General features: G+C 45.4%; 2 protein-coding genes and 1 long non-coding RNA gene across 4 annotated transcripts; 1 reads left to right on the top strand and 2 right to left on the bottom strand.

Moving 5' to 3' along the window:
- Positions 1–41,542: 41,542 nt before the first annotated feature.
- LOC109786088 (mechanosensitive ion channel protein 5-like) lies at positions 41,543–44,582 on the bottom strand. Its single transcript, XM_020344667.1, has 4 exons — positions 42,724–44,582; positions 42,214–42,631; positions 41,921–42,123; positions 41,543–41,828 (listed from the first exon to the last, which is right to left on the bottom strand). The coding sequence occupies exons 1-4, from the start codon at positions 44,580–44,582 to the stop codon at positions 41,543–41,545; spliced, it is 2,766 nt and encodes a 921-aa protein (XP_020200256.1).
- A 3,650-nt stretch (positions 44,583–48,232) lies between these two features.
- On the bottom strand, positions 48,233–53,485 carry LOC109786121 (uncharacterized). 2 transcript variants are annotated; one of them, XM_020344695.4, is made up of 5 exons: positions 53,030–53,485; positions 52,618–52,962; positions 51,169–51,774; positions 49,212–49,339; positions 48,233–48,489 (listed from the first exon to the last, which is right to left on the bottom strand). In XM_020344695.4, the coding sequence occupies exons 1-5, from the start codon at positions 53,396–53,398 to the stop codon at positions 48,486–48,488; spliced, it is 1,452 nt and encodes a 483-aa protein (XP_020200284.1). In that variant the 5' UTR covers positions 53,399–53,485; the 3' UTR covers positions 48,233–48,485. The 2 variants fall into 2 exon arrangements, with proteins under 2 accessions (XP_020200284.1, XP_073356551.1); XM_073500450.1 differs by lacking the exon at positions 48,233–48,489 and having other exon boundaries at positions 49,208–49,339.
- A 1,356-nt stretch (positions 53,486–54,841) lies between these two features.
- Positions 54,842–59,076, top strand: LOC141023442 (uncharacterized). Its single transcript, XR_012184918.1, has 3 exons — positions 54,842–55,401; positions 55,607–55,941; positions 56,013–59,076. It is a non-coding gene; the product is annotated as an uncharacterized lncRNA (long non-coding RNA).
- Positions 59,077–72,089: the final 13,013 nt, after the last annotated feature.

Here is a 72,089-nt window from a genome sequence, read left to right as displayed (position 1 = left end):
CCCCCTCGACCTTAGATAAAATTGTGAAGCTCTGTTTAGGGTTGTTTAGATTATATTTGTCCCCACCCTCCCAACCACCGATTGGTTGTGCACCCCCCACCCCTCCTCCCCGGGAGAATATCACGTGCCCCCATACCTTAGATGCTATATGCCGATACGAGTTGCTTGGAGCTTGTAGATCTGAGATATAGCAGCTCACATGATGTCTTAATATTTTTACAGGAAACCTTGATGAGTTTGAGAATTGCACACAATTTGTACAAAAACTACTCGGATGCCCTTGGATCCCATATCCAACGACCTCGAAGCTCGTATCACCGTAGCATCTAAGATGAAGGAGGACATCATATTCTCCTGTATGTAAGAATATCATGTGCTACCACACCTTAGATGCTTTGGTGATACAAGCTCTTCGGAGCCGTTGGATTTGTGACCCAACGCCTCCTCGGTGGTTCGAATGGTTTTTTGCAGAAAATCCCCCAAAGAGTTCGGCCACTGCTTACAAGCACAAAGACTGCTCAGATGACATTGGACTCAGATCAAACGACCTCGAAGCTCATATCACTGTAGCATCCAAGCTGCGAGAGCACCTTATGTTTTCTCGCACGGGAGAATATGAGGTGCTCCCGCACCATAGATTCTATGGTGATACGAGTTCACGGAGATCTAACGGCCCACAGTAGGAGGTTTGAATGTGTTTGCAATATATGGCTGAGAGAGTTTGGGAATTGCGCAAAAAGTACAAGTACTACGCATGTGCCATCTGATCACTGATCATACGACCTAGATGCTCATATCACCGTAGCAGGTAATTAAGCTATGGGGAGCAACGGGGAGCCATTGGATCCAAGATGCAGCGGCACACACGAGGCCTGAATGTTTTATTTGCAAAAAAACCTTTGGAGAGTTTGGAAATTGCGCATAATTACAAAGACTACTCCCAAGCCATTGGATCTCACTTCCAACGGTGTAAAAACTCGTATCACCATAGCATCTAAGCTGCGGGGTGGATGTGATATTCTATGCCACTGTCATTTTTGTTTGTAAACTTGCAAAATACGTGTAAATTGTGCCGTTACTTGTCTAATCGCGCAAAGTGTTTGTTCAAAAAAAATCCTACACTAAAATATCGGAACAACACACGGGGGTCCCACTTGCCATTAATCAAATTTGGACCTAAAACTAACAAATCTGAAAGACGAGATTCGAACTGGCAACCTAGACTACAAAGCGTAACTCGATAGCTTGAAACAACAACGGTTGTTGGCTTTGTCCCATAACTTGATTTTATATAGTATTACGTTGAGTAGAGTAGAGGGAGTGCCTCGTCTACACGTGCATGACCGTTGACTCACTTACTGGTGGGTCCCAGGTGTGCGATCTCTCTCTTCTCTCCATCGTCTAACTTTGCACGGGCAAACATGAAGAGCGGCGCTAGCTTGCTGTGGTGTTATTACAACTAAAAAAATCTTGGAAATAGAAGAATCGCCTAGAAAAGGAGATGTTGTGGCTGGTCGAGACGGAGCTAACCACACCTATCCTCCATGCCATGTTAGCATGATGAAGCTGTGTGGCTAGTGGGGTGTTTTCGACCGACTGGCTGGGTCCCGAGGTTGAACCATAGGTACTACATCTGATACAGTAAATTTTTACACGCACATTTTTCCTCCGTGCCGAGACATGGCACACCCTACCGTGCGGTTTCGGGGTCCTCCCGGGTGGTGCACGCATATATTCTTCCTGACGTGGGACGCCCTACCGCGCGTTTTCGCCGAAGCAAGTAAATAAATGAGTCGTCAAATCACGAAAGACCACTTTTCCCGCCGAGTACATCAGTGAAGCACGGTGGCTAGCTAGTTGGGCTAGTTCGACCGATTAGCTAGGCCGCCGCCACATTTTTTTTCACCCCTTTTTCATCTACTTGCCGGCCGGTAAATTTAAACATCCACCGCGGCGTTGCTCTGGTGTTTGAGTGCGGTAGGATTTTTAATTTTTTGATTGATGGGAGCAGGCGCGGCAGGATTTTTAATTTTTTGATTGACGGGAGCAGGCGCGGCAACAATTAGTCACAATGACTCCGCCTATAAAACCCACTGCTCCCTGATGTGAGAAGTCGTCGACTGGTGTTTTACCATGGTGAAATCCAAAAGATTCCCCGCTCCTCGGCTGGCTCCCTCCACCTTCCTGTAGATTGCATTGCCTTTCAACCGTTTCACCCCCTGCATCACCAACGTCATGCGCCTCGAGAAGCAGAGGGACTTCGGTGGTGTTTAGGTGCCCTCTGCATGGGCATGTCCATGTCTCAGTGCAACATGACCGTTGGATCAAACTCAGACGGTGCAGATCAGTCACTGTAGCACAAAGCGTGTGGGTGTGTTTGGTTGCATTCTCATCTCAATATAGTGTGTAAGTCACCTTATGAAAACCAAATAATCCCAAAACACTTAGGGACGGTACATTAACTCCCTCCCCGTTTCTTGTTTTGTGACATATCAACCAATAAGAGACGTGGGCTGTGCATGCTTTCAATGACTTGAGACTAATAAACATGACATGCAGTGGTTAGTTCATTGCATGCAATGCTATTAATTAGCAAAAAGACATTAAGTTTTCTCGTTTTCCTCTCCGCCTTGGTCGCAGTGCACAACGTAAGATGACTTACACACCTAGAGGGAGTAGTTGTTTCCTCTTCGTGTATTTGTGTTAACCTACTAGTGTGGACTCATGCACCCTTCATGCACTCTGCCAAACACCCAAAAGTGGGTCGAGAAGGGAACTTTTGCTCCCATCCCGTGCACCCTTCATACACCCTGCCTAACACTATTCGTGCTTCATATGGTTCATGTTTCGCGGAGTACTGTAGCACCGTACTCTCCGTGCGCTGTAGAACTAGTTCTGTTAACATTGATCTCACCGTTCATTCTCGACCGGACAGTCAAGAAAGCGGTACTATGTTACTACATTACTGTTCATATAGTTGACATGCGCACAACATCATTTGTTGTCGTCATATCTTACTACACTAGCAACAAGATTATGTAGTATTGACGTATGAATCACTGCACATGCCTAGTAGTAGGAGCACTATGTATGTTCAAGTGGCTGCCGTGTTTCGCACTCCTCTGTCGTAACAGTGGAAATGCTTGTTGTAATCATTTTTTCTTCAGAAAAACAGTGGACACGCTCTACCGTGCAGATCCTCCTCCAGCCATGCACTAAATTACTCACTTTCGCCGACGTGTGGGACAGCCAGCATTGGGGTCCACCAGCCATGCACTAAATTACTCCGTAGTAGAGTGACGGTAGACTACCCCGATCGAAGCGCCGCAGTAATGCCCAATGAGCCGTCAAATCACAAAACCTCCTCCTTTCTAGCAGTAAATTGGACGGACGAAGCAACCATCATTTCACTCTTCTCTCTCAGCTTCCTCTCTACCCAACCCTCGCTTCTCCCTCATCTTGTTCCTCATTTCTTCAAGAAAACTCCGACCTGCTTCTGCCATTGTTCTTCTCTCCCAAAGAAGGAAAGGTGAGCGCATCAATGGTGTTGATTCTGGCCAAGACCCGGTCTTGCAACCCCGAGACTGATCCTATAACTCCCTCTCTTTTCTTCTTTTGGGTTTGTGATTATGGTTTCTTTTCTTTTATTTCTATTTGACGGTTTCTTGATGGACGCTGGAGCACCGGCCGAAGTGATGTCTATAGCTCTGGCCAAAACCGTCGAGGCTCATGGTACGAAGAAGCGCAAGCACCCCGCCGAGATTATCGCAGACAAGCTCAAAGCCATCGCCCTGTCCAAGCCCCCCTCTCCGGGATCCCTCATTAAGCAAGTCCAGGTAATATCTCTTCTTGACGATCTTTTTCTAGATCTTGATCATGTTTTTTCATCTAACACGCAATACTAGTACTAGTAGTACAACTTTCTGGGTGATCTTGCATGTGATTTTTGTGTGCCAAATGATGGTTCTAAATTCCTCTTTTGACCAAAACATGCGAGAGGTTGACACTGATTTCTTATAGATTACTTTCAACTACTCCCTCTGTCCCAAATTTCCTGTCTTAGATTTGTCTAGATACGGATGTATCTAATACTAAAATGTGACTTGATACATCTGTATCTAGACAAATCTAAGACAAGAATTTTGGGACGGAGGGAGTACTTTATGAACATCAATGCTACCTTTGAAGAGGGTATATTTGCCTCAGTAACTTGTGTTATGGATATTGCAAGTAATCCCTCTGCTCTCATGCCTTTGAAGACATGTTCCAGTGTCTTTGTTCAGTCATTGTGCGTATATGTAGTCATATATGGAGTATAATGTCGAAAATCATCTTATATTTCCGAACGGAGGTAGTAATAAAATATGGTTTCTGTTTGAATTAGAACCAGGTCCGCGGTGGACATGAAGTTCTCAAAGACATGCCGTGTGAACTGGAAGACTTGAGTATGAGTTCTACTGCTAAACTATCCAGCTGCTGTGTCCTTGTCGCCACGTGTCCTGAACTAGTGTTTTCCTGTAGCATTGTTGTCAGGCGTGTTCTCGAGGCTGTACTTGACCACAACAATTTCCTGGCTGTGCCTTCGATTACGAAGGGTGTGGTTCTTGTAAAGCTTCCCAACAAATCTGATGCGGCCTGTCTTCATGATCATGTTTATGAGTGGAAAGACCACTCTGTTAGGTTCTCCAAGGTTGACAAGATGGTGATGGTGCATGTAGACATCTCTCACGAAGTCCATGGCCTAGTCAGTTATGCGGGGTTCATCCCATAGGTCGGTGGCAAGAAATAGTCTACAGAGTTTATTAGTGCAACTTTGCTTGTCTGTAGTAAGTACTATTGTTCAGTACTTCATTTGTGTTTGTGAACCCTGTATTGTTTATTAGTACTGCCGCTTTTGGTGTGTGGTCAGTCCTGAGAACGGTCTATGTTAATGTCCGTCCACTCAATTCAGTCTGTATATTTTGAAGTATCCAGATCATCTTTTTTGTGAGGATGGTTTATCAATTATGGTTACACTCCAATATCTGTATGCATTGCAGGGTTTATCGCACCCATCAGGATTTCCAGTCCCATGGATGTTCGGTCCATACGATTTGTCACGACCTTTGGACTGTCCTACTTGCGGGAGTAGGCGGGGCCCCTGCATGCCACCCGTAGTTGGACGATCAATCTTCTATTTAGTACTTGAACATAGTGATTTCCTGGTAAGGATTCACTCGTGTCACATCAAGTAAATCTTATTGATTTACTGTCCAAATCTTATTGATTTAATGTCATGTTTTCTTTCTTTTCCTGCAATTTTACGATGCAGGTTTTGCCATGTGATATTCATCACAGAATAAACCGTTTGGTTTGCTCTACGATGGCTATTTTTGCAGCTTTCACTTCTTATGTCGTGTCAGTAACGAAGGCATTGTCCATCACTTATATTACTGGAAAAAATTGGATCAGTCTGTTGTCTGAGTACAAGATGAATCCCTATGATTAACTGCAGTTTGGTTTAACAAAAACGCCACAATTAGTCCTTCTCGCGTTTAAAAGAAATGAAGAAAAAAACTGGATCACGGTCACGAAGCCTAGTCAAGTTAGAAAGCTGATCATAGCAGACCAGACACGATCGCCGCTGTCTCGCACATCGGTACCACCTTCAGCAATGGATCGAGCACCGGCAGTTGCTCTAGCACTGACAGCGGCAGCAGCTCAGTCTGATCCAGCTGAGGATTGGGCACCGACCGTGTCAGCGGATCAGGCTGATCTACCGGAGGATCGGGCATCGACACCGGCACCTGCTTCGACACCGGCACCAGCTCTACAAGGAGCACCATCTCCGGCAGCAGCGGCGGCTTCGGCACCTGCACCAACACTTGCACTTGCATCTACTCTGGCCCATGCAGCGGCAACCGAAAGAGCAGTAGCACCAGCAACAGACTGGGCTGCAGTTCGCACTTCATATACCAAAGTCCTTACAAAAACCGACATGTCCACCTTCTTGGTAAGCATTGGCTGCCCAAGTGTTTCGTTCTTTTTTATTTCCATGTTGTTTCGCATGATTCACTGTGTTGATATAACTGTTTGGGTATGTCTTCTTGTTTGCAAACAGAGAATTCCTAGAGCAACGAGGGAGTCGTTCAACAATCCGGGCGACAGCGGCCAAGTTTCTCTTACCATGCGCAGCCTTGGTGTGAATGAACCTGCTCAATATACCGTAAGTACAAAGGATGGTCGCATGATGATTGATGCTAAAGGATGGTCAAGGTTCAAATCTAAATCATATCTTGCGGTAGGGGATGATGTCAAAATCGAACTTTCTCGGCAAGGAGAGCTGGTCCAAATCAACTTTGAAATTCTTCAGTACTGCCGAACTGATCTATCCGCCGAGAGATTTTAATGTAATACTCTGGCATGGTGAAACAAGTTTCATGTGTGTATAAGTAGTACGACAGTATCATTGATAGAATTGCAACTCTGATTGCTGGTTAGGAACTGTCGTTTGATTTCATTCCAACAGCTGTTGTGCTTTATTCAATTTTGTGTATTCGCCTTGCGACAGCATCTAAAACCAGTGCCGTATCGACCGCTTGCAATATGAAAAGCGCTGAGGTAGACACATGGGCCTCCAAACATGCAGGCCCACCGGCCTATGGCCCAAAGTCCAAAACCGTGAGCCTGTCTGAGTATTTCTCAGCTGAACCTCCATAATGCCCGTGCGTTGCACGTAACATCAAGATGCATTTGTATGAGTATTTTATCTTGTGGGAGAAAAGGATGAACGAGGGAAGGCCTTATTTAAAAATGCGGAGAGGTGTGTGGGTACCTTTTTGCAAAATTGCCATAGTTTCCTTCCTATCCGTCAGATATAAATCGGACGGCCTATATTGCAGGATGACAGGCACACCATCATCACCAACTCGTCTATACCGTGTTAAAAAAACTTTGTTTTTTATAATTATATATGTTATATATATTCCCCTTGATTTTTCTTATGTATGAAGTTGTGATATAAAAGATCTTTATATTTCTTTACAGAGGGAATATCTCTCTGTCAAAAATATATTTATGTGTAATAACTAGTTACTCCTGTCTTTCTACTTCCTTGCGCTGATATGTGGGGCATCCGGCAACGGGGTCCACATGCCATATGCACCAAATTAGAGTGCACAACTGCAGGGTAGACACACCCCAGTCGTAGCGCCGCATTAATGCCCAATGAGCCGTCAAATCACAAAAACCCCCACCTTTCCAGCTTTAGCAGTAAGCTGGACGGACGAAGCGGCAATATTTCACTCGGCCTGAATCCCTTCTCCCTTGTCTGCTTGTCCAGAGAAAAACCCCGCTCGGCGATTGCATAGGGTTTTCTCATGGAGAACCTGGTACGAATTCTTCATCCATCCCCGATAAATCCAAGTCCCTTGGTCGGGGGTACTCCTAGGATGGCAGCCGCTGCAGTTGATGCATTTTTCTTCCTACTGAATCTAGTGTGTTTCATTTGCAGTGCCCAAAGTGCGAGGACCCTACAGGTTTCTGCGCCCTCGGCGAGACGCCACACTTGTTCCTTCTCATCCTAACACAGGATTTTAAAACGCGCACAGTATGTTCCTAGAAGAGTTAGATACACCGCGAGTGCCTTAACTTGTTATGTGCGGTCAATTTGATGCCTAAAGTTGTAAAATACATAGAAGTGGTGCTCGAACTTGTCCGGGCGTGCAAATACGATGCCTCCTACCGTATCCAGGTGTACGCCTTGCCCATGTGGCACGCCAGCGTGGCGACGGTCTACATGTCAATGAGTGAGAGCATTTTATTTACGGCCAACTCCCTTAGATTTTATTTAATTACACATAAATGTATCGCATACGGATGCAGACTGATGATGGATCCAACATGTCACGTTTGGGTCCTGCATATCAAAGCAGGCGAGCGGAGGAAAAAAATAGTAATAAGAAAGAAAAAGGACAAGCCTAGAGGGATTCGATGCCAGGACATCGCATGCACAACATTTACATGTTAACAACTACACTACACCAAGCATGGCTGCATGTAATTGTTTTTCTTAATACCGGATGTCGTGTGTGTGTGGTATGCATCCGTGCACACGTCAATGACAATTTATTTGTTTGGTGTTACCATGCAAATAATATATTTGTTTGGTGCACCTAAATTCTTCACTTGTTATCGTATTGAGGGAGACTTAGGGAATATGCTAGTGCATTTGAGATAATTTTTTGGACACATTGAACAATTATGTTGTCAATTTTTTTATTGTGTATTTTAAAAATACAATGAAGACTCACAATAATTGTCCGTGTTAGTGGTCCTACATGTATATACATAAATTTACATAATAATTTTTAATATGCGTTGAACTGTCTAAATCTACATAAATTTTAGAATAAGTTCATGTTTACGTCTTCAAAGTACACAATAATGAAAATAGAATAAAGAATTAAACTACACAATAATTGCCTACTGATAATTCTTGTATTTTTTTATATGACAAAATTTACATATCATGAAAACTAAACAGAAACTTGAAAAAAATGTAGAAAATGTGTGAAGGAATTGCACGTCTATAGACGATATTGTTCTACACACATTTCTGTTTACTAGTAGAACGTATAACTTATTTTGGTCAAGTGGCCAGCACGTGCCTGCATTAAGTAGGAGGTCCCGCGCTGCAATTTTATTTTAGTGATTTCTCTCTGCGCTGACACGTGGGACCCACATTTCTAATTTGAGGGGCCTTTCTACGTAATTAAATAAAAATGAGGTGGTTTCTGTAAAAGCAAACATCAGTCGTCCACTTCCAGCCACTGACATGCAGGATGCCGCCATGCTGGTGTGCCACGCGAGCAGGGTGTACGTCCGGATATGGTAGAAGGCACTGTATTTGCACGGACGGACAAGTTCAAGCACCACTTTCATGTATTTTACAACTTTAGGCATCAAACTGACCGTACAGGACAAGTTAAGGCACCTGTGGTGTATTTAACTCTTCCTAGAATCCTCTTTTCTATCCGGGAGGGTGGGGTTTTTTGAACATGATGTCGACTAATTTGGAAATTTGGATTGCTATATTTGGATAAAAGGTACTAGTACCATGGTCAACACTGACATGAAGGAGGAAAGTATTTCTAGATTTGGATACAGGGAATACATTGTGTTCTCATATTATTTTTCCTGCAGTGCATTCCTTGCTCTGCCAGAACACATGTACTCAAGATGTTCGGCCTTGCCATAACTGAATACACCAGTTTAATGGTAACAGTGAAGACAAGCCATGGATATAAGTTTCGAGTTGGGTTCATGAACCAAGAAGATCGCTGCTTTTTTATGGCCAAACTTGGATAAACTTTCTCAAGTGTTACGGACCGAAAGTTGGCGCACGAATGTTGATGGAAACAGCAGAACCTGGTCTCATCTTCACTGCGATCTTCCACCCCGACGTTGTTCCAATTGTTCATCCATGTTAGTTTTGTATCTGGTTCTTGCTTGTTGCCTCGATTACTTCTTAATCCACCTATTCTGTCTAACTGATCACAATTTAACTTTAGAAGTAGCAACGAATCTCTCATGAAGATGCTACTTCTAACTAATATTTTCTTATAATTGGTGGCACGTGTAGGTTTTTTCAGAGTTAAGCAGGCTGCTCGTTTGTTATTCTGTAACAACTCGGCTGTTACTGATGGCACTGAAGTTGACTGGGACGACATCCACAAGTTCCTACACTTTATTGATCGTCTTGAGGTCCTTGTGGGGCGTTTCAATGGTGGAAGGCCACGTGGGATATGTGTGCCACTGCTGCACTCGTTGAACAGGTCCAACTATGTCGAGAAACTTATGGTACGAGCTATTTTTTGTTATATATGTTGTTCATAAACTATTGCTTATACACAGTTTTACAGTTGTGATCTTCTTGAAACAGAAACTGCCCAGTTCTATTGTTCATATACAGATGCCTGACCATGGTCGGGTCAGACTTGCGCTTGGTCACAACATGATGTTTATGTCGACCTACTCCATTCCCCTTGGAGGTGAAAAGATACTTATTCATGGGTGGTCTCAAATAATGAAGGCCCGTCCTTCTTGGAGAATAGGACAGAAGATTATGTTCCTGCTTTTCCATGGATCTAAAGCGAATATCCTGTTTATTGACCACATTGCGAGATGAAGCCGCTTTCAGAAGGTTGTGGATGAGCGGGGTGGCGCATGGGCCTTGTCCTGGGGCTTGGCGGCCTCACCCTTGGTTAACTTTAGGCAAAGTAGCACTGTTCGAGGCGTGCTTTGTACGGTTGAACCTGTATAAGTACTCATACTGCTTTCAGCTATGGTTGTTAAGTGCCCCTGCTGGTTTCAGTTAAGGTTGTTAAGTACTCCTGCTGCTTTTATAGTCTGTTGTGTTTCTTCAGTCCTGTCTTCCTCCAGCCGCCAAAACCAAACCAGCGCCAGCGGGGCCGCCTGCTTCCGCCTCCCACGGCTGGCTGCGCCTCAGCGCACGCATCGCCGCCCCACCGTCTCCTAAATCGTTAACGCCGACATCCGAGGCCTCGCCATCGTCCGCCGCGCGCTTTGGTGCGCTCGCCGCGGCGCCGCCCTCTCGCGTGGTCATAATGGTCAACAAACAACAGGAATCGGCAGAAGTACGTGGATTGGATGACATTAGGGCCCACCATGTCAGCGTATGGAAAACTAAAATGCTTCCTCCTAGTGTTTTCCTGACATCTGGGACCCACGACATTGTGAGCGTATATAGTCAATAGACAAGAGAACAACACAAGATCGGTTGACACCTAGGACGTAGCAGCTCGAGCAGTATTTTTTTTGTTATTGTTGAGACGGAGCAGGGTTTGAACTGGGCTGTGGCCCGTCTAGCCCAGGTTTATATTTTATGTTCACCATGTGACTAGCCCAGCTATTTTTTTTCTTTGTGAAAATGAGCCCAGTTTATTTTTTCTGAAGAATACCCAATCCAGGCCTACTTATTTTTCTACGCCCTGATGGGCTGCAACTCTTTCAAGACGCCTGCAAATCTTGAAAGTAATATGAAATGGGTTGTAAATATAAAAACAGATGACAAATTGGCAATTACTTTATAATTTCTGAATTTTTTCACATTTTCATATTCCTATTTCACTAGGCATTAACCTAATTTAAATATATCTTCAAAGTACTTTAAATCTGGCTCGACATTTCGGTATTAAAAATAGTTTGGAACCCACAGAAATATGCGAAATAGGCCCTGGCCAACCAAAAAAAACGGACTGCAATAAATTGCATAAGAAGTCGCAATGAGCTATATATAAATTATTAAAAAAAGAGGGAATGGTCTGACTTATGGGCCTATTAAGTTGACGCGTATGCAAGATTTTTTTAGTTATTATATACGTCAACAAACGATTCTAGCAGACGTAACCGTTGGATGTCAATCCAACGGCCGTCGTGTTTCTTCAATCTCTGATCTTCTTGCTCCAGCCGCCAAATCCAGCGCCGGCGGGATCGCCTGCTCCCGCCTCCCGTGCAGGCCTCACCGCCCCCTACTACTCCCACCGCTGGCCAGGGCATCCCTCTACTCACCCACACCCCCTGTTATTCTATGGCGACGGCAGCCTCACACCGAAGCCGAACCAGTGAACCCTCGTACTCCTCTCCGCATGGGCATCCACTGTCGCGTCTTCCCCGGCTCCGCGTCGTCCCCTTCCTAGGCCTCACCGTCGTCCACCGCCCTGGTGCTCTCAGCGCGGCGTGGTCAACGTGGTCAAGTAACGACTTCCATCGAAAGAGTACTGTCGTGGAGAGGCTGACAGCTGGGTCCACGGCAGCCGCAAGGAAGTGCCTCCTTATTACGCGGAAAATAATTATTCCTCCACTTGACAGCAGGGACCCACCGGACGGGCCACAGTATTTGGCGAAAAAAACGTTTCCCCCCTGACTGCTGGGGCCCACCGGACGGGCCACCGTATTTCGCGAAAAAATGTTCCCCCCGTTGTCAGCTCAGACCCATCGGAAGTGCCTCCTTATTACGCACAAAAAATTGAATACTCCCCCTGCTAGTTGGGACCCACCTTGGTGGGAGGCTGACTTGTGGGCCTACTAAGTTAACAAGGACGGAGTGCTTTGTCAACTTAGTCAATATGAACGATTCTAGCTCCAGTGATCGTACGATGTCAATCCAACGGCCGTAGTGCTTCTTCAACCTCTGGTCTTCTTGCTCCAGCCGCCCAAAGCAGCGCCGCTCGTGCCGCATGCTCCTGCCTCCCGTGGCCGGCTGTGCTGCCGCGGAGGCCTCACCGCCCCTTACTATTCCCACCGCTAGCCAGACCCTGCGGCGACGGCAGCCTCACATCACAGCCGAACCAGTCAACCCTCGTACTCCTCTCCGTGCGGGCTTCCACTGATGCGTCTTCCCCGGCTCCGCGTCGTCCCCTTCCTAGGCCTCGTCGTCGTCCACTGCCCTGGTGCTCTCGGCGCGGCGTGGTGAACATGGTCAAGGAACGACATCCATCAGAAGAGTACTATACGTGGAGAGGCTGACAGCTGGGTCCACGGCCGCAGCAAGGAAGTGCCTCCTTATTACGCGCAAAATAATTATTCCTCCACCTGATAGCGGGGACCCACCGGACGGGCCACAATATTTCATGAAAAAAATGTTTCCCCCTGACTGCTGGGACCCACCAGCTACATCTTCGCACGCAAGGAAGTGCCTGACAGTCGGGACCCACCTGGTTGAAGCGTACGTAGCGTTGTCATTCTGGTCGCGAAGGTGTAACTACATACTGTTGGGGAACGTAGTAATTTCAAAAAAATTCCTACGCACACTCAAGATCATGGTGATGCATACCAACGAGAGGGGAGAGTGTGTCCACGTACCCTCGTAGACCGAAAGCGGAAGCGTTAGCACAACGCGGTTGATGTAGTCATACGTCTTCACGATCCGACCGATCAAGTACCGAACGCACGGCACCTCCGAGTTCAGCACACGTTCAGCCCGATGACGTCCCTCGAACTCCGATCTAGCCGAGTGTTGAGGGAGAGTTTCGTTAGCACGATGGCGTGGTGACGATGATGATGTTCTACCGACGCAGGGCTTCGCCTAAGCACCGCTACGATATTATCGAGGTGGACTATGGTGGAGGGGGGCACCGCACACGGCTAAAAGATCAATGATCAATTGTTGTATCTATGGGGTGCCCCCCTGCCCCCGTATATAAAGGAGCAAGGGGGGAGAGGCGGCCGGCCAGGAGAGGGGCACGCCAGGAGGAGTCCTACTCCCACCGGGAGTAGGACTCCCTCCCTTCCTTGTTGGATTAGGAGAAGGGGGAAAGAGGAGAGAGAGAGGAAGGAAAGGGGGCGTCGCCCCCCCCCCCTCCTTGTCCAATTCGGACTAGAGGGGGAGGGGGCGCGCGGCCTGCCCTAGCCGCCTCTCCTCTTCTCCACTAAGGCCCATGTAGGCCCATTAAACCCCCGGGGGGTTTCGGTAACCTCCCGGTACTCCGGTATATATCCGATAACCCCCGGAACCATTCCGGTGTCCGAATATAGTCGTCCAATATATCAATCTTCATGTCTCGGCCATTTCGAGACTCCTCGTCATGTCCGTGATCACATCCGGGACTCCGAACTACCTTCGGTACATCAAAACATATAAACTCATAATATAACTGTCATCGAAACTTTAAGCGTGCGGACCCTACGGGTTCGAGAACTATGTAGACATGACCGAGACACGTCTCCGGCCAATAACCAATAGCGGAACCTGGATGCTCATATTGGCTCCCACATATTCTACGAAGATCTTTATCGGTCAAACCGCATAACAACATACGTTGTTCCCTTTGTCACCGGTATGTTACTTGCCCGAGATTCGATCGTCGGTATCTCAATACCTAGTTCAATCTCATTACCGGCAAGTCTCTTTACTCGTTCCGTAATACATCATCCCGCAACTAACTCAATGCTTGCAAGTCTTAAGTGATGTGCATTACCGAGTGGGCCCAGAGATACCTCTCCGACAATCGGAGTGAAAAATCCTAATCTCGAAATACGCCAACCCAACAAGTACCTTTGGAGACACCTGTAGAGCACCTTTATAATCACCCAGTTACGTTGTGACGTTTGGTAGCACACAAAGTGTTCCTCCGGTAAACGGGAGTTGCATAATCTCATAGTTATAGGAACATGTATAAGTCATGAAGAAAGCAATAGCAGAATACTAAACGATCGTGTGCTAAGCTAACGGAATGGGTCAAGTCAATCACATCATTCTCCTAATGATGTGATCCCGTTAATCAAATGACAACTCATGTCTATGGCTAGGAAACATAACCATCTTTGATCAACAAGCTAGTCAAGTAGAGGCATACTAGTGACACTCTGTTTGTCTATGTATTCACACATGTATCATGTTTCCGGTTAATACAATTCTAGCATGAATAATAAACATTTATCATGATATAAGGAAATAAATAATAACTTTATTATTGCCTCTAGGGCATATTTCCTTCACATACTGGTCGATGTAGAGGCGCGCATGTGTCGTAGTAGAGGCGCGCACGTAGCATGCACACGTACGTGCAGCTATGTACTCCGCTTCACACGTAGATCCCGCCACAACGCTTTGTTTAGAACTGCACCAACTGACAACTCCACCGTTCAATGTAAACACATATCCGGTTTGCGATTTAGAATCGTCTGGATCGGTGTCAAAGCTTGCATCGACGTAACCATTTACGACTAGCTCTTTGTCACCTCCATAAACGAGAAACATATCCTTGGTCCTTTTCAGGTATTTCAGGATGTTCTTGACCGCTGTCCAGTGATCCACTCCTGGATTATTTTGGTACCTCCCTGCTAAACTTATAGCAGGGTACACATCAGGTCTGGTACACAGCATTGCATACATGATAAAGCCTATGGCTGAAGCATAGGGAACATCTTTCATCTTCTCTCTATCTTATGAAGTGGTCGGGCATTGAGTCTTACTCAACTTCACACCTTGTAACACAGGCAAGAACCCTTTCTTTGCTTGATCCATTTTGAACTTCTTCAAAACTTTGTCAAGGTATGTGCTTTGTGAAAGTCCAATTAAGCGTCTTGATCTATCTCTATAGATCTTGATGCCCAATATATAAGCAGCTTCACCGAGGTCTTTCATTGAAAAACTCTTATTCAAGTATCCCTTTATGCTATCCAGAAATTCTATATCATTTCCAATCAGTAATATGTCATCCACATATAATATCAGAAATGCTACAGAGCTCCCACTCACTTTCTTGTAAATACAGGCTTCTCCAAAAGTCTGTATAAAACCGAATGCTTTGATCACACTATCAAAATGTTTATTCCAACTCCGAGAGGCTTGCACCAGTCCATAAATGGATCGCTGGAGCTTGCACACTTTGTTAGCTCCTTTTCGATCGACAAAACCTTCCGGTTGCATCATATACAACTCTTCTTCCAGAAATCCATTCAGGAATGCAGTTTTGACATCCATTTGCCAAATTTCATAATCATAAAATGCGGCAATTGCTAACATGATTCGGACAGACTTAAGCATCGCTAAGGGTGAGAAAGTCTCATCGTAGTCAATCCCTTGAACTTGTCGAAAACCTTTCGCAACAAGTCGAGCTTTATAGACAATAACATTACCGTCAGCGTCAGTCTTCTTCTTGAAGATCCATTTATTCTCAATGGCTTGCCGATCATCGGGCAAGTCAACCAAAGTCCGCACTTTGTTCTCATACATGGATGCCATCTCAGATTTCATGACCTCAAGCCATTTTGCGGAATCTGGGCTCACCATCGCTTCTTCATAGTTCGTAGGTTCATCATGGTCCAGTAACATAACCTCCAGAACAGGATTACCGTACCACTCTGGTGCGGATCTTACTCTGGTTGACCTACGAGGTTCAGTAACAACTTGATCTGAAGTTTCATGATCATCATCATTAACTTCCTCACTAATTGGTGTAGGTGTCGCAGAAACCGGTTTCTGTGATGAACTACTTTCCAATATGGAAGCAGGTATAGTTACCTCGTCAAGTTCTACTTTCCTCCCACTCACTTATTTCGAGAGAAACTCCTTTTCTAGAAAGATTCCAAATTTAGCAACAAAAGTCTTGCCTTCGGATCTGTGATAGAAGGTGTACCCAACAGTCTCTTTTGGGTATCCTATGAAGACACATTTTTCCGACTTGGGTTCGAGCTTATCAGGTTGAAGCTTTTTCACATAAGCATCGCAGCCCCAAACTTTAAGAAACGACAACTTTGGTTTCTTGCCAAACCACAGTTCATAAGGCGTCGTCTCAACGGATTTCGATGGTGTCCTATTTAACGTGAATGTAGCCATCTCTAAAGCATAACCCCAAAAGGATAGCGGTAAATCAGTAAGAGACATCATAGATCGCACCATATATAGTAAAGTATGATTACGACGTTCGGACACACCATTATGGTGTGGTGTTCCGGGTGGCGTGAGTTGCGAAACTATTCCGCATTGTTTCAAATGAAGACGAAACTCGTAACTCAAATATTCTCCTCCACGATCCAATCGTAGAAACTTTATTTTCTTGTTACGATGATTTTCAACTTCACTCTGAAATTCTTTGAACTTTTCAAATGTTTCGGACTTATGTTTCATTAAGTAGATATACCCATATCTGCTCAAATCATCTGTGAAGGTGAGAAAATAACGATATCCGCCGCGAGCCTCAACATTCATTGGACCACATACATCTGTATGTATGATTTCCAACAAATCTGTTGCTCGCTCCATAGTTCCGGAGAACGGCGTTTTAGTCATCTTGCCCATGAGGCACGGTTCGCAAGTACCAAGTGATTCATAATCAAGTGGTTCCAAAAGTCCATCAGTATGGAGTTTCTTCATGCGCTTTACACCGATATGACCTAAACGGCAGTGCCAAAAATAAGTTGCACTATCATTATCAACTCTGCATCTTTTGGCTTCAATATTATGAATATGTGTATCACTACTATCGAGATTCAATAAAAAATAGACCACTCTTCAAGGGTGCATGACCATAAAAGATATTACTCATATAAATAGAACAACCATTATTCTCTGATTTAAATGAATAACCGTCTCGCATCAAACAAGATCCAGATATAATGTTCATGCTCAACGCTGGCACCAAATAACAATTATTCAGGTCTAAAACTAATCCCGAAGGTAGATGTAGAGGTAGCGTGCCGACCGCGATCACATCGACTTTGGAACCATTCCCCACGCGCATCGTCACCTCGTCCTTAGCCAATCTTCGCTTAATCCGTAGTCCCTGTTTCGAGTTGCAAATATTAGCAACAGAACCAGTATCAAATACCCAGGTGCTACTGCGAGCATTAGTAAGGTACACATCAATAACATGTATATCACATATACCTTTGTTCACCTTGCCATCCTGCTTATCCGCCAAATACTTGGGGCAGTTCCGCTTCCAGTGACTAGTCTGTTTGCAGTAGAAGCACTCAGTCTCAGGCTTAGGTCCAGACTTGGGTTTCTTCTCCTGAGCAGCAACTTGTTTGATGTTCTTCTTGAAGCTCCCCTTCTTCTTCCCTTTGCCCTTTTTCTTGAAACTGGTGGTCTTGTTGACCATCAACACTTGATGCTCCTTCTTGATTTCTACCTCCGCAGCCTTTAGCATTGCGAAGAGCTCGGGAATTGTCTTATCCATCCCTTTCATGTTATAGTTCATCACGAAGCTCTTGTAGCTTGGTGGCAGTGATTGAAGAATTCTGTCAATGACGCTATCATCCAGAAGATTAACTCCCAGTTGAATCAAGTGATTGTTATACCCAGACATTGTGAGTATATGCTCACTGACAGAACTATTCTCCTCCATCTTACAGCTATAGTACTTATTGGAGACTTCATATCTCTCAATCCGGGCATTTGCTTGAAATATTATCCTCAACTCCTGGAACATCTCATATTCTCCATGACGTTCAAAATGTCGTTGAAGTCCCGGTTCTAAGCCGTAAAGCATGGCACACTGAACTACTGAGTAGTCATCAGCTTTGCTCTGCCAGACGTTCATAACATCTGGTGTTGCTCCTGCAGCAGGTTTGGCACCTAGCGGTGCTTCCACGACGTAATTCTTCTGTGCAGCAATGAGGATAATCCTCAAGTTACGGACCCAGTCCGTGTAATTGCTACCATCATCTTTCAAATTTGCTTTCTCAAGGAACTTATTAAAATTCAACGGAACAACAGCACGGGCCATCTATCTACAATCAACATAGACAAGCAAAATACTATCAGGTACTAAGTTCATGATAAATTTAAGTTCAATTAACCATATTACTTAAGAACTCTGACTTAATCATAAATACGGGGCAGGGGGGAACGTAGTAATTTCAAAAAAATTCCTACGCACACTCAAGATCATGGTGATGCATAGCAACGAGAGGGGAGAGTGTGTCCACATACCCTCGTAGATCGAAAGCGAAGCGTTAGCAAAACGAGGTTGATGTAGTCGTACGTCTTCACGATCCGACCGATCAAGTACCGAACGCACGGCACCCCCGAGTTCAGCACACGTTCAGCCCGATGACGTCCCTCGAACTCCGATCCAGCCGACTGTTGAGGGAGAGTTTCGTCAGCACGACGGCGTGGTGACGATGATGATGTTCTACCGATGCAGGGCTTCGCCTAAGCACCGCTACGATATTATCGAGGTGGACTATGGTGGAGGGGGGCACCACACACGGCTAAAAGATCAATGATCAATTGTTGTGTCTATGGGGTGTCCCCCCTGCCCCTGTATATAAAGGAGCAAGGGGGAGAGGCGGCCGGCCAGGAGAGGGGCACGCCAGGAGGAGTCCTACTCCCACCGGGAGTAGGACTCCCTCCCTTCCTTGTTGGATTAGGAGAAGGGGGAAAGAGGAGAGAGAGAGGAAGGAAAGGGGGCGCCCCCCCCCCTCCTTGTACAATTCGGACTAGAGGGGGAGGGGGCGCGCGGCCTGCCCTAGCCGCCTCTCCTCTTCTCCACTAAGGCCCATGTAGGCTCATTAAACCCCGGGGGGGTTCCGGTAACCTCCCGGTACTCCGGTATATATCCGATAACCCCCGGAACCATTCCGGTGTCCGAATATAGTCGTCCAATATATCAATCTTCATGTCTCGACCATTTCGAGACTCCTCGTCATGTCCGTGATCACATCCAGGAATCCGAACTACCTTCGGTACATCAAAACATATAAACTCATAATATAACTGTCATCGAAACTTTAAGCGTGCGGACCCTACGGGTTCGAGAACTATGTAGACATGACCGAGACACGTCTCCGGCCAATAACCAATAGCGGAACCTGGATGCTCATATTGGCTCCCACATATTCTACGAAGATCTTTATCGGTCAAACCGCATAACAACATACGTTGTTCCCTTTGTCATCGGTATGTTACTTGCCCGAGATTCGATCGTCGGTATCTCAATACCTAGTTCAATCTCATTACCGGCAAGTCTCTTTACTCGTTCCGTAATACATCATCCCGCAACTAACTCATTAGTTGTAATGCTTGCAAGGCTTAAGTAATGTGCATTACCGAGTGGGCCTAGAGATACCCCTCCGACAATCGGAGTGACAAATCCTAATCTCGAAATACGCCAACCCAACAAGTACCTTTGGAAACACCTGTAGAGCACCTTTATAATCACCCAGTTACGTTGTGACGTTTGGTAGCACACAAAATGTTCCTCCGGTAAACGGGAGTTGCATAATCTCATAGTTATAGGAACATGTATAAGTCATGAAGAAAGCAATAGCAGAATACTAACGATCGTGTGCTAAGCTAACGGAATGGGTCAAGTCAATCACATCATTCTCCTAATGATGTGATCCCGTTAATCAAATGACAACCATGTCTATGGCTAGGAAACATAACCATCTTTGATCAACAAGCTAGTCAAGTAGAGGCATACTAGTGACACTCTGTTTGTCTATGTATTCACACATGTATCATGTTTCCGGTTAATATAATTCTAGCATGAATAATAAATATTTATCATGATATAAGGAAATAAATAATAACTTTATTATTTCCTCTAGGGCATATTTCCTTCACATACTGGTCGATGTAGAGGCGCGCACGTGTCGTAGTAGAGGCGCGCACGTAGCATGTACACGTACGTGCAGCGGCCAGGGTGCAAGAAAGTAAATACGGCCGCGTACGTACATACGGGCGGGGTCTCGAACGCCTACTCGCGCGTACGTACGGCCAGGGCTCGTGTACATGGCTGGATCGGAACGAAGAAACAGCGTCGTCGTCGTGTTCATGGGGAGGCAACGGAATGCGTCGTGTTCATCGGGAGGCAACGGAACGCGTGGGAGCCAACCGGCTTGGACGGAACAGCCAATGGAAACAAGGCCTGGCGTACCACAGAACGGAGGAAACGGCCTTGTGTTTGACCGGCCACGTTCGAAACGAGATCCTGTTCATCCGGAGGGGTCTGGCGTACCTCAAAACGGAGGAAACGGACCTCCTACGGTCGAAACGGGGGTCCTGTTGATCGGGAGGGGTGTGACGTACCGCAAAACGGGGGAAACAGACTTGTGTTGGAGCGCTACGGTCGAAACGGGGGTCCTGTTCATCGGGAGGGGTGTGGCGTACCGCAAAACGGGACTCCACGGGATACTGTTCATCTCCACCGTCGACCCCCTCCAGCCTCCACGGGCTACTGTTCATCCACTGTCGACCTCCTCCAGCCTCCACCTACGACTGTTCATCCACGGGCTCCTGTTCATCCAGCCTCCACCGCGCGCTACTCCACCGGCTACTGTTCAACCAGCCCTCTCCACGGGCTCCTGTTCAACCACCCCTCCACGGGCTACTGTTCATCCAGCCCTCCACCATCTACTGTTCATCCTGCCCTCCACGGGGTGGTCCTATTCATCCTGCCCTCCACGGGGTCCTGTTCATCCAGCCCCAACCGACTCGATCGATCGGGGTCCTGTTCATCCAGAGGCAACACCACGGGGTCCTGTTCATCCACCCCCACCAGGAACTGTTCATCCAAACCCCCCCAGCAACGCTCACTGTTCATCCAGAGGCAGCATCGATCGGCTTCAGTTAGCAGCAGTAGCGAAGGAATCGCTCGATCAGGTTCAGTTAACAGCCATCGATCGATCGCTCGGGTTCAGTAACGCGCAGCCTGCAGTGCAATCGCTCGGGTTCAGTTAGAGCCCAATGCCTCGCCTGGGTTCATTTAGAGCCCAACGCCTCGCACCCACGCGCGTGCGTGTACGAGAGAAACGCGCATCGCTCGGCCCCGACCACCCATCGTAACCGGGAACACCCTGATATTTTCCTCGCCCTCGCTTCTACCACGGTTTTTTCCGTCATGGACGGCCCAAAGAATGTCATGCAGCTGCGTCTCCGGCCCGCCCAGGACGAAAAGCCCATTTTCTGTCATGATTTTTTGTCATAGAAGTGGGACCCCACCACATCTATGATGATACCGTGTTTTGTCATGATTATTTTCATAGAAGTGTCATAAGTATGACAGAAAAAAATTCGTTCGGCCCAAAATGTCACGGATGTGTCTTTTTTGTAGTGATACTTTATAGAACCTATGGTTGAGGCATAGGGAATGACTTTCATTCTCTTTCTATTTTCTGCCGTGGTCGGGTTTTGAGTCTTACTCAACTTCACGCCTTACAATACAGGCAAGAACTCCTTCTTTGATTGATCCATTTTGAACTTCTTCAAAATCTTGTCAAGGTATGTGCTTTGTGAAAGTTATTAAGTGTCTCGATCTATCCCTATAGATCTTGATGCCCAATATAAAAGTAGCTTCACCGAGTTCTTTCTTTGAAAAAACTCATTTCAAACACTCCTTTATGCTTTCCAGAAAATTCTACATCCTTTCCGATCAACAAAATGTCATACACATATACTTATGAGAAAGGCTGTAGTGCTCCCACTCACTTTCTTGTAAATACAGGCTTCACCGCAAGTCTGTATAAAACTATATGCTTTGACCAACTCATCAAAGCGTATATTCCAACTCCGAGATGCTTGCACTAGTTCCATAGATGGATCGCTGGAGCATGCACACTCTGTTAGCACCTTTAGGATTGATAAAACCTTTGGTCGCATCATATACAACTCTTATTTAAGAAATCCATTAAGGAATGCAGTTTTGACATCCATTTGCCAGATTTCAAAAAATGCAGCAATTGCTAACATGATTCGGACAGACTTAAGCATCGCTATGAGTGAGAAAATCTCATCGTAGTCAACACCTTGAACTTGTCGAAAACATTTTGCGACAATTAGAGCTTTGTAGATAGTAACACTACCATCATCGTCCGTCTTCCTCTTGAAGATCCATTTATTATCAATGGCTTGCCGATCATCGAGCAAGTCCACCAAAGTCCACACTTTGTTCTCATACATGGATCCTATCTCAGATTTCTTGGCCTCAAGCCATTTTGCGGAATCTGGGCTCATCATCGCTTCCTCATAGTTCGTAGGTTCGTCATGGTCTAGTAACAAGACTTCCAGAACAGAATTACCATACCACTCTGGTGTGGAACGTGCTCTGGTTGACCTACGAGGTTCGGTAGTAACTTGATCTGAAGTTTCATGATTATTATCATTAGCTTCCTCTCTTGTTGGGGTAGGCATCACAGAAACGGTTTTCTGTGATGAGAAACTTTCCAATTCGAGAGAAGGTACGATTACCTCATCAAGTTCTACTTTCTTCCCACTCACTTCTTTCGAGAGAAACTCCTTCTCTAGGAACGATCCATTCGTAGCAACAAAGATCTTGCCTTCGGATCTTGTGATAGAAGGTATACCCAACAGTTTCTTTTGGGTATCCTATGAAGACGCACTTCCCTGATTTGGGTTTGAGCTTATCAGGCTAAAACTTTTTCACATAAGCATCGCAACCCCAAACTTTAAGAAATGACAGCTTAAGTTTCTTGCCAAACCACAGTTCATATGGTGTCGTCTCAACGGATTTAGATGGTGCCCTATTTAACATGAATGCAGTTGTCTCTATTGCATAACCCCAAAACGATAGTGGTAAATCGGTAAGAGACATCATAGATCGCACCATATCTAATAAAGTACGGTTACGATGTTCTGACACACCATTACGCTGTGGTGTTCCAGGTGGCGTGAGTTGTGAAACTATTCCACATTGTTTTAATTGAAGGCCAAACTCGTAACTCAAATATTCGCCTTTGTGATCAGAATTCAACTGGGGGTACCCCGTTGAAGATTTTTAGAATCCTCAAAAACCTAACAGAAAAAAGTTATGGGGCTTTCAAGATCTGGAGAGGCAAAAAAATTCAAAACAAATCAAACTCAGTAATGGCGCACCTGCCCATGGTGCGCCATTACTATCTTCCCGCCTTCAAAATTCAAACTATATCAAAAAAATAAAATAAAAATGTTAGTAACGGCGCACCTGCCCAAGGTGCGCCATTACTATCTTCCTGCCTTCAAAATTCAAAATAAATCAAAAAAATAAAAATAAAAGTTAGTAATGGCGCACCTGCCCACGGTGCGCCATTACTATGCCGTATATATGGCTGGGCGGGGTCCTCTCCTCCTTACCTCTTCATTTTTCTCCTCCACTCCATCTCCTCCTCTCCTCCACTCCATCTCCCCTCCTCTCCTCCACCATACTCCCCTCCTCCTCTCTGGCGACCTCCTCCTCCCTCCTCTCCTCCCCTCCCCTCACGGTTTCTCCTCCCTCCTCTCCTCCCTCCTCTCCTCTCCTCCCCTCACGGTTTCTCCTCCCTCCTCTCCGGTGAGCTCCTCCTCCCTCCTCTCCGGTGATCTCCTCCTCCCTCCTCTCCGGTGATCTCCTCCTCCCTCCTCTCCGGTGACCTCCTCCTCTCCGACGATGTAGGCGAGCTCCTCTCCAGTGACCTCCTCCTCCTCCCTCCTCTCCTCCTCACGGTCTCTCCTCGGCCCTCCTCTCCGACGAACTCCTCTCCGGCAAAAGAACGTATAAGATCAAAAAACGAGAACAAAATTTGAAAAAATATCGTGCAAAAAAATGAGCAAACAAAAGGGCAAAAAAATCACGATCCGGATCCAAATTAAAAATTCAAAAATAGCAATGGCGCATGGTGGGGGTTAGACGGTGCGCCACTACTATTTTCCCGCCTTCAAAATTCAGAAAAAAATCAAAAACTTTCAAAAAAAAGTTACCAGTGGCGCACCTGTAGCAATAGTAATGGCGCACTACAAGGTGCGCCACTGTTACCTGCAATACTAATGGCGCACCAGAGGTGCGCCATTAGTACTTGTTACTAGTGGCGTGGTAATAGTGGCGCACCTATAGTGCGCCATTAATGGCAAAAATAGGTGCGCCACTAACAGGCCTTTTCCTAGTAGTGATCACCCAGTTACGTTGTGACGTTTGATAGCACACAAGGTGTTCCTCCGGTATTCGGGAGTTGCATAATCTCATAGTCTGAGGAACATGTATAAGTCATGAAGAAAGCAATAGCAATAAAACTAAACGATCATTATGCTAAGCTAACGGATGGGTCTTGTCCATCACATCATTTTATAATGATGTGATCCTGTTCATCAAATGACAATACATGTCTATGGCTAGGAAACTTAACCATCCTTGATTAACGAGCTAGTCAAGTAGAGGCATACTAGGGACACTCTATTTGTCTATGTATTCACACATGTACTATGTTCCGGTTAATACAATTCTAGCATGAATAATAAATATTTATCATGATATAAGGAAATATAAATAACAACTTCATTATTGCCTCTAGGGCATATTTCCTTCAGTCTCCCACTTGCACTAGAGTCAATAATCTAGTTCACATCGTCATGTGATTTCACACCAATAGTTCACATCTTTATGTGATTAGTTCACATCTCCATGTGACTAATACCCAAAGGGTTTACTAGAGTCAATAATCCAGTTCACATCGCTATGTCATTAACACCCAAAGAGTGATCATGTTTTGCTTGTGAGAGAAGTTTAGTCAACGGGTCTGCCACATTGAAAGTCGTATGTATTTTGCAAATTTTCTATGTCTACAATGCTCTGCATGGAGCTACTCTAGCTAATCGCTCCCACTTTCAATATGTATCTAGATCAAGACTTAGAGTCATCCAGATCGATGTCAAAGCTTGCATCAACGTAACTCTTTACGACGAACTCTTTGTCACCTCCATAACCGAGAAACATTTCCTTATTCCACTAAGGATAGTTTTGACCGATGTTTAGTGATCCACTCCTGGGTCACTATTGTACCCGCTTGCCAAACTCATGGTGAGGTAAACAATAAGTCTGGTACACAGCATAGCATACTTTATAGAACCTATGACTGAGGCATAGGGAATGACTTTTCATTCTCTTTCTATTTTCTGTCGTGGTCGGGTTTTGAGTCTTTACTCAACTTCACATCTTGCAACACAGGCAAGAACTCCTTCTTTGACTGTTCCATTTTGAATTACTTCAAAAACTTGTCAAGGTATGTACTCATTGAAAAAAAATATCAAGCGTCTTGATCTATCTCTATAGATCTTGATGCTCAATATGTAAGCAGCTTCACTGAGGTCTTTCTTTGAAAAACTCCTTGCAAACACTCATTTATGCTTTCCAGAAAATTCTACATTATTTCCGATCAACAATATGTCATTCATATATACTTATCAGAAATGTTGTAGTGCTCCCACTCACTTTCTTGTAAATACATGCTTCACCGCAAGTCTGTATAATACTATGCTTTGATCAACTCATCAAAATGTATATTCCAACTCCGAGATGCTTGCAGCAGTCCATAGATGGATCACTAGAGCTTGCACACTTTATTAGCACCTTTAGGATTGACAAAACCTTCTTGTTCTATCATATACAACTCTTCTTTAAGAAATCCATTAAGGAATGCAGTTTTGACATCCATTTGCCAGATTTCATAAAATGTGGCAATTGCTAACATGATTCGGACAGACTTAAGCATCGCTACGAGTGAGAAAATCTCATCGTAGTCAACACCTTGAACTTTGTCGAAAACCTTTTTCGACAATTCGAGCTTTGTAGATAGTAACACTACTATCAGCGTCCGTCTTCCTCTTGAAGATCCATTATTATCCATGGCTTGCCGATCATCGGGCAAGTCCACCACAGTCCACACTTTGTTCTCACACATGGATTCTACCTCAGATTTCATGGCCTCAAGCCATTTCGCGGAATCTGGGCTCATCATCGCTTCCTCATAGTTCGTAGGTTCGTCATGGTCAAGTAACATGACCTCCAGAACAGGATTACCGTACCACTCTGGTGCGGATCTTACTCTGGTTGACCTACGAGATTCGGTAGTAACTTGATCAGAAGTTTTCATGATCATCAACATTAGCTTCCTCACTAATTGGTGTAGGAATCACTGGAACTGATTTCTGTGACGAACTACTTTCCAATAAGGGAGCAAGTACAATTACGTCATCAAGTTCTACTTTCCTCACACTCACTTCTTTCGAGAGAAACTCCTTATCTAGAAAGGATCCACTCTTCGCAACAAAGATCTTGGCTTCGGATCTGTGATAGATGGTGTACCCAACAGTTTCTTTTGGGTATCCTATAAAGACGCACTTCTCCGATTTGGGTTTGAGCTTATCAGGTTGAAACTTTTTCACATAAGCATCGCAACCCCAAACTTTAAGAAACGACATCTTAGGTTTCTTGCTAAACCACAGTTCATACGGTGTCGTCTCAACGGATTTTTAGACTGTGCCCTATTTAACGTGAATGCAGCTGTCTCTAATGCATAACCCCAAAATGATAGTGGTAAATCGGTAAGAGACATCATAGATCGCACCATATCTAATAAAGTACAGTTACAACGTTCGGACACACCATTACGTTGTGGTGTTCCAGGTGGCGTGAGTTGCGAAACTATTCCACATTGTTTCAAATGAAGGCCAAACTCGTAACTCAAATATTCGCCTCCGTGATCAGATCGTAGAAACTTTATTTTCTTGTTACGATGATTCTCAACTTCACTCTGAAATTCTTTGAACTTTTCAAATGATTTAGATTTATGTTTCATTAAGTAGATATAGCCATATCTGCTCAAATCATCTGTGAAGGTCAGAAAATAACGATACCCGCCGCGAGCCTCAACACTCATTGGACCGCATACATCAGTATGTATTATTTCCAATAAGTCTGTTGCTCGCTCCATTGTTCCGGAGAACGGAGTCTTAGTCATCTTGCCCATGAGGCATGGTTCGCAAGCATCAAATGATTCATAACCAAGTGATTCCAAAAGTCCATCCGCATGGAGTTTCTTCATGCGCTTTACACCAATATGACCTAAACAGCAGTGCCACTAGTATGTTGCACTATCATTATCAACTTTGCATCTTTTGGCATCAATATCATGAATATGGGTATCACTACGATCGAGATTGAATAAACCATTCACCTTGGGTGTATGACCACAGAAGGTTTTATTCATGTAAACAGAATAACAATTATTCTTTGACTTAAATGAATAACCGTATTGCAATAAACATGATCCAATCATATTATGCTCAACGCAAACACCAAATAACATTTATTTTAGGTTCACCACTAATCCCGAAGGTAAAGGGAGTGTGCGATGGTGATCTTATCAACCTTTGGAATCATTTCCAACACACATCGTCACCTCGCCCTCAACTAGTCTTTGTTCATTTTGTAACTCCTGTTTCGAGTTACTAATCATAGCAACTGAACCAGTATCAAATACCCAGGGGCTACTATGAACACTAGTAAAGTACACATCAATTAACATGTATATCATATATACTTTTGTTCACTTTGCCATCCTTCTTATCCGCCAAGTATTTGGGGCAGTTCCGCTTCCAGTGACCATTTCCTTTGCAGTAGAAGTACTCAGTTTCAGGCTTGGGTCTAGCTTTGGGCTTCTTCATGGGAGTGGCAACTTGCTTGCCATTCTTCTTGAAGTTCCCTTTCTTTCCCTTGCCCTTTTACTTGAAACTAGCGGTCTTGTCAACCATCAACATTTGATGATTTTCTTGATTTCTACCTTCGCCGATTTCAGCATCACGAAGAGCTCGGGAATTGTTTCCGTCATCCCTTGCATATTATAGTTCATCAGGAAGTTCCAGTAACTTGGTGATAGTGACTAGAGAACTCTGTCAATCACTATCTTATCTGGAAGACTAACTCCCACTTGATTCAAGCGATTGTAGTACTCAGACATTCTGAGCACATGCTCACTGGTTGAGCTATTCTCCTCCATCTTGTAGGCAAAGTACTTGTCAGAGGTCTCATACCTCTCGACTCGGGCATGAATCTGAAATACCAATTTCAACTCTTGGAACATCTTATATGCTCCGTGGCGTTCAAAACGTTTTTGAAGTCCCGTTTCTAAGTCGTAAAGCATGGTGCACTAAACTATCAAGTAGTCATCATACCAAGCTTGCAAAACGTTCATAACCTCTGCATCAGCTCCTGCAATAGGTCCGTCACCTAGCGGTGCATCAAGGACATAATTCTTCTGTGCAGCAATGAGGATAACCCTCAGATCACGGACCCAGTCCGCATCATTGCTACTATCATCTTTCAACTTATTTTTCTCTAGGAACATATCAAAAATAAAACAGGGGAGCTATACGCGAGCTATTGATCAACAACATAGATATGCAAAAACTATCAGGACTAAGTTCATGATAAATTAAAGTTCAATTAATCATATTACTTAAGAACTCCCACTTAGATAGACATCCCTCTAGTCATCTAAATGATCACGTGATCCATATCAACTAAACCATGTCCGATCATCACGTGAGATGGAGTAGTTTTCAATGGTGAACATCACTATGTTGATCATATCTACTATATGATTCACGCTCGACCTTTCGGTCTCAGTGTTCCGAGGCCATATCTGCATATGCTAGGCTGGTCAAGTTTAACCTGAGTATTCTGCATGTGCAAAACTGGCTTGCACCCGTTGTATGTGAACGTAGAACTTATCACACCCGATCATCACATGGTGTCTAGGCACGACGAACTGTAGAAACGGTGCATACTCAGGGAGAACACTTATACCTTGAAATTTGGTGAGGGATCATCTTATAATGCTACCGCCGTACTAAGCAAAATAAGATGCATAAAGGATAAACATCACATGCAATCAAAATAAGTGATATGATATGGCCATCATCATCTTGTGCCTTTGATCTCCATCTCCAAAGCACCGTCATGATCACCATCGTCACCGGCTTGACACCTTGATCACCATCGAAGCATCGTTGTCATCTCGCCAACTATTGCTTCTACGACTATCGCTACCGCTTAGTGATAAAGTAAAGCAATTACATGGCGATTGCATTTCATACAATAAAGCGACAACCATATGGCTCCTGCCAGTTGCCGATAACTGTTACAAAACATGATCATCTCATACAACAATTTATATATCATCACGTCTTGACCATATCAGCAAGCCCTGCAAAAACAAGTTAGACGTCCTCTACTTTGTTGTTGCAAGTTTTACGTGGCTGCTATGGGCTTTAGCAAGAACCGTTCTTACCTACGCATCAAAACCACAACGATTTTTTGTCAAGTGTGTTGTTTTAACCTTCAACAAGGACCGGGCATAGTCAGACTCGATTCAACTAAAGTTGGAGAAACAGACACCCACTAGCCACCTGTGTGCGAAGCACGGCGGTAGAACCAGTCTCACGAACGCGGTCATGTAATGTCGGTCTGGGACGCTTCATCCAACAATACCGCCGAATCAAAGTATGACTTGCTGGTAAGCAGTATGACTATTATCGCCAACAACTCTTTGTGTTCTACTCGTGCATATAACATCTACGCATAGACCTGGCTCGGATGCCACTATTGGGGAACGTAGTATTTCAAAAAAATTACCTACGATCACGCAAGATCTATCTACGAGAAGCATAGAAACGAGCGGGGAGAGTGTGTCTACGTACCCTCGTAGACTGAAAGCGGAAGCGTTTAGTAACGCGGTTGATGTACTCGAATGTCTTCGCGATCCAACCGATCCAAGTACCAAACGTACAGCACCTCTGCGATCAGCACACGTTCAGCTCGATGACGTCCCTCAAACTCTTGATCCAGTTGAGGCCGAGGGAGAGTTCCGTCAGCACGATGGCGTGGTGATGGTGATGATAAAGTTGCCGGCGCAGGGCTTTGTCTAAGCACTACGACGATATGACCGAGGTGTGTAACTGTGGAGGGGGGCACCGCACACGGCTAAAAGATCAACTTCTGTGTTTGGGGTGCCCCCTGCCTCCATATATAAAGGAGGGAGAGGGAGAGGCAGCCGGCCCTAGGGGGTGCGCCAAGGTGTGGAGTCCTACTAGGATTCCACCTCCCACACGGAGTAGGAAAGGGGGAAGAGGGAAGAAGAAGGAAAGGGGGCCCCCTTATCCTAGTCCTAATCGGCCTCCTGCCCAAGGGGGGGGCACCAGCCCCTTGTGGGCTGGTGTGCTTGTTGGAAATATGCCCTAGAGGCAATAATAAATGGTTATTATTATATTTCTTTGTTCATGGTAATTGTCTATTGTTCATGCTATAATTGTATTATCCGGAAATCGTAATACATGTGTGAATACATAGACCGCAACGTGTCCCTAGTAAGCCTCTAGTTGACTAGCTCGTTGATCAACAGATAGTCATGGTTTCCTGACTATGGACATTGGATGTCATTGATAACGGGATCACATCATTAGGAGAATGATGTGATGGACAAGACCCAATCCTAAGCATAGCATAAAAGATCGTGTAGTTTCGTTTGCTAGAGCTTTTCCAATGTCAAGTATCTTTTCCTTAGACCATGAGATCGTGCAACTCCCAGATACCGTAGGAGTGCTTTGGGTGCACCAAACGTCACAACGTAACTGGGTGACTATAAAGGTACACTACGGGTATCTCTGAAAGTGTCTGTTGGGTTGGCACGGATCGAGACTGGGATTTGTCACTCCGTGTGATGGAGAGGTATCTCTGGGCCCACTCGGTGATGCATCATCATAATGAGCTCAATGTGACTAAGGCGTTGGTCACGGGATCATGCATTACGGTACGAGTAAAGAGACTTGCCGGTAACGAGATTGAACAAGGTATTGGGATACCGACGATCGAATCTCGGGCAAGTAACATACCGATTGACAAAGGGAATTGTATACGGGATTGATTGAATCCTCGACATCGTGGTTCATCCGATGAGATCATCGTGGAACATGTGGGAGCCAACATGGGTATCCAGATCCCGCTGTTGGTTATTGACCGGAGAGGCGTCTCGGTCATGTCTGCATGTCTCCCGAACCCGTAGGGTCTACACACTTAAGGTTCGGTGACGCTAGGGTTGTAGAGATATGTGTATGCGGAAACCCGAAAGTTGTTCGGAGTCCCAGATGAGATCCCGTACGTCACGAGGAGTTCCGGAATGGTCCGGAGGTGAAGAATTATATATAGGAAGTCAAGTTTCGGCCACCGGGAAAGTTTCGGGGGTTACTGGTATTGTACCGGGACCACCGGAAGGGTCCCGGGGGTCCACCGGGTGGGGCCACCTATCCCGGAGGGCCCCGTGGGCTGAAGTGGGAAGGGAACCAGTCCCTAGTGGGCTGGGCGCCCCCCCATGGGCCTCCCCCCTGCGCCTAGGGTTGGAAACCCTAGGGTGGGGGGCGCCCCACTTGCCTTGGGGGGCAAGTCTCCCCCCTTGGCCGCCGCCCCCTCCCTTGATGGGATTCTGGCCGGCGCCCCCCCCCCTCCCAGGGGGCCTATATAAAGGGGGGAGGGAGGGCGGTAGTATAACAGCCTTGGGCGCCTCCCTCCTCCCCTGCTACACCTCTCCCTCTCGCAGAAGCTCGGCGAAGCCCTGCCGAGACCCGCTACATCCACCACCACGCCGTCGTGCTGCTGGATCTCCATCAACCTCTCCTTCCCCTTGCTAGATCAAGAAGGAGGAGACGTTGCTGCACTGTACGTGTGTTGAACGCAGAGGTGCCGTCCGTTCGGCACTCGGTCATCGCTGATTTGAATCACGGCGAGTACGACTCCGTCATCCACGTTCATTGGAACGCTTCCGCTCGCGATCTACAAGGGTATGTAGATGCACTCCTTTCCCCTTGTTGCTAGTATACTCCATAGATGGATCTTGGTGAGCGTAGGAAAATTTTAAAATTATGCTACGATTCCCAACAGTGCTTCCCTCTAATGGCCCATAAGGCCCATAACTTCTCCCGGGGGGTTCCGGTAACCTCCCGGTACTTCGGAAAAATGCCCGAACCACTCGGAACCATTCTGATGTCCCAATGCAACCTTCCAATATATGAATCCTTACCTCTCGACCATTTCGAGACTCCTCGCCATGTCCGTGATCTCATCCGAGACTCCGAACAAACTTCGGTTCATCAAATCACATAACTCATAATACAAATCGTCATCGAACGTTAAGCGTGCGTACCCTATGGGTTCGAGAACTATGTAGACATGACCAAGACACATCTCCGGTCAATCACCAATAGCGGAACCTGGATGCTCATATTGGCTCCTACATATTCTACGAAGATCTTTATCGGTCAAACCGCATAACAACATACGTTGTTCCCTTTGTCATTGGTATGTTACTTGCCCGAGATTTGATCGTCGGTATCATCATACCTAGTTCAATCTCGTTACCGGCAAGTCTCTTTACTCGCTCCATAATGCATCATCCCGTGACTAACTCATTAGTCACATTGCTTGCAAGGCTCATAGTGATGTGCATTACCGAGAGGGCCCAGAGATACCTCTCCGATACACGGAGTGACAAATCCTAATCTCGATCTATGCCAACTCAACAAACACCATCGGAGACAACTGTAGAGTATCTTTATAATCACCCAGTTACGTTTTGACGTTTGATAGCACACAAGGTGTTCCGCCGGTATTCGGGAGTTGCATAATCTCATAGTCTGAGGAACATGTATAAGTCATGAAGAAAGCAATAGCAATAAAACTAAACGATCATTATGCTAAGCTAACGGATGGGTCTTGTCCATCACATCATTCTCTAATGATGTGATCCCATTCATCAAATGACAACACATGTCTATGGCTAGGAAACTTAACCATCTTTGATTAACGAGCTAGTCAAGTAGAGGCCTACTAGGGACACTCTGTTTGTCTATGTATTCACACATGTACTAAGTTTCCGGTTAATACAATTCTAACATGAATAATAAACATTTATCATGATATAAGGAAATATAAATAACAACTTTATTCTTGCCTCTAGGGCATGTTTCCTTCACTCATATGCTCTGTGGCGTTAAAAAAGTTTTTTGAAGTCCCGGTTCTAAACCGTAAAGCATGGTGCACTAAATTATCAAGTAGTCATCATACCGAGCTTATCAAACGTTCATAACGTTGGCATCTGCTGCTGCAATAGGTCTGTCACCTAGCGGTGCATTAAGGACATAATTCTTTTGTGCAGAAATGAGGATAATCCTCAGATCACGGACCCAGTCCGCATCATTGCTACTATCATCTTTCAACTTAGTTTTCTCTAGGAACATATCAAAAATAAAATAGGGAGCTGAACGCGAGCTATTGATCTACAACATAGATATGCAAATACTATCAGGACTAAGTTCATGATAAATTAAGTTCAATTAATCATATTACTTAAGAACTCCCACTTAGATAGACATCCCTCCAGTCAACTAAATAATCACGTGATCCATATCAACTAAACCATGTTTGATCATCACGTGAGATGGAGTAGTTTTCAATGGTGAACATCTCTATGTTGATCATATCTACTATATGATTCACGTTCGACCTTTCGGTCTCAGTGTTCCCAGGGCATATCTGCATATGCTAGGCTCGTCAAGTTTAACCCGAGTATTCTGCACGTGCAAAACTGGCTTGCACCCGTTGTATGTGAACATAGAGCTTATCACACACGGTCATCATGTGGTATCTCGGCACGACGAACTGTAGCAACGGTGCATACTCAGGGAGAACACTTATACCTTGAAATTTAGTGAGAGATCATCTTATAATGCTACCGCCGTACTAAGCAAAATAATATGCATGAAGGATAAACATCATATGCAATCAAAATATGTGACATGGTATGGCCATCATCATCTTGTGCCTTTGATCTCCATCTCCAAAGCACCGTCATGATCTCCATCATCACCGGCTTGACACCTTGATCTCCATCATAGCATCGTTGTCGTCTCGCCAACTATTGCTTCTATGACTATCGCTACCGCTTAGTGATAAAGTAAAGCGATTACATGGAGATTGCATTTCATACAATAAAGCGACAACCATAAGGCTCCTGCTAGTTGCCGACAACTTTTACAAAACATGATCATCTCATACAACAATTTATATCTCATCACGTCTTGAACATATCAAGTTAGACGTCCTCTACTTTGTTGATGCAAGTTTTACGTGGCTGCTACGGGCTTGAGCAAGAACCGTTCTTACCTATGCATCAAAACAACAACGATTTTTTGTCAAGTGTGCTGTTTTAACCTTCAACAAGGACCGGCCGTAGTCAAACTCAATTCAACTAAAGTTGGAGAAACAGACACCCGCTAACCACCTATGTGTGAAGCACGTCGGTAGAACCAGTCTCATGAACGCGGTCATGTAATGTCAGTTCGGGCTGCTTCATCCAACAATACCGCCGAATCAAAGTAAGACTTTGGTGGTAAGCAGTATGACTATTATCGCCCACAACTCATTGTGTTCTACTCGTGCATATATCTTCTACGCATAGACCTGGCTCGGATGCCACTGTTGGGGAACGTAGTAATTCAAAAAAATTCCTACGATCACGCAAGATCTATCTAGGATATGCATCGGGGAGAGTGTGTCCACGTACCCTCGTAGACCGAAAGTGCAAGCGTTTAGTAACGCGGTTGATGTAGTCGAACGTCTTCACGATCCAACCGATCCAAGTACCGAACGTACGGCACCTCCGTGTTTAGCACACGTTCAACACGATGACGTGCCTCGAGCTCTTGATCTAGTTGAGGACGAGGGAGAGTTCTGTCAGCACGACGGCGTGGCGACGGTGATCATGACGTTACCGGCGCAGGGCTTCGCCTAAGCACTACGATGATATGACCGAGGTGTTAAACTGTGGAGGGGGGCACCGCACACGGCTAAGAGATTGTGTGTTGTGCTTTGGGGTGCCCCCTTGCCCACGTATATAAAGGAGGGGGAGGAGGAGGCCGGCCAAGGGGGATGCGCGCCAAGGGGGGAGTCCTACTAGGACTCCAAACCTAGTAGGATTCGCCCCCCCCCCCTTTCCTTCCAACGGAGAGGGGGAAAGGGGAAGGGAGATAGAGGGAGAAGGAAAGAGGGGGGCCGCGCCCCCTCCCCTTGTCCAATTCGGATTGGGGCAACGGGGGCGCGCCCCATCTCCTGTGGCTTGCCTCCTCTCCTCCACTGTGGCCCATTAGGCCCAATAACTTTCTCGGGGGGTTCCGATAGCCACCTGGTACTCCGAAAAATCCCCGAACCTTATCGGAACCATTCCGACATCCGTATATAACCTTCCAATATATCATCTTTACCTCTCGACCATTTCGAGACTCTTCGTCATGTCCGTGATCTCATCTGGGACTCCGAACAAACTTCGGTCATCAATCACATAACTCATAATACAAATCGTCATCGAACGTTAAGCGTGCGGACCCTACGGGTTCGAGAACTATGTAGACATGACCGAGAGAGACACATCTCCGGTCAATAACCAATAGCGGAACCCGGATGCTTATATTGGCTCCTACATATTCTACGAAGATCTTTATCGGTCAAACCGTTATGATAGCATACGTTATTCCATTTGTCATTGGTATGTTACTTGCCCGAGATTCGATCGTCAGTATCTTCATACCTAGTTCAATATTGTTACCGGCAAGTCTCTTTACTCGTTCCGTAATGCATCATCCTGCAACTAACTCATTAGTCACGTTGCTTGTAAGGCTTATTATGATGTGCATTACCGAGAGGGCCTAGAGATACCTCTCCGATACTCGGAGTGACAAAACCTAATCTCGATCTATGCCAACCCAACAAAAACCTTCGGAGATACCTGTAGAGCATCTTTATAATCACCCAATTACGTTGTGACATTTGATAGCACACAAGGTATTCCTCCGGTATTCGGGAGTTGAATAATTTCATAGTCAAAGGAATATGTATAAGTAATGAAGAAAGCAATAGCAAATAAAACTTAACGATCATTATGCTAAGCTAACGGATGGGTCTTGTCCATCACATCATTCTCCCAATGATGTGATCCCGTTCATCAAATGACAACACATGTCTATGGTTAGGAAACTTAACCATCTTTGATTAATGAGCTAGTCTAGTAGAGGCTTACTAGGGACACTGTGTTTTGTCCATGTACCCACACATGTATCAAGTTTCCGGTTAATACAATTCTAGCATGAATAATAAACATTTATCATAATATAAGGAAATATAAAATAACAACTTTATTATGGCCTCTAGGGCATATTTCCTTCACGGTGTTGTTTTACTAAAAGAACAATTAGTTTAGTATAACGAGTGTGGAAAAGTGGTGGTAGGATTTACGAAATTGTCTCTAAAAATTGGCTAAGTTACTAGACAGATAGCAAGTTTTTATGTGGGAGTGGCCACTGCTAGCATGTCATCCCTTACTTGGAATTCTATGCACTTATGATTGGAACTATTACCAAGCATCCACAACTACTAAAGTTCATTAAGGTAAAACCCAACCATAGCATTAAGATATATTAGCCCCCCTTCAATCCCGTATGAATCAATTTCTATGGTAGGAAGAAGCTTCTGTCACTCTTTCCCTCCAATGCATAGTCCTATCAACATATAACTAACACTATGTTGTGATCCACGCGCGCGCTCATATGATTACCCATAGGACAACAAAAATCCACTCAAACATTATAGGATGGCAACACATCATTGGATAATAATATGAATCATAAAGCACCATGTTCAAGTAGGAGGTATAGCAGGTTGCGGGAGAGTGGACCGCTGAATATAGATGAGGGAAGGTGATGGAGGTGTTGATGAAGATGACAAAGTTGTTGGAGTAGATCGCCGTCACACGATGATTGGCCCTGCGGCGTTCTGACGCCACCGGGAGAGAGGGGGAGAGATCCCCCTCCTTCTTCTTCTTCCTTGGCCTCCCCCTAGATGGGAGGAGGGTTTCCCCTCTGGTCCTTGGCCTCCATGGCTCCCGGAGAGAAGGAGCCCCTCCGAGATTGGATCTCTCTCTCTCTCTCTGTGTGTGTGTGTGTGTGTGTGTGTGTGTGTGTGTGTGTGTGTGTGTGTGTGTGTGTGTTTCTGTTTCGCGTTCCTGTTTTCTGGTCGAAAACCATTTCCTATATTCCTGGAGATCCGTAACTCCGATTCGGCTGAAATTTTGAGGGGATTTTTATCCGGATATTAGCTTCTTGTGGCAGAAGGACACCCCCAACCGACCTTCAAGGTGGCCAAAAGTGCAGGGGCGCGCCCTGTGAGCTCATGGGGCCTGTGGGCCACGCCTTACGCTAATTATTTTTCCCAATAATCACGTATATTCCAAAAAATCTCCATAAAATTTTATCGTGTTTGGACTTTGTTTGATATGGAAGAAAAAAACATGCAACAAACAGGAACTGGCACTGGACGCTCGGTCAATATGCTAGTCCAAGAAAATCATATAAATTGTTGTCAAAAGTATGTGAAAGTTGTAAAATAATGGCATGAAACAATCAAAAATTATAGATACGACGGACGTATCAGGGCTGCATTAATTGCCTGAAATATGGAGATGTAAACAACCTTGTCAAAAGGAAGTTCTGGATATTTGCTTTGCATAATATTTCCATTCCATATGTCTTTCCACGACACAATGGTTTTTCCAGCACATATATGTCACTTGATCCTAAGCAGACAGTCCACCAAAATGATGATGCATGTGGGATAATATTTTTTGAATAGTATGCATTCCAAAGTAAGTTAACCCATGTGATGTTGTCATGGTTGTAAAATTTATGAAGGTTCTTCATTAAGATGGCAGTGTTTGGGCTCCCCGATTTAGAACACCAAGACCACCCTGATCTTTTGGCCTACTAATGTCATCCTAGTTGGCTAGATATTTACATTTTTGTGAATGTCCTTTCCATACCATAAGATTTTTTTTCTATGACTTCTCAACATGTTGAATAGCATTGCTTAAATGTGCACATTGCATACATAGTCATGGAGGGGATGGAACACATAAGTAAATATGCCATAATATGATAAGGTGGATATACCATCAAGCCTTCTATCAATCTTAGCAATCATGGGCATCAAATCTTGCACTGATAGTCTAGTAGTCCATAAATCCAAGGTAAGTGAATGGCGAACTTTCGGTTTTGCAAGTTTCTCAATGGTTGGAGTATGAACATTAATAGGAACCATGGTGGATTTGATGTACTTGACTCTGAGTCCAGTGGATGTGCTGAATTTATCAAGGATATCTTTCAGTCTGATTAGTTGAGTATTTGTCAGCCAACATGATCATAAGATTTTCATCTGCATATTTTATAATGGGATAATCCTAGCCAAAATCATTCCAAATTGGTAGATTAATTTCTCCTCTATGCCAAGCATCATTTATAATAGATTATAGTAGATCAGCAACTAGAACAAAGAGTAGTGGGGATAGTTGGTCACCTTGCCTCACTCCTCTTTTGCATTTAATAGTTTTACCACTAACACCACTAAGCATAACTTAAGTGGAAACAGAATAAAGAATGTGTTTGATCCATTGAATCCATTTGGATCAAATCCTTTAGCTTTCAGCATGTCAATGATGTAATTATATTAACCTTTGTTAAATGCTTTCTCAAAATCCAGTTCAAGAATGATAATGGTTTTATTGGATTCGTGATGGATATGGAGGTATTAAAAACACATCTCAAGAAGCCTTGTATAGTCTTGCCCTTAACAAAACCATATTGGTTTTGGTGGAGGATTGGGATGATTTCGTTCTAAAATCTGTTGGTCATGATTTTTGTGAAGAATTTCAGTGGCATGCTAACTAGATATATGGGTATAAAATCATTCAAATTCTCAGGGCTCTGCTTCTTTGGGATTAGGGTGATATACAAAAGTGATGATATTCTGGAGGGTTGTATTACCGAAATAAAAATCACGAATCATGTTGAAAAAATATTCCTTGAGGACGTGCCCATTTTTCTTCAATAATAGGCCATTGAAACCATCTGGCCGGGTGCTCTGTCACATGGGATATCCTTTATAACCTGTTCAATCTCATCATTGGTGAAAGGGTCATCTATGTAAAGAAGATCATGGGATGTGGCAAAATTATTATCAAATAGTATATGTAAGTTAATGGTAGTGCCACTGTGTTTTTTATTATGTTTCACCAAGTTTATGAGAGATACTACCAGTTAACCTATAAATTTATCACATTTCCTCCTTAAGAAATCCTCCAAAATCTCACTTACTTGGGCTCTTAATTTCATATTTTATTTATTTCAAAAAAGTATAATACGTTATCTACTTATTACTTGTTACAATATCCACGATGAGCTCACCGAGGCAACAACCATGAAATCTTCTAGAAAGCGATGGTTTCAAAGGGTAATAAGATCACATACTCTCACTCGAGCAAATCGAGGCGGAGACTCAAACCGATGCAACGAATGCAAAGCAAGAACACAAGAGTGCTCAGATCATTCTCTCTCAAATCTAACCCAAACCAACTAATGCTATGGAGAGATGGGAGATAAGAGGAACAATGGAGGAGGTCAACAAATGACTCTTAGATCCATGAAATAGTTTTCCCCGAAATGGATTGGAGTTTTGAGACTTGGGTAAGGAGGAGAGAGCTCAAATAAATGGGAAAATCTCAAATCTAAAAGCTACCTCCCCCTTGGGGGGAAATGCCTCTTAAATAGGGGTCAGCCAAATCTGCATGTTGGGGCCTCTAGGCTGCCTAGGTACCTCTCCATGAAGTTCCAAACCAACTTTCGGACTACCACGGAATCAAAAACAGGATTCTAGGCTAATTTCCGGGCTAAAACAGAAGCTACAGACAGCTCTGAAACCCATCCAGAACATGTTCTGGATTACGTGTGCCCTTGAACCTATCCTGGAAGTGCCGGAATAAATTCCGATCTGCACAAAACAGAGAGGACAACAACATGAAAACTTACATGACTTTCTCATACGAACTCCGATCTTGATGATATCGGGGTCGTTTTGAAGCTATTGGCAATCCCAAGGTCCTCGCATAGAGAACCACCCAAGATCATCCTAAAAGGAGGACCGGTACATGCAAATGTTTGAGCAATCTATGCACGACGTGAACAACCACTTAATAGTACAACTATCAATCCTATAATTTGATCTCCCATCAAATGTATATCTTGGTGTATACCTTTGCCTTTAGCATTCCACTTGAGCTTGATGTTGACGCTCACACTTGGCTCAAGATGGAAACAGAATCTTAATCACATCTTGTACATCACATGGACTTCATACTGATTATAGTAGATTCAATCATAGAACTTAATCTTGATGCCTCGGAGTTCATTTATTTGCTTTTCTTGATCATAATATATTCATCACTAGAACTCAATGATCTTGATGCATATCTTGGAGTTAATTACATTCATTCCTAATCCATCCAATCTTCATCATGCATCACATATGGAATATATCTCAATGCAACGGTTGTTCCATAGGAATTGCTATTCATTACCAACACTCAATGCATATCTTTATCTTGACGGGTTTCATCAATCCATCCAATATTCTTCATGCATTGCTATGGAATTTTCCTTCAAATACATCTCAATGAAACATTAGTCCGTAGTGATTATCATTAATTACCAAAACCACACATGGGGACTACATGCACTTTCAGTGGTCTTTGCTTCAGCGGCCGGAGCACAAGGAGCTTCTTTTAGCGGCATGTACCCAGCTAGGGCGGGCAGCCAAGGATATTTTTACCCTCATATATGGATGTTGGTTTAGTACTCTTTAGATCAGTGCTCTAGTACCTTATGTTTTCTTCCTTTCCCTGAATCATGTCGATTTGCTTTTAGAGTGTGTGAAGCATGATATTTTGGTATGTGTATATCTTGTTATATGTATGCAAAGGTTGGTTGTGAACTCTATGCGGTTGTTTTGCCTCGATGCGACATTTTGAGTCAATAAAGGTCCCATTCTCGGGAAAAATATATCCATGTTTAGTGAGCTAGAGAAATAGAGGGAACCGGGAAGAGGCTCACATGTTGGATGATCTACGCCTTACTCGGTGCCACGTTAGTTAACATGTCTGTCCAATCTTTTTGTATTAGAGTAAGAATTGGAGCTGATTCTAATTCTGTGTAAATCTGGTTTAACATCTCATAAAAATACAAATATAGTTCAAACTATCACAGTGCAACAAACATGTAGCTCAAAGTTGAATCTACTAAATAACTACTACATAGCAACTTTACTCCACAATCTAACTATCGAAGTGTTCATAGCGAATTTCAAAAATTCAACGCCCATGTCGTGGGCATCCTAGTGGAATTGATGGGAGGCGCATTGCGAACATTTATGTCGAGCGGCAGCATCCGGTACTCGATGTCGAGATCTCTCAAGATCTTCATCATCTCTTGGAGAATAAGCTCCCTCCTGTCGAACCTCATCCCCATGTCCTGGAAGTTGATGGTGTGCCGGCACCAGATGGATATTTTCAGCCTGTTGGTGTCATCGATGTCGCGGAGCACAACCATGGAGCCAGGGTACCAGTGCTCTTTCTTGTTGTCAAGGTAGCTGAAATTCGAAATAACATGGGCTTAATATTGCTCATGACAAAGTGAGTTTTGGCAGCAAAATTCTGTTGAGCAAGGAGCAAGGGCACGTACTGCATCAGCCTCTCCTTCATGAGGGCCAGTTTCTCCGGCGGCGTGGCGACGTTGACAGAGAAGTCGACGGCGTCTCCCATGTCGGGGCTCCTGTAGTAGTTCATGATGGGCAGGGTGGCGAGCTTGCTGTTGGGGTAGTAGACCTTGAGGTTGTCGTACCGTAGGAAGATGGTGGTCATGATGTTCATCTCCTCTACGACCACCTGAAATTCCCAACAGTCTGGAGCCACGTCAATCAGTGCAACCCTTGGATGCAGGGCAGATCAGGTAGAATCAACAGGAAGGATTTTAACCTGCATCCCGTCGACCTCGCACCGATCGCCGACGTCGAAGGGGTGCATGACGAAGAGGAAGATGATGGCCTCGAAGATGGTCTTGAGGGTGTTGCCGAAGATGAAGGCGGCGACGAGGAGCTGCGAACTGAGGAAGACGAAGGTCTTGGTGGTGGCGAAGCCGAGGATGAGGAGCCAGAGCGCGAACACGATGAGCGCCACGACGACGTTGGCCATGTGGTGGAGCTTGTTGACGGCCGTCTTGGTGTCGTTGAGCGTGAGGGCGAGCGCCTTGCGCTCCCGGAACGCGTTCACCACCCAGTTCTTGAGCGACCTCTTGCTCACCCTGTTCTGCTCCTGCGCCCCCTCGAAGAGGTCCATGGCCTTCAGGGCCTCCTCCTGCCTCATGAAGCGCATCAGGTCCGACAGGTATATGTGCCTGCGCCATGAATTCACAGCTGGATCAGTGCCGATCTTGGCAAGAGCTGTTGCAAGCAAGGATCGGCAATGGCGGAATGGAATGCTACTGACTTGGATCCAGGCTTGGCGACGTTCTGGAAGATCCTCTTGGCGGCGACCTTGGCCTCGTACTCGCTGTGTATCTGCGTGGCCAGCTCGTCCTCCTGGTCCGGCCCCGTGGCGTGCTTGATCTGCTCGTCCATGGTGGTCAGCGCGCCGTAGCGGACGATCTTCATCAGCCTCTTCATGCTCCACGCGGAGATGTTCTTCTGGCTCAGCCTGTGGAGCTGGTCGATGGAGATGGAGCTCTCTTCCAGGTGCCGATCGCTCTTCTGCCTCTGCAGCTGCTTGCTGGCCCCTCTCCGGGACGCCGCCGCCGTGAGCCGCGCGCCCTTGGGCTGCGCCGGGGCGGCGGCGGCCTTGCTGGGCATGGCCGCCGCCTGGAGATCGCTGGGGATGTTGGCCCCGGCGCTCTGCAGGCGCTGCACCTCCGCGAGCATGCGGTTCTCGTCGACCAAGGGCGGGCCGGAGAGCGTCTCGATGACGTACTGGTTGAAGAGCGCGTCCTGGATCCGGTCGAAGAAGGTGGAGACGTGGAAGGAGGAGGCGAGCACCTTGAGCAGCAGCGTCTTCACCAGCCGGATGGCGGTGGCCACCAGCAGGCAGCAGAGCACCTTGGTGACGTAGGGCAGCACCAGCGTGTGCGTGTCCTGCTCCCGCTGCGCGTCCTTGTCGAACAGCAGGTGCCACGCCACCAGCGCCACGCCCAGCCACAGCACGTTGCGCACGGCGCGCCGCACGCCGTACACGAAGTAGAGCACCTTCTTCCGGAGCAGGAAGTTGCGCTCCACGAAGAAGACGGCCATGCGGATGAGCCATCCGGACATGAGGCGGCCGCAGATGAGCACGCAGATGAGGACCTCCCACTTCCAGAGGTGGAGCCCCGAGAACTTCTTCGTGGCCAGGGTCGGGATGGTGACGCTGCACACCAGCAGCACCAGGATGATCACCAGGCCCACCCACTCCAGGATGATGAGGCAGTCCACCGTGTCGGGCTTGGAGTCGGCGGCGAGGTCCTCGTCCACGAACGGGTCGTCGTCCTCCTCCACGTCGTGCCCGCCGGCCTTGCCGAGGAAGCCCGACCTGTTGAGGAGGCCCGACCGGAGCTGCCCGGACTTGGGCGGCGCGCCGCCCTGCATGACGAACGACTTGCGGTCGCGCTGCTCCCCCTCGGTGGTCGACCCGCTCGACGGCGGTGGGGGGTCCATTAGCCGGGACCGCGTCTTGCAGCGCGGCAGCAGACCGTTGCCAGTGGACGACGACGAGCAGCGTAGCACCTCGGCTTGGTCGGCTCCTGCTCCCGCTTTGGCGGCGGCCTTCTTCCGGGCGTTGGCGCCGCCGCCGTCGGACGAGGAGGAAGAGGAGCCCGACGGGCAGAAGCGCTTGCGCGGATCCTGCTGGAAGGCGACGCGGGAAGGGGAGGGGACGTTAAGGAGCCGCCGCATCTCCTCCATCTCCAGCTCGGGGTCCAGCGCTTGGTCACCGCCGGCAGCGGCCTGCTTCCGCAGGAAGTTGTCGATGAGGCGGCCGGGTGGGTCGCCGCTGCACTCCCCCTCGGCCCTCGCCGGCGACGGGGGGGACTGCGGCGGGCGGTTCTTGAAGCTGAACGACTCGGCGAAGCGGCTCCCCGCGCCGGTGGGCGAGGCCGGCGCGCTCGACCCGCCCGAGCCGGTCACGGGGACGGCGGTATAGTCCGGCCCGGCGGGCGCCTTGAGGGAGAAGGAGCTGGCGCACACGCCGGCGATGGAGACGTCGTCGTTGATCTTGACGACGACCTCCCGGCGCCCGCGGTCCTTGTCCTGGTCGAAGTCGAAGGACGCGGAGCGCGACGCGCCGTACGACTTGATGCTGCCCTTCCGCGGAAGATCCATGGCGCCTCCGCCTGAGTCTCAGCAGGGGCAAGCTAATGATCGGCGACGTGCGGAGGGAGCCTGGATCGATCGGCGTACGTGTGGAGATCGCTTGGCGCGCGCCGGAGGGGACGCCGGACGCACGTCGGGCCGCCTCCGATCAGGCACGTAGGCGCGGCCCGCCCAGGCCGCCTCCGGTCGTCAGTGTTCGTTCAGGCGATGCAACGGGCAGTGGAGGGAGGCGGGCGGGAGTGTCTGTCACCCAGCCTGACCTGACGGTTGATCTGCTCCGGCGAGTGAAAAGTGGAAGCTGTCGAGGGTGGAGTGGGGTGGCATATATCGGGTCGGGGGAGGCGCATGCATGCGATGCAACGGAAGACGTGGCTGCTGCGCGGGAGTGGAACGCTCTCCGCGACCAGCGGCGAGGAAATCAAGTTGGGACTGTGAGACCGCCGCGGTGGCCGCTAGCTGCGCTGCACAGCAGTGGTGGTGGTGAGTGGTGACGAGCTAGGGTGGCCTATTTTGGGGGGGTGGATGTGGTCTCGGCGATTCCATTCCTCGTCTCTTGGTGCTTCCTCCATGCATGCATGGTGGATGCGGTCGACTCGACTCGACTCGACCCATGGTGGATGCATGGTGGATGTGGTCCCGCACATCAAACCGTTGTTTTTCCCTTTTCAACATAAAATCCATGCATGCATGACAAAGGTGCACAGAGAGGAGACCAAACCGTTGAGGTGAAAGATAGTGCGCGATGGCCAAAGAAAACTAAAAAAATTGACAAAAAAGGCAAAGAAACAAAAAGAAAGAAAGAACAGTTTTGCCAAGTCTCAGTCCACCGAGACTTCGTTATGTCTCTGTATAAAAATTCGTATAAAAATTCGTATAAGAACAGTTTTGCCAAGTCTCAGTCTCAGTCCACTGAGATTTTGCATGGAGATTCGTATAAAAATTCTCTCTTTAGTTTTTTTCTTTTTCCTTCTTATACTATATCACTTGACTGAGACTTGGTTAAGTCTCAGTCGATTGAGACCAAGCCACACCCAAAAAAGAAATCCAGATGAGCTGGGCTAGTACCATGATTTTACTTTTTTCGTGTTTGTGATTTGTAAGTCACTTGAAAATTGGCAAGAGCGAGGGTAGAGGTGACAGGTAGTTTGTTGGCTCCGGGGAAGATGAGTGGTGGGGATACGGGTGGGAATTGAGCGATGGTCGGGGCGACAACAACACATCGGATGGGCGGGGGGAGGCACACGCAGTAACGCTGTATACCACTGGTGTGTGGGATATCGGTTAGGCTGGGTTGGTGGGCGGCTCGACGCGATAAGGAAGAAGAAACTCCATGATCAATCAAGTTACAGCAACAACAAAAATTGGTCGATCGATGGTATCTTTTTGTTTTCCCTCGATATGCTAACATTTTAGGGTTTTTCATGAAGTCTTTGTTACTTTTTCATCTTTTTAATGTGTTTTATACGCACAACGTACATCACAGGCCTTGCACATCGCACCCGCAGACCCGACCCACATTGTGCGCGCGATAATTCAGTAAATTACTCACCGGTTGGACGACCCTTTTAGGCTTTATTTTTTCGCTCATTTTCTTGGGCTTTTCATTAGCTTTTTATTTGTTTTATTATTTTGTATTTGTTATAGTATCACTTTTGCCCGAATTTTCACTTCTTTTTCTTAGTTGTTATCAGTTATTAACTTTTGGATCTAGCTATGGCGCATTAGATAGTGACTCTGTAGCAGCGTTCATGCACACCTGACTTCAGTTTATGCCCATGCATCAAGGTCACCAACCACTGGTTTTGTTCGAACGGAATCCACGGTGCGGAGTCGGTCGTGCCACAAGACTTAGTTTGTGTGGTACCTTTCATGTATCCTTTTGGATTTGTTGCAACTGGTGGAATGGTTTAGAGCGAACACATGAGGAATACGATGGCCATTGGGTTGCGGTTGGGGAAAGACCTGTGTCCCATTATAGCACTGAAATTATGGTTGTGCAAAATACTTTTCTAGCAGAGCCAGATTCTACCGGAGTTCTCTTAGCCAACCAGGGCTTGACACCAGTTGAAGCATCGTTATATATACTACCCGATGGATTAAATTCCCTTGCACTTCATTCACCTCGTATTCTTTCTAGCTCTAGACCCACCCATGTGACTCCATTTAGGGTATCAACTTCATTCTTGTCTAGATTTTGCATAATACTACTCATGTTATTTGATTTCAGTCCTATTTAACTTTTAGTTAGTCTCAAAAGATATATGTTTCCTCATTTAAATCTTGGTTTTATTACCTTACACACATTTAATCTCGGTTTCAAAAATATTTTCGCTGTTGTGATTGTGACTTCAATACTTTTTCACCATTGTGGTTGTAACTTCATTTTAAAAAATCACCGATTTCATTGGGATTATCAATGAGCTATAAGTTTTAAATTAAACTTACATATGATTTGGTTTAATTATGTTTTATGATTTTCCAAAATATGCTTTACTAGTTTTCACTCCGGTGCTCAAGTGTGTGTCAATGCGTTTTCAGCTAGTATTAAATGGATTTCAAAGAGATACAGTCAAAATATGATAGAACTTTATACATGTGTGAAACTCTATGAAACATGATGGAACACATTCTAAATATATCTGATGCCAAAGAATAGACAAAATGAAACTTTCAAGAAACCTCTTTTATACTAACCATGTCTCACATTAACATGAAACAAGTCAAACATGATAAATTATTTTAATAGAAGTTTCATTATAGTTTCAAAGAAGTTCCATTATAATTCTAAATTGTGAATTCCAAAATGTTTTCAAATGTGTCCAAGATTGATCTTGCTTTAAAGATTTCGACACCATGAATACTAATAGAGAGGGGTCATGATTTACGAAGGTAGGCGGCCGACGCTTTCCACTGGAGGTGGAAAGTCACGTTACAAACTAGGTAGCGAGAGGATAAGCTCTCCAACGAGACGACGGCAATGCAAAGTGCCATCTTCCACGAGGCGACAACCAAAACGTCCTCATTCTTCTTCCTCTGAGATTTATTTCAGGCGATTCAGGATTAACCGAACCCGAACTTTCAGGTGCCTGAATTGTCGAGTACAAAAATTTTGGTCAAGTTTCATGTGTCATTTTTGTAACCCAAATTACCAAACGCGAGTTTTCTGTTAAACCCGAACGCCAAGCCTGAGGAAGGACAACAGTATGAATACAAAGTTATAATTTTAAGAAACTAAAGGCATAGAGGATCAGGTAAATGGGGTCTAATCCCTTAAAACCAAAGAAAAAATTGCCTCGGGTATAACTTTGACTTTTGAGGAATCTGGTAGAGATGCTCTACCGATGAGAAATGTCATGAGGTCACATGGCAATCTGACAAATACGATATGCCTGTATGCTACTATTGCCTCAGACCATTTTAACCAACTAACCGCAGTCACAGATCCCAAACGACAAAGATACCAGAACCACCTCCGCTCCGTTGTCATATTGCCGCTTTCATAAACAATCTCGTATGCCGGTATTACTGCAAACCTAAAGAAATGCCACTACCAGCAACCGGAAAGAGCATTTTGCTTTTGCTCAAACCCCTGGAATTGATAAATCTCTGTAATCTCTGTTTTGAAGAGAGGGTTTCCAGAGGCATTTGGATGCTGCGAATTTCTGTTTAAACTACAAAACTATTCGCCCATTTGATTCACTTGGTGTGCTCATTAAGGTAACACAAAACTCATACATTAGGCAGTAAAAAGGTAATGCCAAGCAAAATCATTCACTGCCTCCAGTCCAGAGAATGGGACAACCTTAAGCAAGGCATGAAATGTCTCAGGTACCAGCAGTTACATATGACATGCCTATCTTACTCTGGACTACTGTCTTCTTCAAGGCTTCAACAGTTCGGCAGATGTAGGAATTATCTGCAACGGTGAAAAGAAATTTTAGCATGCACAGATATTTGATCAACTTAGTGGTGGGAAAATCAAGTGCAAACCATGGCGTAATTGAATCATACTAATCATTTTGGGTCAAGCAACAAATGTTTCTTGGTTCAAATACTTCCATGCAAAGCTTCAAGTTAATACGACAAGCTATGTTCAGATAGTTTCTGAAGAATAAATAACTAGAAGGAAATAATAGTAATAATATCAGGATATTCTCCATTTTATCTTTTTTAAGACCTTCAGAATTAAACTTAACATGCTAAAAGATTATGCAAGCTCCACGGAGTTTCAACTCATTTGTTTCGGAATAATTTTATTTACTGGTTGGAGATTAAATGTTAGGAAGATGGAAATCCAGGTTACTATTTTATCAAACATCTATATCTTGAATCGTTGTCCGTCTTATCCGATTTTTTTCAAAACATGTCAATCAAAAATGAAAATCAAAGAGTACTAATTTTTTTCAAAACATGGATATCCCGGTTAATATGAAGGTATCAACAGATATGTCACTTCATATGGATAGAGATATCTATTTCCATCTACATCTAAGTGGATAGGAATGATAGTTAATTCCATATCTACAGACATGTCGATCAAAGAGTACTCCTTTTTTCTCGATGTAATGCATTGTCACAATTACCAATAAACTTATCCAATTCATACAATGTAACATGAGAATCAGTATGCACACTTACATTAGCCGTATGGAAGATGGTCCTGTAACAGCAGCAACTTTCTGAGCCTTCTGTGTTTCAAATTTATATAGTTCTTTGAGCTCTTTCTTTGCTTTCCGGGCTTCTCTCTTCTCTTCTTTTACTGCAGACTAGAAAAACAAGGCACATTGGATAAGGTTGTCAAAATTAATAAGCAAATGTTATCTCAATCAGGTGCGGAAGATAAATGATTTATGTATACATATGGTTTTACAGATCCATTAACAACCAAGCATGAAAGCACCGCCAACTTAGCCATATTATGGATCAGTATGCAGTTCAAAATTATAAGCAAGAAACATAACCGCACTCCTATGATCCACGTATTTTCAGGATTGGAATTTGGTAATGCTTGACAAACAATGAGTCCATCAGTGTATAGGTTTTGTGATGACAGATTACATCAGATGTGTATTTGGAATTACCATGATTTGGTAAAGCTATGAACAGAACAAATATGTTGTAAGCGAATTAACGGTCCAGGCGCCACCGCGCGTCAAATTCTCCACTGGCTCGCTAACCAGGACCGATGTTGGACGGCGTCGAGGCTGGCCCGCCGCGGCCTCCAGCACCACCCTAGGTGCCTCCTTTGCGACCAAGACCCGGAGACCATCCAACACCTGCTCATGGCATGCCCATTTGCTAAGCAGACTTGGCACATCATCCTGGACTGGGCGCATATACCTGCCCAACCGCCAGCCAACGAAACTACCATGATGGACTGGTGGCTGCGTGCGAAGGCACAGACCCCTCCTACACTACGCAAAGCTCTGCAATCGATCACACTGCTCGTCCCCTGGATGATCTGGAAACAGAGGAACGAATGCGTCTTCGACAATGCAAGACCCCTGATAGATGCCCTAGTTGATAGGATCAAAGACTGGCCAAATGTTGGGCAAAAGCTGGGGCGCACAGGGGCTGCGGGTTGTCTTGCCCGCATCCTGGGATGTCCACTGATCGGGCCCTAGGCCTCTGTAAATATAACCTCCTAGGAGGCATGTACTCTTCTCACCTTTTCAATGCAATGAAACACAAAAATCAGTTTGCGTTTTCTCGAAAAAAATTAACGGTCCAGGTTAATTTCAGATACTAACAAAGTAAATCTCCCCTAAGCTGACATCAGTTTATCACGTGTAGCTGGTCAATTTTTTAAGAATGGTGACACATCAAGTCAACAATACTAACATGTTCTCCCATTTTTCCATCTCAAATTAGGGATGAAAACAGAGCGGAAACGGACGGAACTAAGTGCCATCATATTTGTTTTCATATTTTTTGCAGAAGTGGAAATGAATACAGAAACCCCGGAAATGAATACGGAAACAAATACTACCGGAAATGGACACGGAGCGAATACAAAGCGGATACGGAAACAGAAATAGGCATTGATCGGAACTTAAAAACCCCTTGAATCATAGAGAAATACACACAAAAACAAACAAATTTAATGAGTTGTTAACATGGCTACAAAATAATATCATTATGTTAGCAACTTAGCATAGTATTGTAGTAGTACCGGACAATTGCGTATAGGGTCAAGCTGAGTACATGTGTGGTAGTAGAAGTTGGGTCTTAGATCCATTCTACTAATTGTGTCGTTGTGTTCTCTTTCGTGGTTGGGTTACAAAGCAGCTATAGGTCTATAGTAAAAACAGAAATTCCATATTCACGGAAACGGAAAGTTCCATTTCCATGCATGTTCCATCGGAAAACACCGTTCCGTTTTTGTTTTTGTTTCCGTTTCCGCATAAAAAATTCCATTTCCACTTCCGTTTTGCAAATTTCCGTTTCCGTTTTCATATTTCCTCTCCGTTTCTATTTTTCCTCCGGAAAAACGGAAAGTTTCCACTCCATTTTCATCCCTATCTCAAATGTTAGCTGATCAAATGAACACATGAACATATCATCTCAAGGAACATAAAACCAAATATATGTTTACCTTTCTAGCTTTCTTTTCATCTTTTGTTTCCTTCTGAACTACTACCTTTTCAAAATATTCAGCATCTGAAGATTCTGTGGGCTTTGCTTTCTTCTCCTTTTCAACTTTTCTTTTCCTCTGTGGCAGGTAATCTACAGGAAGTTTCTCTTTACCATGAAGCTTGATGATATCTTTCGTTGTTGCTGTTTCCCCAGGGAAAACTTTGGGAAGACGATTTTTAGGATTTCCTGGAGTTTGAATTTTGCCAGGGTGATTGTCCAAGTTAGAGTACGTGGAAACAATGGTCTCACAGTCCCAAACTTCAGATTCATCACTGCTTTCCGAAACAAGCAAGACATCTTCATCTTCTGCAGTTTCATTTAAATACCTTTCAGCATATTCAGCACACTTTTGGATCACATTAGCAGATTCATCCACCTCCTCAGCGGTGGTTGAGTCAAGTTTTCCACGAACAAAATCTGCTGGTGTTCTATATTCTTCATCAACGCATACATTTTGATTGTGGAACAGCTTCAATTCATCTATAACCTCAGTTGGGAGTTCATGTTCCCCATCTCTAACAGCTCCATCATCATCATCACTAGCTCCATATTCTTCCAAAGCAAGCTGCAAATTGGTCGACGAGAAGTCAAGATCTGAAGGTTCAAAGCATAGAACAAGATTTCCAGCCTCAATTTCAGAAACAGCAGGCAGTTAATGATACATGCAATACAAGATACTCCATCCTATATGTTCACTTGAATAGTTACAAGGCAAGATACTCCATCCTATATGTTCGCTTGAATAGTTACAAAGCCAATTTAACTTTCCACATAGTCCTACTCTACAACAGGACAGTGCCTAACACAGTCCTGCTAAATTTCTATATGGAGAATGTGCTGAATCTACTGAATGGTTAAATACAAATGACAAAATAGCAAGCAAAGATTGTTATAAAATATATAAAACGGATATTTCCATATCATATTGTACTTAATTCTCCATAACATCAGGGGTACAGTTGCAACAAAGGGAAGTAGTATTTAATGCTGACAGTGACATACTAAAGCTGCAGACACATCATTGTGTGTTAGCAAGTTATAGTATGAGTTAAATGTACCAAAACTTAGTGATCTTCTTTTCAGAAGCAAGTAAGTAATCAATCAATCATAAACTTTAAATACTCCCTCTCTCTCAGTTTACAGGACGTGCACGTACCCCTAGGTCGTCAATTTGACCAACCTAATACAAGTCATATATTACAAAAAATATACCAATATAAACTTCAGATGTTATATTTTCCAACCGTATAATTTTTGTGTTATATAGTTTATATTAGGGTGATAAAATTGACAACCTAGGTATACGCGCAGGACTTGTAAACTGAAACGGAGGGAGTAACAAGATAACAGTTTTATCACACCATATTGCAAAGCAAACTGACAGGATTATCAAATGAAAGAAGCTCACCAGATCAAATTGTTCATCCAGCAACCGTGGCACCCTCGGCTTGGGCTCACCCTCTTCATCCTCGAACTCCTCATCATTTTCCACATCACTGAACACACCGCCCCCCTCTTCCTCACTTTCATCCTCCATATCATCCCCTTCGGCTTGGTTTGCCATGATGACGAAATCCTCCTCCAAACCCTCATCCTCGCTCTCATCGAGCAACCTTGCAACGTCAGGGTCGACGGCCTTCTCAACTCGCCTGACCGGTGCCGTCTTTGCGGCCACCTTACACATGGTCCTCCCCTCGTCCAGCTCTTCCTCGACCTTGCCAGAAGCAACCCGCACCTTGCTTGCATCATAGGCCTGCACACAAAACCAACATTAGACACTCAAATGGCAGGCTTGGATGGGCTTTTGAGAAATCACCAACCTTCACGTCCAGGGGAAGTTGCTCTGGGCGGGCGGTGTGGCTGGGTACGAAGGAGGAGGCCACGGCGGAGGGCCGCAGCTCACGGAGATGGAGAAGGTAGTTGTAGCCATCGTCGGGGAGGCCGAGCTCAAGGATCTGCTGGCGGACGTGGTCGGGGAGGGGGCCAGAGGTGGAGGAAGGGAATTGGTCGGCGGCGGCGGTGGGGGAGAGGGAAGGGTCTTCGTCGTCGCCGAAGCCGGGGATGGTGTAGGCGTTGTTGTCGACGCGGACGAAGACGCGGTCGTTGGGGTCGGCGGCACCGTCGCGGGGGAATAGGCGAAAGGTCGCGAAGTTGCGAGCCTTGCGGCCGCCGACTCCTGCTCCTGCCATGGCGGCGGTGGCGGCGGAGGTAGGTGCTGTGGTTAGGGTTTGGGGATTTGGGTTTGGAGGTGAGAGTGAGACCGTGGGAGCGTGAAACGGACGAATAGGAAATTTTGGGGGAGAAATTTTGTTGTCGCCCCTCTAGGTTTTGGCCATTTTCCTTGGGCCACTCTAAATTTTGACATATCACTTTTAATCTAATATCAAAAATGCTCTTATATTATGAAACGGAGAGAGTATAATATAGAGTGGCAAAAACAAAACAAAATACTAAATTGTGCGGGCCCGAAGTATAAGTTGAACGAATTTGACGAATTTGGACTATCTAGATTGAGACAAACAGGCTACAATTGCATCGAGTCTTTGTGTGTATGGGAGAGCGGATGGGCACTCTAGCGGCGGTGCCTTCTTTTTCTAATATTAGCGGAGAAAGACGCGGCCGGTGCCACCGCGCCTGAGAGAGCCTGTGTGAGCGCTTATTCTTTTTTAATTGGTTATATAGATGGAATAGGTGGAATGGGAGGAAGAAGAAGGTGAAGTTGCAGTTTTTTGTTAGTGGACAATTTCAAGCTTAAGCCCTTGGTTGATCGGTTTGTAACTTTATCGCTCGGCTCTGCTCCCAATAGTCTATTGTTCTTTGATAAGTGTTTTTTTACACATTTTCAATGGGTAGATATGCTTGCGACAAGACAATAGAGATTTATACAACGATTGAGGGACATCCCGTCTCACTAAATCGTGGGCTTACAATTGGTGGTGGTGTCCAATGGCAGTTAGAAATTATATATGCAAAGGTAATTAAAAGTTCACCAGCAACATGGGCCAGATGAATCCAAAAGAAGATCGAATGGTGAGAATTGCTCGAGTGGGGAGGGCCCGAAGAGCCAAGTAACTAGCCCTGCATGAATATGGAGGGGATTTTGAGTTGCCAGTTTAGCTTTGTGTTCGCTTGTTTTCATCTCCATCAATTCTTTTGAATTTCTACCTAGTATGAACCCCATTCACAGTCTGCTCTATCAGTCACTCAATTGATAACTTGTCATTTCCTTTTATGCAAGGGATGGCAAAGAGTATAGCAAGTATTTTTCACATATATAAATATCACTTTATATCGGGATAGAGAAGAAACATAGGATGGGATTCCATTGAGAAGTTCAATAAGACCTTGTGTTAGAAAATAGTGTGATAGTCCGATAGTAGCCAATTGAAAATAGGATTACTTTTACCAATGCGAACCAAGTGATGAAAAGAAAACGCATATACATATTATACCACACATTGGATGTCTCGTGATCTGTGCACGTGAGAGAAATAGGGAGAGAAAAAACTTGTCACATTAGTTTGTGCAGGCCTACAGGGAATGGACCCCACCCGAACCGCACCCTACCAAATAAGACTCCACCAACCTGTGTCTTTCTCTCACACCAAACGCCCACCCACCTGTGTCTTTCTCTCACACCAAACGCCCACCCACCAAGCTCTCTCTGGTCCATCCCCCAAAAAATCTCACACCTGACTCTCTCTCTTTTTCCTTGATCTGATCTAGATTGGGGCGAGATGTCGCTTTCGCCACCCCTCCACCTCCAGGATCCAGCCGTCTCGAACTCCCCTCTAGCCTCCTCCCCCAGCGTCCCACCGCCTAGCCATCACCATGCATGACCCCAATCTGGACGGGGGCATTTGCACATCGAGTCATCGATTCGTCACTGCCAACACGAGCTCAACGGGAGCATTGTGTAGGGCTACCCCATTGCGTCTTCCTCTTGGATCTTGCTAGCCATGGTTTCCTCGCCTCGATCTCACCTTGGGATCGCTCGTCATGGCGCATGTCCTCCTCTGCACCCGCCATGGCCCGTCCTCCTCTGCTCCGAGATGCACCAGGTCATCCACGTCTTCCTCTGCAACCCGGTTCGCCCTTCTCTTCACACCTCTGGCATTGGTCATCTTCGCAAGGAGCCCGCATCACCGTCGTGCATGAGATTAGCCACCAAGCAATCTTCCTCCATGCGCAGGTACATCTCCCTTCTCTCCTTCTGTACACACCTCTGTGAATGTTTGCGCGAGATTGCACTTTACAGGAAGGAGGTAAGGGTGAGATTGCCATTTTTCCTTGATCTGGTCCAGATCATGGCGAGACGCCACCCACCAAGCTCTCTCTGGTCCATCCCCCAAAAAATCTCACACCTGACTCTCTCTCTTTTCCTTGATCTGATCCAGATCGGGGCAAGATGTCGCCTTCGTCGCCCCTCCACCTCCAGGATCCAGCTATCTCAAACTCCCCTCTAGCCTCCTCCCCCAGCGTCCCACCGCCTAGCCATCACCGTGCACGACCCCAATCTGGACGGGGGCATCTGCACATCGAGTCATCGATTCGTCACCGCCAGCACGAGCTCAACGGGAGCATCGTGTGGGGCTACTCCATGGCGTCTTCCTCTTGGATCTTCCTAGCCATGGTTTCCTCGCCTCGATCTCACCTTGGGATCGCTCGTCATGATGCATGTCCTCCTCTGCACCCGCCATGGCCCGTCCTCCTCTGCTCCGAGATGCACCAGGTCAGCCATGTCTTCCTCTGCAACCCGGTTTGCCCTTCTCTTCACACCTCTGGCGTTGGTCGTCTTCGCAGGGAGCCCGCATCACCGTCGTGCGTGAGATTAGCCACCAAGCAATCTTCCTCCATGCGCAGGTACATCTCCCTTCTCTCCTTCTATACACACCTCTGTGAATGTTTGCGCGAGATTGCACTTTACAGGAAGGAGGTAAGGGTGAGATTGCCATTTTTTGTTTAGGCTAGCTATTCGACACGCTAGTATTTTTTGTGAATAATATGATCTTTGTAGTTATTTTGAACTTCAAATGTGAACACTATGATCATGAATATGTTCACACTTATATATATTATGCAATGGTGATCCGCATGGGGTTTTTTTCTCAGAATTTCCATGGATGACTTCATGTGTCTGCAAATACTCCTGTTGCGTTAGCTTGTGCTAGATGGTGACATCGTGGTACCAGGGCCGGGCAATACTTCTAGGCTTTAGAACTAACTGTCAGCTTGCTTTTCTAGTTTCAACTAACAGTATATCATGGTGTTCTTCAACATTATCTTGTTTCTTAACAGGAAGTTTCAACATTTTGGACGAACTACAGTTTGTTTTTGGAGATAGTCTTGTTTCGGTTTCCATAAATGTGCTTTGGTTATATGATATTACATTGCAGTTAGTTCCCTGGTCAAATTAGTTCCCTATATTAGTTCGATCAACAAATGATTTTGGTTACATGATGTTACAATGCAATTATTCTGTTAGGCTTTTGCACTAACTGTCAGTTGTACTATCTTGGAGCAAAGCCCCTACAATTAGTTCCCTCGTCAAATTGTGATGTCGTTATGTTTACTTGCGGGTAATCCGTCATCTACACACTACATTTGATGATAAAGTTGATGTAGTGAAAATGGTTGTGGCGTTGTCTCGGAGTTTTGAATCATTTTGTAAGACATAGCTTTGTTATCCCTTTCTTGTATATGTAGCATCTTTGCTTTTTGTTCAGCTTTCTGGGAAGACATAAATTTAACTAATGTTGTTTGTTATCCTTTTCTTTGTCCGGAGTATCTTTGCTTTTCTGTTTAGCTTCATGAATGCATACATTTTACAGCTCTTCTATCCGATAGCAATCTTCTAGTGTGGTGCCACTGAAGTGCCCTTCGGGGTCTTTTATGTGGAATAACATATTAGTTACTCTCTCAGCTAGATTAAATTATGTTGGTGTGTGTATGCTTGCACTTCCTAATCTAGATTCAGCACCTTATGAGTTGTAATTTTGCACATAAGGTGCCGAATCTGGATAAAAAAGTGCAAGCATAGTGCATCGACATAATTTATTATAGTTGTGAGAGTAACTAATTAATTTGTTATTACACATAAAAAACTAAAATGCACTTCAATGACACTACACTATAAATTACCATCATATAGAGGAGTTGCAAATTTATACATTTCTAGGAAGTTAAACAAAAACTCAAAGATGCTACAATCACACATAAAGGGATGACAAACAATAGTAGTTAAATTTCTGTATTCTCTAAAAAAAAAGCAAAGATGCTACTGATACAAAAAGGTATAACAAACCTATGTCTTGCATAATGATTCAATACTCTGAGACAATGCTACAATCATTTCCACTACATCAGTTCGATCAGCAAATGTAGCGTACAGGTTACGGATTACCTGGAGGTAAACATAACGGCATCATAATTTGATCAGGGAGCTAATTAACTGTAGGGGCCTTATTACAAGAAAGTACTCTTGTCAGTTAGCGTTAAAGCCTGGTAGAATAATTCCAGTGTAACGTCATATAACCAAAAGCATTTGTTGATCGAAGTGATGTAGTGTTAAAGCCTAACATAATAATTTGACCAAGGAACTAATTGCAGTATAACAACATATAACCAAAAGCCCATTTAGGAAACCCAAATAAGACTATCTCCAAAAACAGATTGTAGCTAGTCAAAAATGTTGAAACTGAAGGAAATATGCCCTATAGGCCATAATAAATTTGTTATTTATATTTCCTTATATCATGATAAATATTTATTATTCATGCTAGAATTGTATTAACCGGAAAACTTAGTACATGTGTGAATACATAGACAAACAAAGTGTCCCTAGTATGCCTCTACTAGACTAGCTCGTTAATCAAAGATGGTTAAGTTTCCTAGCCATAGACATGTGTTGTCATTTGATGAACGGGATCACATCATTAGAGAATGATGTGATGGACAAGACCCATCCGTTAGCTTAGCACTATGATCATTTAGTTTATTGCTATTGCTTTCTTCATGACTTATACATGTTCCTATGACTATGAGATTATGCAACTCCCGAATACCGGAGGAACACTTAGTGTGCTATCAAACGTCACAACCTAACTGGGTGATTATAAAGATGCTCTACAGGTGTCTCAGATGGTGTTTGTTGAGTTGGCATAGATTGAGATTAGGATTTGTCACTCCGATTGTCGGAGAGGTATCTCTGGGCCCTCTCGGTAATGCTCATCACTATAAGCCTTGCAAGCAATGTGACTAATGGATTAGTTGCAGGATGATGCATTACGGAACGAGTAAAGAGACTTGCCGGTAACGAGATTGAACTAGGTATGATGATACCAACGATCGAATCTCGGGCAAGTAACATACCGACGACAAAGGGAACAACATATGTTGTTATGCGGTTTGACCGATAAAGAACTTCAGATAATATGTGGGAGCCAATATGAGCATCCAGGTTCCGCTATTGGTTATTGACCGGAGATGTGTCTTGGTCATGTCTACATAGTTCTCGAACCCGTAGGGTCCGCACACTTAACGTTCGATGACGATTTGTATTATGAGTTATGTGATTTCATGTACCGAAGTTTGTTCGGAGTCCCGGATGAGATCACAGACATACGAGGAGTCTCGAAATGGTCGAGACATAAAGATTCATATAATCGAAGGTTACATTCGGACACCGGAATGGTTCGGATCGTTTCGGGTGAGTTTCGGAGTACCGGGGGTTACTGGAACCCCCTCCCCCCCGGGAAGTTATTGGGCCTCATGGGCCTAGTGGTGGAAGAGAGGAGGCAGGCGAAGGAATGGCGCGCGCCCCCCTAGCCCAAACCGAATTGGACTAGGGTTGGGGGGCGGCCCCCCCTTTCCTTCTCTTCTCCTCCTCCTTCCCCCCTTCTCCTTGTGGGAATAGGAGGGCGAATCCTACTTGGAGTAGGACTCCCCCCCTTGGGCGCGCCACACCTTGGTCGGCCTCCTCCTCCTCCCCCCTTTATATACGTGGGAGGGGGCACCCCAAAGGCAGACAAAAGTTTCTCTTAGCCGTGTGCGGTGCCCTCCTCCACAGAAACACACCTCGGTCATATCGTCGTAGTGCTTAGGCGAAGCCCTGCGCTGGTAACTTCATCATCACTGTCACCACGCCGTCGTGCTGACAGAACTCTCCCTCGGCCTCAACTGGATCAAGAGTATGATGGACGTCATCGAGCTGAACGTGTGCTGAACACGGAGGTGTCGTACGTTTGGTGCTAAGATCAGTCGGATCATGAAGACGTACGACTACATCAACCGCATTGATAAACACTTCCGCTTTCGGTCTACGAGGGTACGTGGACACACTCTCCCTGCTCGTTGCTATGCTTCTCCTAGATATTGCGTGATCGTAGGAATTTTTTTGAAATACTACGTTCCCCAACAGTGGCATCCGAGCCAAGTCTATGCGTAGATGTTATATGCACGAGCAGAACACAATGAGTTGTGGGCAATAATAGTCATACTGCTTACCAGCATGTCGTACTTTGATTCGGCGGTATTGTTGTATGAAGCGGCCCAGACCGACATTACATGACCGCGCTCATGAGACTGGTTCTACCGACGTGCTTCACACATAGGTGGCTAGTGGGTGTTTGTTTCTCCAGCTTTAGTTGAATCGAGTTTGACTACGGCCGGTCCTTGTTGAAGGTTAAAACAGCACACTTGACGAAAAATTGTTGTGGTTTTCATGCGTAGGTAAGAACGGTTCTTGCTAGAAGCCCGTAGCAGCCACGTAAAACTTGCAACAACAAAGTAGAGGACGTCTAACTTGTTTTTGTAGGGCTTGCTGTGATGTGATATGGTCAAGACATGATGATATATAAATTGTTGTATGAGATGATCATGTTTTGTAAAAGTTATCGGCAACTGGCCGGAGCCTTATAGTTGTCGCTTTATTGTATGAAATGCAATCACCATGTAATTGCTTTACTTTATCACTAAGCGGTAGCGATAGTCGTAGAAGCAATAGTTGGCGAGACGACAATGACGCTTCGATGGAGATCAAGGTGTCAAGCCGGTGATGGTGGTGATCATGACGGTGCTTTGGAGATGGAGATCAAAGGCACAAGATGATGATGGCCATATCATATCACTCATATTGATTCCATGTGATGTTTATCCTTTATGCATCTTATTTTGCTTAGTATGGCAGTAGCATTATAAGATGATCTCTCACTAAATTTCAAGGTATAAGTGTTCTTGATACGTCTCCATTGTATCTACTTTTCCAAACACTTTTGCCCTTTTGGACTCTAACTTGCATGATTTGAATGGAACTAACCCAGACTGACGCTGTTTTCAGCAGAATTGCCATGGTGTTATTTTTGTGCAAAAATAAAAGTTCTCGGAACGACCTGAAACTTCACCGAGAATATTTTTGGAATATATAAAAAATACTGGCGAAAGAATCAAGGCCAGGGGCCCACACCCTGTCCACAAGGGTGGGGGAGCGCCTACCCCCCTGGGCGTGCCCCCTGCCTCGTGGGCCCCCTCGTGCTCCACCGACCTCAACTCCAACTCTATATATTCATGTTCGGGGAGAAAAAATCAGAGAGCAGGATTCATCACATTTTACGATACGGAGCCACCGCCAAGCCCTAATCTCTCTCGGGAGGGCTGATCTGGAGTCCGTTCGGGGCTCCGGAGAGGGGAATCCGTCGCCGTCGTCATCCACCTTCCTCCATCACCAATTTTCATGATGATCACCGCCGTGCGTGAGTAATTCCATCGTAGGCTTGCTGGACGGTGATGGGTTGGATGAGATTTACCATGTAATGTTAGTTTTGTTAGGGTTTGATCCCTAGTATCCACTATGTTCTGAGATTGATGTTGCTATGACTTTTCTATGCTTAATGCTTGTCACTAGGGCCCGAGTGCCATGATTTCAAATCTGAACCTATTATGTTTCATGAATATATGTGAAGTTCTTGATCCTATCTTGCAAGTCAATAGTCACTTACTATGTGTTATGATCCGGTAACCCCAAAGTGACAATAATCGGGACCACTCCCGGTGATGACCGTAGTTTGAGGAGTTCATGTATTCACTAAGTGTTAATGCTTTGGTTCGGTACTCTACTAAAAGGAGGCCTTAATATCCCTTAGTTTCCAATAGGACCCCGCTGCCACGGGAGGGTAGGACAAAAGATGTCATGCAAGTTCTTTTCCATAAACACGTATGACTATATTCGGAATACATGCCTACATTACATTGATGAATTGGAGCTAGTTCTGTGTCACCCTATGTTATAACTGTTGCATGAGGAATCGCATCCAACATAATTATCCATCACTGATCCAATGCCTACGAGCTTTTCACATATTGTTCTTCGCTTAGTTACTTTTCCGTTGCCACTGTTACAATTACTACAAAATTGCTACTGTTACTTTTGCTACCATTACCGTTACTTCCATACTACTTTGCTACTAAATATTTTGCTGCAGATATTAAGTTATCCAGGTGTGGTTGAATTGACAACTCAACTGCTAATACTTGAGAATATTCTTTGGCTCCCCTTGTGTCGAATCAATAAATTTGGGTTGAATACTCTACCCTCGAAAACTGTTGTGATCCCCTATACTTGTGGGTTATCAGTTCTCCCTGAGTATGCACCGTTGCGACAGTTCGTCGTGCCGAGACACCACGTGATGATCGGGTGTGATAAGATCTACGTTCACATACAACGGGTGCAAGCCAGTTTTGCACACGCAGAATACTCTGGTTAAACTTGACGAGCCTAACATATGCAGATATGGCCTCGGAACACTGAGACCGAAAGGTCGAGCGTGAATCATATAGTAGATATGATCAACATAGTGATGTTCACCATTGAAGACTACTCCATATCACGTGATGATCAGACATGGTTTAGTTGATATGGATCACGTGATCACTTAGATGATTAGAGGGATGTCTATCTAAGTGGGAGTTCTTAAGTAATATGATTAATTGAAATTTAATTTATCATGAAGTTAGTACCTGATAGTATTTTGCATGTCTGTGTTGTTGTAGATAAATGGCCCGTGCTACTGTTCCTTTGAATTTTAATGTGTTCCTAGAGAAAGCTAAGTTGAAAGATGATGGTAGCAACTACACGGACTGGGTCCGTAACTTGAGGATTATCCTGATTGCTGCACAGAAGAATTGCGTCCTAGAAGCACCGCTAGGTGCAAGACCCGCTGCAGGAGCAACACCAGACGTTGTGAACGCCTGGCAGAGCAAAGCTGATGACTACTCGATAGTTCAGTGTGCCATGCTTTACGGCTTAGAACTGGGACTTCAACGACGTTTTGAACGTCATGGAGCATATGAGATGTTCCAGGAGTTCAAGTTAATATTTCAAGCAAATGCCCGGATTGAGAGATATGAAGTCTCCAATAAGTTCTACAGCTACAAAATGGAGGAGAATAATTCTGTCAGTGAGCATATACTCAGAATGTCTGGGTACCACAATCACTTGACTCAACTGGGAGTTAATCTTCCGGTTGATAGTTTCATTGATAGAGTTCTTCAATCACTGCCACCAAGCTACAAAAGCTTCGTGATGAACTATAATATGCAAGGGATGGATAAGACAATTCCCGATCTCTTCGCGATGCTAAAGGCTGCGGAGATAGAAATCAAGAAGGAGCATCAAGTGTTGATGGTTAACAAGACCACTAGTTTCAAGAAGAAGGGCAAAGGGAAGAAGGGGAACTTCAAAAAGAACGGCAAGCAAGTTGCTGCTCAAGTGAAGAAGCCCAAGTCTGGACCTAAGACTGAGACTGAGTGCTTCTATTGCAAAGGGACTGGTCACTGGAAGCGGAACTACCCCAAATATTTGGCGGATAAGAAGGATGGCAAAGTGAAAGGTATATTTGATATACATGTTATTGATGTGTACCTTACTAATGCTCGTAGTAGCGCCTGGATATTTGATACTGGTTCTGTTGCTCATATTTGCAACTCAAAATAGGGGCTACATATTAAGCGAAGATTGGCTAAGGACGAGGTGACGATGCACGTGGGAAATGGTTACAAAGTCGATGTGATCGCCGTCGGCACGCTACCTCTACATCTACCTTCGGGGTTAGTTTTAGACCTGAATAATTGTTATTTGGTGCCAGCGTTAAGCATGAACATTATATCTGGATCTTGTTTGATGCGAGACGGTTATTCATTTAAATCAGAGAATAATGGTTGTTCTATCTATATGAGTAATATCTTTTATGGTCATGCACCCTTGATGAGTGCTCTATTTTTATTGAATCTCGATAGTAGTGATACGCATATGCATAGTATTGAAGCCAAAAGATATAAGTTTAATAATGATAGTGCAACTTATTTGTGGCACTGCCGTTTAGGTCATATAGGTGTAAAGCGCATGAAGAAACTCCATGCTGATGGGTTTTTGGAATCACTTGATTATGAATCATTTGATGCTTGTGAACCATGCCTCATGGGCGAGATGACTAAAACTCCGTTCTCTGGAATAATGGAGCGAGAAACAAACTTATTGGAAACAATACATACAGATGTATGCGGTCCGATGAGTGTTGATGCTCGCGGCGGGTATCATTATTTTCTGACCTTCGCAGATGATTTGAGCAGATATGGGTATATCTACTTGATGAAACATAAGTCTGAAACATTTGAAAAGTTAAAAGAATTTCATAGTGAAGTGGAAAATCATCATAACAAGAAAATAAAGTTTCTACGATCTGATCATGGAGGTGAATATTTGATTTATGAGTTTGGTGTTCATTTGAAACAATGCGGAATAGTTTTGCAACTCACGCCACCTGGAACACCATAGCGTAATGGTGTGTCTGAACGTCGTAACCGCACTTTATTAGATATGGTGCGATCTATGATGTCTCTTAATGATTTACCGCTATCATTTTGGGGTTATGCTTTAGAGACGGCTGCATTCACGTTAAATAGGGCACCATTTAAATCCGTTGAGACGAAACCATATAAACTGTGGTTTGACAAGAAACCCAAGTTGTCGTTTCTTAAAGTTTGGGGCTGCGATGCTTATGTGAAAAAGCTTCAACCTGATAAGCTCAAACCCAAATCAGAGAAATGTGTCTTCAAAGGATACCCAAAAGAAACTATTGGGTACACCTTCTATCACAGATCTGAAGGCAAGATATTCGTTGCTAAGAATGGATCCTTTCTAGAGAAGGAGCTTCTCTCGAAAGAAGTGAGTGGGAGGAAAGTAGAATTTGATGAGGTAATTGTACCTTCTCTCGAATTGGACAATAGTTCATCACAGAAATCAGTTCCAGTGATTCCTACACCAATTAGTGAGGAAGCTAATGATGATGATCATGAAACTTCTCATCAAGTTACTACCGAACCTCGTAGGTCAACCATAGTAAGATCCGCACCAAAGTGGTACGGTAATCCTGTTCTGGAGGTCATGTTACTTGACCATGACGAACCTACGAACTATGAGGAAGCGATGATGAGCCCAGATTCCGCAAAATGGCTTGAGGCCATGAAATCTGAGATGGGATCCATGTATGAGAACAAAGTGTGGACTTTGGTTGACTTGCCCGATGATCGACAAGACATAGAGAATAAATGGTTCTTCAAGAAGAAGACTGACACTGACGGTAATGTTACTGTCTACAAAGCTCGACTTGTTGCGAAAGGTTTTTGACAAGTTCAAGGAGTTGACTATGATGAGACCTTCTCACCTGTAGCGATGCTTAAGTCCGTCCGTATCATGTTAGCAATTGCCGCATTTTATGATTATGAAATTTGGCAAATGCATGTCAAAACTGCATTCCTTAATGGATATCTTAAAGAAGAGTTGTATATGATGCAACCAGAAGGTTTTGTCGATCCAAAAGGTGCTAAAAAAAGTGTGCAAGCTCTAGCGATCCATTTATGGACTGGTGCAAGCATCTCGGAGTTGGAATATACGCTTTGATAGTGTTATCAAAGCATATGGTTTTATACAGACTTATGGAGAAGCCTGTATTTACAAGAAAGTGAGTGGGAGCTCTGTAGCATTTTTGATATTATATGTGGATGACATATTGTTGATCGGAAATGATACTGAATTTATGGATAGCATAAAAGGATACTTGAATAAGAATTTTTCAATGAAAGACCTCGGTGAAGCTGCTTATATATTGGGCATCAAGATCTATAGAGATAGATCAAGACTCTTAATTGGACTTTCACAAAGCACATACCTGGATAAAGTTTTGAAGAAGTTCAAAATGGATCAAGCAAAGAAAGGGTTCTTGCATGTGTTACAAGGTGTGAAGTTGAGTCAGACTCAATGCCCGACCATTGCAGAAGATAGAGAGAAAATGAAAGTCATTCCCTGTGCCTCAGCCATAGGCTCTATCATGTATGCAATGTTGTGTACCAGACCTGATGTGTGTCTTGCTATTATTTTAGCAGGGAGGTACCAAAGTAATCCAGGAGTGGATCACTGGACAGCGGTCAAGAACATCCTGAAATACCTGAAAAGGACTAAGGATATGTTTCTCGTTTATGGAGGTGACAAAGAGCTCGTCGTAAACGGTTACATCGATGCAAGCTTTGACACTGATCCGGATGACTCTAAGTCACAAACCGGATACAGATTTATATTGAATGGTGGAGCTGTAAGTTGGTGCAGTTCCAAGCAGAGCATCGTGGCGGGATCTACGTGTGAAGCGGAGTACATAGCTGCTTCGGAAGCAGCAAATGAAGGAGTCTGGATGAAGGAGTTCATATTCGATCTAGGTGTCATACCTAGTGCATCGGGTCCAATGAAAATCTTTTGTGACAATACTGGTGCAATTGCCTTGGCAAACGAATCCAGATTTCACAAGAGAACCAAGCACATCAAGAGACGCTTCAATTCCATCCGCGATCAAGTCAAGGAGGGAGACATAGAGATTTGCAATATACATACGGATTTGAATGTTGCAGACCCGTTGATTAAGCCTCTCTCACGAGCAAAACATGATCAGCACCAAGACTCCATGGGTGTTAGAATCATTACTGTGTAATCTAGATTATTGACTCTAGTGCAACTGGGAGACTGAAGTAAATATGCCCTAGAGGCAATAATAAAGTTGTTATTTATATTTCCTTATATCATGATAAATGTTTATTATTCTTGCTAGAATTGTATTAACCGGAAACTTAGTACATGTGTGAATACATAGACAAACAGAGTGTCTCTAGTATGCCTCTACTAGACTAGCTCGTTAATCAAAGATGGTTAAGTTTCCTAGCCATAGACATGTGTTGTCATTTGATGAACGGGATCACATCATTAGAGAATGATGTGATGGACAAGACCCATCCGTTAGCTTAGCACTATGATCGTTTAGTTTATTGCTATTGCTTTCTTCATGACTTATACATGTTCCTATGACTATGAGATTATGCAACTCCCGAATACCGGAGGAACACTTAGTGTGCTATCAAACGTCACAACATAACTGGGTGATTATAAAGATGCTCTACAGGTGTCTAGTATGGTGTTTGTTGAGTTGGCATAGATCGAGATTAGGATTTGTCACTCAGATTGTCGGAGAGGTATCTCTAGGCCCTCTCGGTAATGCTCATCACTATAAGCCTTGCAAGCAATGTGACTAATGGTTTAGTTGCAGGATGATGCATTACGGAATGAGTAAAGAGACTTGTCGTTAACGAGATTGAACTAGGTATGATGATACCGACGATCGAATCTCGGGCAAGTAACATACCGATGACAAAGGGAACAACGTATGTTGTTATGCGGTTTGACCGATAAAGATCTTCGTAGAATATGTGGGAGCCAATATGAGCATCCAGGTTCCGCTATTGGTTATTGACCGGAGATATGTCTCGGTCATGTCTACATAGTTCTCTAACCCGTAGGGTCCGCACGCTTAACGTTCAATGACGTTTTGTATTATGAATTATGTGATTGGATGTACCGAAGTTTGTTCGGAGTCCCGGATGAGATCACGGACATGACGAGAAGTCTCGAAATGGTCGAGACATAAAGATTCATATATTGGAAGGTTACATTCGGACACCGGAATGGTTCGGGTCGTTTCGGATGAGTTTCGGAGTACCGGGGGTTACCGGAACCCCCCCCCCCGGAAGTTATTGGGCCTCATGGGCCTAGTGGTGGAAGAGAGGAGGCAGGCCAAGGAGTGGTGCGTGTCCCCCCTAGCCCAAACCGAAGTGGACTAGGGTTGGGGGGGCGCCCCCCTTTCCTTCTCTCCTCCTCCTCCTTCCCCCCTTCTCCTTGTGGGAATAGGAAAGGGGGGCCGAATCCTACTTGGAGTAGGACTCCCTCCCTTGGGCGTGCCACAGCTTGGCCGGCCTCCTCCTCCCTCCCCCCTTTATATACGTGGGAGGGGGGCACCCCAAACGCACACAAAAGTTTCTCTTAGCCGTGTGCGGTGCCCCCCTCCACAGAAACACACCTCGGTCATATCGTCGTAGTGCTTAGGCGAAGCCCTGCGCCGGTAACTTCATCATCACCGTCACCACGCCGTCGTGCTGACAGAACTCTCCCTCGGCCTCAACTGGAGCAAGAGTATGAGGGACGTCATCGAGCTGAACGTGTGCTGAACACGGAGGTGCCGTACGTTCGGTGCTAAGATCGGTCGAATCGTGAAGACGTACGACTACATCAACCGCGTTGATAAACGCTTCTGCTTTCGGTCTATGAAACAGAGCGACAAGTCATGGTGCAATCTGATTCTTCTGAAGCGCTATCAATCTTCTCAAGTGATAGCTTGTCTCGTTCATCTTATGGACACCTAGTAGCAGAAATCAAGTCAATGATGAATGAAAGGGAGTTTGTTCCACAGAAAATTAGTAGAGCTCAAAACAAGGTAGCAGATTGTATGGCAAACTATAGCCGTACCGAGTCATGTACTGCGGTGTGGATGTGCAGATGTCCTCCATGTTGTGAGGACTTATTGCCTCTCGATTTTAACCCTGTAAGTTTGGAATAAAACTCCCATATGATCTCGCAAAAAAAAACACCAGTGTAAATAATGCAAACAAGTGTCAATCAAAAAAGCAAAATACATGGCGATATGTCACAACTTCTGCAAGAGCTTCAAAATTCTAAGAGGAGGGTTGGCTTAGACAGTTTAATATATGTATTTATTTGGTGGGCTAGTAGGAAGGCGACTCATGATTAAGAATTTTGTAACCCTCTTTCAACCTACTTCTTTATTCAACATTTTTTGCAAAGATCTAGAGATGGTGTTAGAGGCTAAAAAACCCAGCCAAACAAGTACAGAAACTAACAGGGAAGTGACTTGCACCTATTGAAGGTTGCATGAAGATCAATATGGACGGGGGACTCTCTAGCTCGAGGCAAAGGGGTGCTGTTAGTGCCATGTGTAGGGATGGAGCAAGCAAGTTCTTGGGTTCTTCAATACTTGTGATATACAATGTGGTTGATCTTGCTACCTTGGAGGCGATGCAGTGGAGGTTTGCCATTAGTTGTTGATCTAAATGTTAATCGAGTCCATGTGGTGACCGATGGTATCAAAGCCGTCAAGAACGTGAAGGAGAAGGACCCGTGCAAGTATGGTGCAATCATTCTTGAATTCTTGTTGAAGAAAGAACGCCTTTGGAAGGTGGAGCACGTCCATGAGTCGCGTACATGCAATATGGAAGTACATAATCTTGTGAAGGAAGCGACATGGTTGGGGAGTGGGTAGAAATTATGGCTTACGTCACCCCCCTATAGCTTGTATCCCTAGTGACATTATGCAATAAAGCTTGAGGGTGTTCTAAGAAACTTGACCGTATCTCTTGCTCACGCTCTTCCCAATCCCCTTTTCTTCTCAACCAGTTCACCTCATGTTCTTAGCCATCTCTGCGATGGAAAATGGGGATTTGGTGGAGGATGGAGCCATTGATAGGGGTGGCCAAGGTACGATTTGTTGACCACAGCCACCGCTGTTGATTGCCTCACTGGGGCCATCCTCATCCGCTTGTCATCGGCTAACCGGTGCCATCAACTGGCATCATCACAAGTCGCATCATTGATGGTGTCAGGAAGCAGGGGGCACTGGTCTAGATCACTGAATCGGAGAACATGAGCGAAGACAACCAAAAGACACTTCCTTTCTCCTTGCGCCTCTTCTCACCCAAATTTTTCCTTCCACCTCCCTTTCTCGATGTAGGACGATTTGTCATACTCAGAAGAATTAGTTGTAATATGTAACAACACTAACTTGTGCATGCTTTTGATGACTTCATCCCAAATTTGGAGGCTTCTAGCATACACGCAAAATTAGGCTCGATCTTTGTTTTCCGTGTGGTTATTGCTGAAGTTTTTCCTTTTACTTCCGCACGGTGATAACCATACATCCTGAAAATATGAGACAAATATGTTAGTGTCTCGTTGTTTGTTGATGAAGTGAGTCGGAAAGTTTTCTCTTCACATTGCAGCCACTATGAACCATGTATGCTCCCAACCAATTCCCCGACATACATCTTCACTGACAAGCCACGTATGAACGTTGTAAATGTTCACCTCCCTTTCTCTACCTTCATGGCCACAACATACATCGTCTCACCTCACCGACCATAGAGGGAGGAGGAGAGGGTGCGGACCTAGGGCCGCATTTGCAATGAAGGGATTGGTGGAGCTACACTCTGCGTTGTTGGGCATGAGGGTCGAGCCGTGTGAGTGTAGGAGGCAGCGGTGGAGATGGGGAGAGTCCCCGACCGCAACACCGACTCAGTAGATGAGCGGGATGGTGCAAAGATGCTCGCGTGTTCAGTAGATCGTACGGTGACAGTGACAGTGAAGGCGGCGGTGAACAACAAAGAGAAGAAATGGTTAGGACTTATTTTTGCGAGTAAAAAGGTTGGGACTCGGGAGTTAGGAAAAATACAAAATATATTTTCTTTCAAGGACAAATTACAAACTGTCGGATCTGGGGTTCCAGCAAACCCTTAAGGTTCGAACTCTGGGGTGCGCGCGTAGTTCTTTCCCCCTACCGATCTACGCCCTACCTCACTAAGATCTCGCGGACGAACTCGACGAACTCGCAACACAGAAAGACACAAGATTTATACTGGTTCGGTCCACCGTTGTGGTGTAATACCCTACTCCAGTGTGGTGGTGGTGGATTGCCTCTTGGGTTGATGATGAACAGTACAAGGGGAAGAACAGCCTCCTGAGGTTGAGGTGTTCTTGTGTTTGGTGTGAGGCGAGGACTCGATGAGTTCGAGACCAGATGCCCCCTACGGTGGTGGCTAGCTCTACTTATATAGGCCCTGGTCTCCCCAAATATTGAGCGGTAAGGGAGCCAACAACGGCGGGCAAATTTGAAAGGGGACAGCTAGTACAAGCTATCCTGATAAAAGTGGTCTTCGCCTGCAAAAGGCTCTGGTGGTGACGCCGTCTTGGGCTCCATGGTGACCTCCGTCTTGCCGTCCTGCTAGTCTTGGTCTTGTTGCACCGATATGGAAACCTTTGCTTGATGCCTCGGTACTCCGCGCCTGCGCCTGCCTCCTTAGCACCAAAGAGGAAACAAGGACGCTGCGCGCGATGGCGCCCGCCTAGCGCCCGCCTGGTGCCGATCGTCATGGCTCACGTCACGAGTGCCTCGCGAGGTTTGCCCCGCCTTGATATCTCCACTCCTCGCGAGCCTGCCTGGCGAGGCCGCTCCTGAGGAGGTCTTGCGTCGTCCGCCTCGCGAGGCTTGGCCCCTCGTGAGGGTCTTGAACGCCTTGTCGATGAAGATGGGTCGTGCGGCCTGCTAGCATAGCCACGCCGTGGGCCGCAGGCAGGCAAGTCTGGGGACCCCCGTTCCCAGAACGCCGATAGTAGCCCCCGGGCCCAAGGTGCGCTCGTGCCTGGCTTCGCGGCGAAGCCAAGGGCCAAGCGCGTAGCGCCACGGACCCCAAAAGCCTGCGGCCTCGGTTGACGCAGGGCGGTTGATTGGACGTGGGCGTCTCCACTTCCCCACGCTGCCTTAGAATCCGCCTGGCTACGTGGCTCCCGCAACCTACACAGTTATTCCTCCATCGCCCACGCCTTGCTTCCCCAATCTCTCTGTGTCCTCGAAACTCTGCTTCTCCTCTCCAATCTGACCTGCCTCCTGCCCGCTCCATCGCCATGGCGCCGAAACAAGCAGACAAGGGGAAGAAGCCCCTGCCTTCGCCAAGTGCGCCTCCCTCCTTCGAGTCCGCGCTTGGCCGGCCCCGGGTGCTCAACGACGAGGCCATGGACAAGGTGCGCCCCATGCTTGCCTCCAGTTTCAACGAGTGGGGAGAGACGGTGGCTTGGCTCGCGTCTCGCACCCGCATTGCCCGGGCAGCCACTGAGGTCCCAATCTTCATAGATGCCCTCTGGGCTGGCCTCATTCCTCCCTTCTCCGCCTTCTTCAATGCGGTGCTCGAGCATTATTAGATCCACATGCTGCATCTCGACCCTCAGTCCGTGACTCTCCTTGTTGTCTTCGCCTATGTGTGTGAAGCCATGGTGGGCATCGCTCCTTCTGTGGCCCTCCTTCGTCATTTCTTCTCGCTGCATCTGATTGCCCCCCGGCAAAGCCCGGGGTGCGTGAGCTTTCAGGCCGTGGCCGCGACAGCGGGCGCGGGGATCGACTTCGAGCTTCCTCCATCCATGAGCGAGTTTCGGACACGGTGGGTGTTTGTTAACGCCGGTGTGCTCAGCCCCCTGCTCGATGCCCCGTCAGTGCCTGTTGTTCCCAACTCCAGTTGCAGCCACTAGAAGCTTGCGAGCCCCTGTCTCGCTCCTGTCTGGCTCGGGCTGAGGAGGCTGAAGGACCACGGCGTGACTGCGCCTATGGTGGTGAAGGAGTTCGTCAAGTGCCGAGTCGCTCCGCTTCAGCGCCATTCCCGCCCGATGTGGGC

Source organism: Aegilops tauschii, chromosome 5, assembly GCF_002575655.3.
Source record: "Aegilops tauschii subsp. strangulata cultivar AL8/78 chromosome 5, Aet v6.0, whole genome shotgun sequence".
In the NCBI taxonomy this organism is placed as follows: Eukaryota; Viridiplantae; Streptophyta; class Magnoliopsida; order Poales; family Poaceae; genus Aegilops; species Aegilops tauschii.
This window is presented reverse-complemented; position numbering and strand designations above follow the sequence as displayed.

What these genes read in the sequence shown, in the direction of transcription:
- LOC109786088 (XM_020344667.1), bottom strand. Translation starts at nt 44,582, where the DNA reads ATGGATCTTCCGCGGAAGGGCAGCATCAAGTCGTACGGCGCGTCGCGC. An exon ending in GTCGCCAAGCCTGGATCCAA is followed by an intron (nt 42,632 to 42,723) that starts GTCAGTAGCATT and finishes TTCATGGCGCAG; the next exon opens with GCACATATACCTGTCGGACC. An exon ending in ATGAAGGAGAGGCTGATGCA is followed by an intron (nt 41,829 to 41,920) that starts GTACGTGCCCTT and finishes TTCGAATTTCAG; the next exon opens with CTACCTTGACAACAAGAAAG.
- LOC109786121 (XM_020344695.4), bottom strand. Translation starts at nt 53,398, where the DNA reads ATGGCAGGAGCAGGAGTCGGCGGCCGCAAGGCTCGCAACTTCGCGACC. An exon ending in TGGATGAACAATTTGATCTG is followed by an intron (nt 51,775 to 52,617) that starts GTGAGCTTCTTT and finishes ACCAATTTGCAG; the next exon opens with CTTGCTTTGGAAGAATATGG. An exon ending in ATGAAAAGAAAGCTAGAAAG is followed by an intron (nt 49,340 to 51,168) that starts GTAAACATATAT and finishes TTGTTTTTCTAG; the next exon opens with TCTGCAGTAAAAGAAGAGAA.